The 72,089-nt window shown below is 37.1% G+C and overlaps 5 protein-coding genes, 1 long non-coding RNA gene and 2 other non-coding genes across 12 annotated transcripts; 6 read left to right on the forward strand and 2 right to left on the reverse strand.

The window, feature by feature from the left end:
• Positions 1–5,251: 5,251 nt before the first annotated feature.
• LOC115725490 (eukaryotic translation initiation factor) lies at positions 5,252–10,963 on the forward strand. Its single transcript, XM_030655029.2, has 9 exons — positions 5,252–5,868; positions 6,870–6,941; positions 7,116–7,211; positions 7,301–7,516; positions 7,862–7,959; positions 8,394–8,481; positions 8,571–8,921; positions 9,015–9,257; positions 9,356–10,963. Exons 1-9 carry the CDS (start codon positions 5,677–5,679, stop codon positions 10,406–10,408), a joined length of 2,409 nt encoding a protein of 802 aa, XP_030510889.1. The 5' UTR covers positions 5,252–5,676; the 3' UTR covers positions 10,409–10,963.
• Positions 6,533–6,636, forward strand: LOC115696133 (small nucleolar RNA snoR103). Its single transcript, XR_004007727.1, has one exon. It is a non-coding gene; the product is annotated as a small nucleolar RNA snoR103 (small nucleolar RNA).
• Positions 10,964–14,222: 3,259 nt separating the features above from the next.
• LOC115694815 (uncharacterized) lies at positions 14,223–16,085 on the reverse strand. Of its 4 annotated transcripts, none has more exons than XR_009688264.1 (4): positions 15,930–16,085; positions 15,154–15,224; positions 14,561–14,687; positions 14,223–14,424 (listed from the first exon to the last, which is right to left on the reverse strand). It is a non-coding gene; the product is annotated as an uncharacterized LOC115694815 (long non-coding RNA). The 4 variants fall into 4 exon arrangements; XR_009688265.1 differs by having other exon boundaries at positions 14,571–14,719; positions 15,930–16,084; XR_009688263.1 differs by having other exon boundaries at positions 14,571–14,687; positions 15,930–16,082.
• A 1,961-nt stretch (positions 16,086–18,046) lies between these two features.
• On the reverse strand, positions 18,047–21,858 carry LOC115694914 (uncharacterized). Its single transcript, XM_030622016.1, has 4 exons — positions 21,853–21,858; positions 21,273–21,372; positions 21,060–21,142; positions 18,047–18,661 (listed from the first exon to the last, which is right to left on the reverse strand). The coding sequence occupies exons 1-4, from the start codon at positions 21,856–21,858 to the stop codon at positions 18,047–18,049; spliced, it is 804 nt and encodes a 267-aa protein (XP_030477876.1).
• On the forward strand, positions 21,679–22,986 carry LOC115695923 (transcription termination factor MTEF1, chloroplastic). Its single transcript, XM_030623018.2, has one exon. It carries the CDS (start codon positions 21,934–21,936, stop codon positions 22,939–22,941), a length of 1,008 nt encoding a protein of 335 aa, XP_030478878.1. The 5' UTR covers positions 21,679–21,933; the 3' UTR covers positions 22,942–22,986.
• A 580-nt stretch (positions 22,987–23,566) lies between these two features.
• Positions 23,567–27,382, forward strand: LOC115724714 (protein MULTIPOLAR SPINDLE 1). Of its 2 annotated transcripts, XM_030654052.2 has the most exons (10): positions 23,567–24,527; positions 24,810–24,867; positions 24,942–25,088; positions 25,167–25,232; positions 25,344–25,423; positions 25,607–25,661; positions 26,080–26,187; positions 26,338–26,530; positions 26,889–26,959; positions 27,106–27,382. In XM_030654052.2, the coding sequence occupies exons 1-10, from the start codon at positions 24,369–24,371 to the stop codon at positions 27,288–27,290; spliced, it is 1,122 nt and encodes a 373-aa protein (XP_030509912.1). In that variant the 5' UTR covers positions 23,567–24,368; the 3' UTR covers positions 27,291–27,382. The 2 variants fall into 2 exon arrangements, with proteins under 2 accessions (XP_030509912.1, XP_060972980.1); XM_061116997.1 differs by lacking the exon at positions 26,080–26,187.
• A 3,481-nt stretch (positions 27,383–30,863) lies between these two features.
• On the forward strand, positions 30,864–31,490 carry LOC115724781 (uncharacterized). The gene has a single exon (XM_061117955.1). It carries the CDS (start codon positions 30,864–30,866, stop codon positions 31,488–31,490), a length of 627 nt encoding a protein of 208 aa, XP_060973938.1.
• Positions 31,491–50,573: 19,083 nt separating this feature from the next.
• On the forward strand, positions 50,574–50,680 carry LOC115696062 (small nucleolar RNA R71). The gene has a single exon (XR_004007660.2). It is a non-coding gene; the product is annotated as a small nucleolar RNA R71 (small nucleolar RNA).
• Positions 50,681–72,089: the final 21,409 nt, after the last annotated feature.

Raw genomic sequence — 72,089 nt, forward strand, 5'->3', positions numbered from 1 at the left:
ATAAATGCTCTAAGTTTTTCTTCTGTTCGGCGACCATTAAGGGGCGTCGAAATGCCATTGAGAGTATTATAGACAAAGATAATGTCTGGATCTCCGATCAGGAAGCCATAGGGAGTGAGTTCATGGACTACTTTAAGGGTATATTTACGGAGGCTGCGAATTGTCTGGATTACAATTGCTCCCAGTTGTTTCAGGAGCGAATCCCCCAAGAAGAGTTGGAGGCTCTTGTTTGCTCTCCTAGTTCTGATGAGATCAAAAAAACTCTATTTGCCATGAATAACCATAAAGCACCGGGTCCTGATGGGATGTAAGTTTTGTTTTATAAACATTATTGGGAGTCTGTTGGTGCTGATTTCTGTGATGCGATTCAAGACTTCTTTGTAAATGGCCACATGCATAGAGGGATTAATGCCACGAACATTGTGCTCATCCCGAAGGTCCAAAGTCCTAAACGTACAAATCACTTCAGGCCTATTTCTTTATGCAATGTAGTGTACAAGGTTATAGTTAAGATTTTAGCAAACAGGATTAAACCCATTCTTCCTTCTATCATATGCCCTACGCAAGCTGCTTTTGTCCCGGGGCGAAATATCCATGATAATAATGTGATTATCCAAGAAATTATCCACTCCTTTAATAGGAAGAAAGGTAAGGAAGGGTTCTTTGCTATAAAAATCGATCTTGTTAAAGCTTACGACAGGCTGAGCTGGAGGTTTATTGATCATGTTCTAGAATGCTCTGGCATTCCTATGGGGTTCCGTCATTGGATTTTGCAGTGTATTTCAACTACGACCCTCAACATCTGTCTAAATGGGGGTCAGGTAGGGAACATCAAACCCTCTCGTGGGCTTCGTCAAGGAGACCCTCTCTCCCCATATCTTTTCATCTGGGCTGCTGAAGTTCTTTCAAGATTGATCTCCAATACCCTTGACCGGGGTAACATCAAGGGGATAAATCTTAGCAGGGGAGGCCCGGTGCTCTCCCACATTTTCTTTGCGGATGATTTAATCTTGGTGGGTAGAGCTAATTTAATTGAGGCAAATGGATTCTGGAGTTGCCTAGAAAATTTCTGTTCTTGGTCGGGCCAGCAGGTAAATAAGCTTAAGACAACCATTTTCTTTAGTAAAAACACCTCGATGGAAATGCGGCGTGATATCAAGGAAGCTTTGGGAATTGATTATCCAGAGGGGTGCATAAAATATTTGGGTCTGCCTCTCTTCAGATCTAGGCAAAAGGATGCTGATTTTAATTTTATTTTAGACAATCTCACGGCAAAGCTTCAAGGTTGGAAGGCAAAAACTTTGTCAAAGGCGGGGCGAGCAACTCTTATAAAATATGTGGGTCTGTCGCTGCCAATGTATGCTATGCAAACCATAAAACTTTCTACTCGTATGGTCAACCGGATCGATGGGTTGGTCCGAGACTTCTGGTGGGGTTTCGAGAAAGGAAATCATGGTATTCACCTTAAGGCTTGGGATAAACTCTGCCTTCCGAAATATTTTGGCGGGCTGGGTTTCAGGAAAACTAAAGAAATGAACCAGGCCTTCTTATCAAAATGGGGGTGGAATATCCTAAACGGAAGCCAATCTTTATGTTGCAAAGTTTTGGAAGCCAAGTACCTCAGGGGCAAAGATTTTCTCACCTGCAGGTACAAAAATTCTGATTCTTGGTTCTGGAAGAGTGTTGTGAAGGCTAATTCTATCTTGAGGAAAGGGGCTTGCAAGTTAATAGCTAATGGAGAGACTACGGATATCTGGCGGGACCCCTAGATTCCTCACTATAAAGGTTTCTATCCGAAACCAAGTGGGGGTGCCCCCCCCCCCCCCCAACCTAAACCTTGTGGCAGATCTTGTTCAAGACAATGGGCATTGGGATACCCAAAAGCTGAACCACTATTTTGACAATGAAACAGTTACAGCCATTCTCAAAGGGGGTCAACCCTCTGGTGTCGGAGTTGATAGGTGGATATGGACTCTGGAGAGTAATGGGCAGTTCTCGTGCAAGTCTGCTTATCTTGCTCAGGCCTTGGAAAGAGCTCCCCATTGTGTTGTTGCCCCAAAGCTTTGGAACAAACTCTGGAATAGCAAAATTTTGGAGCGTCATAAGGTCTTATGGTGGTGTATCCTGTCTAGTGCCCTCCCGGTAAGAGCTGTGATTGGTACTAGATTCCATATAGATGATCAAAGCTGTCCACTTTGTGGAAGGTGTGTAGAATCCATTGAACACCTGTTTCTATCCTGTGAGGTGGCTCTTCATTTCTGGCGTTCATCTCCTTGGGGTATCTATCCGGTGTGTGATACAGGCATCCGAGCTTGGGATTGGGTCAAGTTCATCTGGGATCTAAAACATAAAGGAGCTCGTGTCGATGATATATTCTTATATGCTTCTATTGTTGTGGATACTATTTGGAGGGTGCGCAATGAGAAGGTCCATAATAATTGTCCTGTTGATATTAACAAATGCATTGATAATATTTGTAATTCTTATGCAGATATGTTTGATACCTTGCTCCAAAGTCCTACCCCAGCTTTAAAGGAAGCTTGGTCCCTTCCTCCTCGGGATTGGATTAAGCTGAATTGTGATGTAAAAGTGGGGTTGGATAGTATGTGTATTGCTGTTGTGGCAAGAAACCATCTTGGCAAAGTGATTAGAGTTCAGACAGCTCGGGAGAACTTCTCGGATGTTCTTTGTGGTGAAGTGGCGGCCTGCTCTTTGGCAGCGACTGTTGCCCTGGATATCGGCTCTAAGTATGTTATAGTGGAGAGTGACTCGAGAGTGGTTATTGACGCCATCAATGGGAAAGGGTCTCGTTGGGCAATAGAGAACTACATCTCATTTTGTACTAAGTCATCTCACTCTTTTAGTAGTTGTTGTTTTTCTTTTATCAGTAGATCCTGTAATTTTGTCGCTCATAATGTGGCTAGATGGGCTTTTACCCATCAGACTTTTGGGTCCCTCCCAGTAGATTCCGTCCCAGACACCCTATTCTGTAATGACCGAGAGGTCTAAATCTTTATGAATCTATGATATAAACGCTTTTATCAAAAAAAAAGATTTGTTAACTTTTGTTTTTCATTTTAGTGCTTACTCGAGGAAGAGTAAATGTTTAGTTTGGGAGAATTTGTTTGGTTGTTTTTAGTATTAATTTTAGTGTATTTTAAATTTAGTTTTACTCGTAAACCTGCTATTGCATAGAAATTGGTAACATGAAGATAATCATATTAGGCCATAATCAATAGATATAATTGAAATCGAAGCCTTAAGTTTAATCATTATTAATTTCTCTTTTGAATTATTTGCTTTTTAATTTCATTGTCTCTTTAGTATTCTTGAATTTAATATTCTCTTCATTTTGAATTCACCAAATAGAAGTAAATATTTAATTTTAAAGTACTTAACTACAATCCTTGTGGGATCGACCTCACTCGTAGTGAGTCTATTACTTGTTACGATAAGTACACTTGCGTGTGCAAATTACCACAATAACTTTAAAAAATTTAATTAGAATCGTTCTAAAAATACGCTACAATAGATGCTCTAAACTCCTTCTTCATTTAAATTTTTTTTTTTTTAAAATCACTATTCATGCTCTACATTTATAGGATACTTTTCATTGCTCTAAATATATTTTATTAATTATTTTGGCTTTTAATAATTATTTTTATTGAGGATATGTGTATATATTAATATTATATATTTGAAAGGATTATTTGTGTTGAAACTTGCTTATATTTTTGATTTTATACACTAAATCCTTTTATCTTTTTTTTTTTGGTGGCGAGATTCCTTTATGTTTATTTTTCTTTGTAAATTTAAGGTGCCAGCTCCATCTCACCATTAAATATCAATTGAATTATTATTGCATTGCCTTCAAAGTTTACTTTCAGGTATACACAGGTGTACATAGTGGTCATCTAGTTGGTATTTAGCGGTGATATTTAATTGACGTCTCAAATTTATAAGGAAAAATAGATTTAGAGGGATATTTCCACCAAAAAAAAAAAGATAAGTCGTTAAGTGTATAAAAATTAAAATATATAAGGCTTTGACCGCTATTTTATTTGAAATGAATAAAGTATAATAAATTTTAAAAAAGTTAGATTTTGGTGATGTATTTTAAAAAAGCGGGTAAATACTATTTTGGACTCTGTATTTTACAAAAGTTACCAATTGGATCCTATGTTTTGTTAAATGACAAAATAAACCCTGTATTTTCTAAAATTTTACAAATAGGACCTTAAACTGATTTTTTGTCAAAATAAAGCTTAATAATAATCTGATCTAGAGATGTTATAATAAAATTGGTTAGATTTCCTGTATGTGCTCTTGTTAGAAATTATCTTAAAGTTGGTTATATTAAAAAATAAAATAGTTAAAAATTGAGTTCAGACTTTTATTTTTACCATTTTAAAAAATATAGAGTCTATTTGTCATTTAACAAAACAGAAGTTCCAATTAATAACTTTTGAAAAATACAAAATCATTTTGAGATACAATAATACATAAATCAAACAAAAATCCTAAATAGTGAAAGTAACTGGTGTATTCTAATTTAAAATTATAATAAATTGTTTTAACAAAAAAAAACATTATATTGAATCAAATTTTTATGATTTTTTTTTTTGAAATCTAAAATTTAATTAATTTCATTTGAATATTTTAAAATATTTTGGAAAATAATAACGTAAAAGAGTAATAAAACTATAAGGGTACATTTGTCAAAACATAATAGTGGATCTACTAAAATGGTAACAAATACGGACAATATCGTATTTACAAACCCCTAAGAAAATCTTTTAAAAAGTAAGAAAATTCAATAAAAAATTAAAATAATTTTTTTTTGGCTTGAAAAAATTAACGTATGTCTAGCCCAAAAAAATTCATTTCCTATTTTGTTTATTTCCTTTCTAACAAGGAAACAAACCCGTGCAGTTATAAGTTTATTGATAATTAAGATATAAATATTTTTATTAAAAAAAAAAGATATAAATATTTTTTTATTAATTTTAATTGTGAAAATTAAATAAGATTATGTTGAGTAATTTTTAATTGTATATAAATATATGAATAGATAATTTTTTTTGAAACTTACTTATTAGATATTTATAAAATAATACAAAAAAAATTAAAAAATAGATAAATAGGTTTTAACTAATTTAAAAAAAATCAAAAAATAGATAAATAGTTTTTAAATCATTTTAGGTATCATACTTCTATTTCTTTTATACATAGATGACTTCTCCTTTATATATAGATGTTTTATAGAGAGATAATATATAGATTTTCCAAAATACATATAATTATAAAAAAAATAAAAAAGTAAAAAAGTGAGTAGTGAGTCACTCCCACCAAAGAAAGGGTTTTTTAGACTCTCCACCGGCCTCTCGTACTTCTTTCCTTCCTTCTCTCTCTTCGGCTGCGTTTTTTCTTTCTCTCTCTCTCTCATCAGAAAGAAAGAGAGAGATAAACCAAAGTTACAATCCCCCAAACCCTATCTCTCTACCTCTTCTTTCTTTCTCTCTCATCTTCTCTTCTATATCTCTCTCTCTCTTCCAATCCAATCGCATCTTGATTCAAGCCTCTTCGCGGCCGCTGAATCTGTTTTTACTTTTTTTTTTTATTTTTATTTTTTTGATCGGACGGCGGAGATTATTCTCGGGAGTTGAAGATTGAGGTATGCAGCAGGCTGATCAGACGGTGTTGAGCTTGAGACCTGGTGGCGGTCGTGGTAGACTTGGTGGTGGTTCTCGCTTCGAGTCCTCATCTTCTACTTCGTCGTCTTCCTCATCTTTAGCCTTTGGTTCTCTTTCATCTGATCTCCCTCTTTTGCGTCCCCATGGTGGCTCGCCGCCTTCATTTTCCATAAAGGTCCGAATCAAATCTCTGCTTTTTATTTTTGGATCTACAGGTTTCGTCACTTTTATTTGATACCCTTTTCGCTGTTTTTGTTTTTATGCTTTTTTTTAGGTATCTGTTTGTGTTAATGTGGCGTGGGTTTTATTCTAATCTGGTTTTGTTTTTTTGCTTGATATTTTCAGATTGATGCAACTTTTTTCTTAAGAGTGAATAATTTAGTTCGATACTGTCAAAGATACAATTTTTTTTAGTTTGTGTTATTTGTAGGATTGGATAGTTTTCATCAATGTTGGATCCCTATTGCGCTTGTGTTATTTGTAGTGCTAAATGGTTAAATTTCATATGGATCTTGAGTGTTGTTTTGCTCGCATATTAAAGGGTTGCTAAAGTATGTATCTTTTTGGTATCAATACACTTGCTTAATCCTTAACAGGGTTTTGATTTGTTTAATCTCTCTGTTTTCTGGGATAAATGGCTCTTTTTGATAATCTGTTATTCATAAATCAATCTAAAGTCTTTTCCTTTCTCTTATTTGATTGTTTGTTTGTTGGTTTTTTCTTCATAGATTGTTTGTTTGGGATAAATGCTGATAACTGTTTTGGTAGTCATAGATTAGGAAGTGTTGAGTGTGCTGTAACCAGTTTTCGTTAGAAATTGTCCTAATTCTTGGTGGGCCACGAAGCATGTGTACCTGCTGTAAATATGGACAGAGAGCTACTTGTAGGCTTTAGATGGGCAACATTGAGCTGTTTATTGCCCATAAAGGACCTTCAAACATTCTATTTCCTAAATTTTGATCATTTTCAATGGGTGAACTTTATACAGTCTAGCTGGTTATGCAATTTGTATTTAAAAATTCAATGAGAATAGGTCAATTATGCAGCTTATTTTGGTAGTAGTTCTTTCTTTTTTGCCAATCAGCGCCCTACCTATGGTTACTAAGCCTTTTTATGTTTCTCATACATTATTTCTGATTTGTATGGTTATGTAATTTTTTGTTTGTAATTTTGTAGAGTGGAGACGCAAGGTTTGAGGGTCGTGAACGTGTGCGGTACACTCGGGACCAACTATTGCAGCTTCGCGAGGTAATTGTTTTTTGCATGTAATTAAATTAGTACATGTACCGTGATCATACTTTTATGGCTGGGAAGAGTTTTAGTTGCTACTGTTCTTTCCTTAGTTTTATCGTATTCAATGTGTTGAGGTGCACAGTTTTCATTACTGTTCTAACAGATTTTTGATATTCTACTTTTTTGAAGGTTGGTGAAGTTCCAGAGGAAATTTTGAAACTTAGAAGGGAAATAGAAGCTGAATTTCTTGGTGAAGAACCAAGCTGGGGACGTGCAGAAACTACTGTGAGTTTTTTCTTATCTTTATTCTATTTTATGGTTTTTGGTTTTTATTGCAAATCTTATGTGTGTCCTTTCATTTTGGCCTTTTTCAGCCACCAAATCCCCCTCAGGGTCGCTATTCTGAGCCAGACAATCGTGATTGGCGTGGCCGCACGGCACCAGCTCCTCCCCCTGGGGAAGAGAGGTCTTGGGATGCCCTTAAAGAGAATAGGGAGGTCGGTAACCGATCTGATTCCAGACACCAGGATGCCAATCAGTTCAATCGTCAAGATCAATCGAACTCCCAGTTCGCTAGGTCTAATGAAGGGGTAAATATTAAATAGTTGGCATCTTTGCTATTATTTTTAGTTTTGTACATCTAGATACTTGCAATTGCTTTGCAAAAGCTTTTGACTTTAGTATGTATTTTGTTATCTGCTGCATATTTTAAATGTTCTCTTATTGGCCTTTCGATTTTATTCTCTAAATATTTCTGATGCTTGTCACAACTAGTGTATTAGTTGTTGACAAGTTTGTTTTATGGCTTTGAAAGAATGCAATTTTCTGTTTTGGGTTCATGTCAGTTAGCTTGCTTTTATGTTCAAATTCTTTGTTTGTTATGCATAACTGCCGTCACTTGGTTCTCATTTATTGTTTCGATTTTTCTATTCCAGGGAGGACCTACCCCTGCTCTTGTCAGGGCTGAGGTGCCATGGTCGGCTAGGAGAGGAACTTTATCTGATAAGGATCGTGTTCTGAAAACTATAAAAGGGTAGATATCCTTAAACTAGTATGATTTTAGCTTTTGTATGTATGCTTTTTGATGGATTATTGCTTACTTTTTAATAATTACTTACATAAGCTACAGTCACATCTTGATAGAGTAAATGGTTAACCTGCAAATGTGCTGATATAACATATGAACCCTTGCTGAAAATATTAAAAAAACTAGTATGAAGTTTATCACTGTTGCTTCTACTTCTTTCTGTGAGAGAATAATATGCACGTGATGAGTACTGAAAATATTTTATGGTTGCAGTTAGTTTTTATTTTTCTCATGGTTCTTACAATATGTTACCAGGCTGCATTATGGATTTAACTTCTTATGTTTCATGCTGACTATAAATATTTATATTTATGTTGATATCTATATTTTGTATACTGAACGTGGAACTTTTTTTGTTTGTTTTCATCTCTTCTGAACAGAATTCTGAACAAGCTGACACCAGAGAAATTTGATGTCCTTAAAGGTCAACTAATTGATTCTGGAATTACATCAGCTGACATATTAAAGGTAATCTATCCATCTTCAATTCTTGAATGACTGTCAACTTTTTGATTTTGGCATGTTCTTGTTAAGATTTTTCTTTTTTGGAACTGCAGGATGTTATATCTCTGATATTTGACAAGGCTGTGCTTGAACCCACATTTTGCCCCATGTATGCTCGCCTGTGTTTTGATCTTAGTGAGAATCTCCCTATGTTCCCATCTGATGAACCTGGTGGCAAAGAAATCACGTTCAAGCGTGTGCTCCTAAATAACTGCCAGGAGGCTTTTGAAGGTGCTGATAAAATAAGGGAAGAAATAAGACAAATGACTGCTCCTGAACAAGAATTGGAGCGCAGGGACAAAGATAGAATGGTCAAGCTTCGGACACTTGGAAACATTCGGTTGATTGGAGAGCTTCTGAAGCAGAAGATGGTGCCTGAAAAGATTGTCCATCACATTGTTCAGGTACTTTATTCCTCACCCAGTCACACTAGTCATTCAGAGTTAGCTTGAAAGTCACTGTTTGATTTTAATTATTATAACTCTTTCTTATGACAGGAACTTTTAGGAACTGATGTTAAAGCTTGCCCTGCCGAGGAAAATGTTGAGGCAATTTGTCAGTTCTTTATCACAATTGGTAAGCAGCTTGATGAGAGCCCAAAATCAAGGCGAATAAATGATATGTACTTTGGCAGACTGAAGGAACTTACAACAAATCCTCAGTTGGCTCCAAGGTTGAGGTTCATGGTTCGTGACGTTCTTGATTTGCGTTCTAGCAACTGGGTACCAAGGCGTGAAGAGGTAGATATTTATTTCTTTTTTGGTATAGATGCCGGTGCAATCAAGTAATGATATATTATCTGGTCTTGTATTTCTTATATATTTTTATGCTCTTTTAGGTAAAAGCCAAAACCATTACTGAAATTCATACGGAGGCCGAAAAGAATCTTGGGTTACGACCAGGTGCCACAGCAAGCATCAGAAATAACCGTGGTCTTGTTTCTAGTAATCAAGGGAGCACAAGTCCCGGAGGCTTCCCTATTGGTGGAAGGCCTGGTGCAGGGGGTATGATGCCTGGGATGCCAGGTGCCAATAGGAAAATGCCTGGGATGCCTGTGATTGGAATGGATAATGACAACTGGGAAGTAGTGCTTAGGCAACAACGTTCCATGCCAAGGGGGGATGCTTCTGGGGTCCATGCTGCTGGACGAGGGCCGGCTCCGTTAGTTGGGAAATCAACTTCGATGAATACAAGGCTGTTACCACAGGGTAGTGGTGGAATCATAAGTGGCAAGACTAGTGCCCTGTTACAAGGCAGTGGTGCCCCTCCGTCTCGGCCATCTTTTGCTGCAGAAACTGTCGCTGAAGTTGCTAAACGTGCTCCTCCTCCTGCATCTTTGCCTCCAGTTGTAGAGAAACCACAGGCTCCAGTTCTAGGGTTAAGTCCTGCAGAACTTAATAAAAAGACAGTTTCTCTTTTGGAAGAATATTTCAGTATCCTGATATTAGATGAGGCAAAACAATGTGTGGAGGAACTCAAGTCTCCAGGTTACCACTCCGAGGTTGTGAAAGAGGCCATATCTCTTGCTCTAGAAAAAAGTCCGCCGTGTGTCGACCAAACTGTGAGGCTCCTAGACCACTTATCTTCTGAAAAGATCATCACAACAAGAGACATAGGGACTGGATGTTTGCTCTATGCATCACTCCTGGATGATGTTGGTATTGATTTACCAATAGCACCACCTAATTTCGGTGCTATTATAGGAAAGTTAATGTTAAGTGGAAGTTTAAACTTCAAAGTGCTGGTGGAGGTTCTTAAGAAAGTTGAAGACGATCGTTTCCGAATCTCTATATTCGACAACACAATGAGGATTGTTAATGCTAGTCCTTCCGGTCAAGGCTTATTGGAAGCACAAGCATCTGATGTGGAGGCCTGCCGGAGTCTGCTCTAGAAAAGGTCATAAAATATTTTTGCAACTGAGTACTTTTGTTCTTTCTTTTCTTGCTGTAACATCGTGAGAACTTCTCGTCGTTTTATTTCACTTTATTCAATGCCTTATTTTCCTTCCATTCACCGCCGCCCCCTTCTGAAGAGAGCTAGTTGTATTACGGTATGTGATAAGGTGGAGAGAGCTGCCAAGAACAACAGATAATTTTTATGGAGTTGTAAATTTTCTTTTTTCCCCATCCCCGCGAGGAAGGTGTCACCGCAGTGTGCTTTTTCGAGGAAAGAAAAACAACCATAATTGCCATAGATTTTGTTGCCGGGATTTGGCTGATCATGTGCCATAAAACTTGCTTGAAGACTAGCCCTTGTGGGATCCAGATGTTTTTTTGTTTTATATTTCATTAGTTTTTGTATCAATTTTTTTTCCCTCTTTAATTTTTTTAATTTCGGGCTATAAATTTTCTCGACTGAGTATTTAGTTCATTGTTAAACTGGTTAGCTCATAAATGGTATGTCTTTTGCCTTATATTTTAAAGGTAATGCATGATTTGTTGTCTTTTGTCTTTTTTTCTTCAAATGGTATATGGTTTTCTTTTCTTTAACTTTGAAATATCTTTCAGCTTTTGATGGTGTAGTATAGGTTACTTTATTATAGTTTTGATGGCAATCTTCTATGCTACTTTTCATTGGTGATTGGTTATGACAATTTTATATTTTTAAGTTTTTCCCCAATTAGATGAACATCTTAAAGTTGAAAACAAAGTTTATTCAAGACTTCAAGTAGAAAATGCAAAATCATTTTGTTTGATTGTAACTTAATATAAGACATTGTACAAATCATAAAAGATAACTCAACTATCAAGTTGTTCTGATTATATAAAAATTCAAGCAAAGCTGCATAGAATACATCTTTTAATAGTTAACATGAAAAAAAGACCATTAAAAGAAAAATAAAAAATAAAAAAGAAGAAAGAAAAGAGGATCTCTACTAAGTTATGGTGGCGTTTGGTAATACTTTTTTAATCAGTTTTCTGTTTTTAAAATTAAAAAAGTGAAAATATTTTTTAAAAACATGTTCTACAAAACTGTTTTTACTTTTTAAATTTTAAATTGAAAATCAAAATTTTAAAAACAAAAAAAAAATCACTTTTAATATTTTTTTAAATAGATTTTTTTTTCTTAATCAATATTTTGAACTTCGGACCCAAATCCCCCCACGGCCCTGGCGCTGAACCCGACCTCTGACCTGAACCCGAATCCGACCCCGAACCTAGACCCGACGTAAATAAAATTAAAAAATAAAAATAAAAATAAACTTTAGAGAACACACTTTTGTTTTCTGTTTTTAAAATTGAAAAATAAAAGTGGTTACATAACACATTTTTATTTTTTAAAAACAAAATTTTTAAAAATAAAAATTTTACTTTTATTTTGTGATTAAAAAATTAGAAAATAAAAGTGTTACCAAACGACACCTATATGAAGTTTGACTTGAAATGCTGTATTTTCAGTAAAGGTGTGTGCACATGTATACGAAATTTTGTACCATTGTCGTGTATGGTGAGACTTGTTGATAATTTTATTTTGAATGGCTTGTTGATAAAATTTAATTTGATGAAAATATACTATTTTACGATTTTCTTGTAGAATATTTGATTTAGTTTTAACAAGGCTTCTACAGTAGGAATCTGTCCAAGGACTTAGGTAAGGTTTATTTATTTATTTTAGGCTAATTAGGATGTTACATGTACTCAATCATGTCCCCTGAATTTTTAAGGTCGTTAAAAATATCTCATGAACTATTGAGATTATTGAATTTAAAGACTTTTGTCTAATTTTAGTAAAAAATGTCTAACATGGATGAAAGTTTAGGAGGCATAATTTAGTATATGTCAAAGTTTGAGGAGCATTATTTGATAGATATCAAAGTCTGGTGAGCATGGTTTAATACATAAACAATTACTGAAATAGTAAAATTGAATGAAATTAAACAAAAGTCCTTAAATCTAACAATCTCAATAGTTCAGGGAGAATTTTTAACGGCCAGAAAAGTTCAGAAGGCATGATTTGGTACATGTTAAAGTTTAGGGGGTAAACATCCTAATTAGCCTTTGTTTTAATTTTTGGCACATGTATGTGTAGTATAGACTTAGACCATTTCTAATGGGAGATGTAAAAATTGTGCTATATTTAGCATAAAAAGTAGTTTTATGGTAAATTTATACAAAATTTTAGCTTTGTGCTCCAATGCATAATTGTAAAATTTTGATGTAAAATTTAATATCTAATTGATGTTTTTTATTAAAAAAAAAAAAAATCTTATAACTTTATAATCAATTGTATTACTACTTTAATATGTAAGACAATAAAAAAATAATATAAATGTTTCATAATTTAATGTGATAGTTAAATATACTAATAAAATAATAAAAATAAAAAAAAATAGTGCATTTATTGTGGTGTAAATTTTACATCATAGCAAATGTTGTGTCAAATTTGGCACAAAATTTGTTATGTGCCAAATTTATATCACTTTTTGGCATACCATTGAAGCACACTTTTTGTTTTTGTTTTTTTTTTTGATAACTAAGAACGATATATTATGAAAGCAAATTAGAACATAGCAGTAACCACAACGGGGGCTACCTCCCGAAGAGGACCCTCAGCATTTAGCTTGGCACAACGGGCCAGGCAGCTAAGGCATCAACAACACCGTTAACAAACCAATTAATATGCAAAAAGAAAAGATTGTCAAATTGTTCACAAAGTTTTAAACAAGACAGAAAGACAGGATAAGATGTCCATCCCACAGTAAGACGACCGGAGTTGAGAGCATCAATCACCCCAAAGCATCTGATTGGATGTGGATTTTTGAGATATGTCTTTCCCTTGCTTTACGGGAAGCCAACAAGATTGCAAGGAATTCACCTTCGAGGACACTAGAGACCGAATCGAAGTCCGTAGCAACCCATAGTTCATTTGTCTCAGAGTCCCCTGTTTCCACTATTGCCATATCGCCAGCCCTGCTTCTTTTTGAACCACCGAGGCATTCGTTTGGAAACAAACAGTATCCACTTCCTTCAGAAACTCCGGAGGAGGAAGGGCTTCATGTGTTAACAACCCCGTTTTCGTCACTGATCTAGCGCCCAACATTTCTTGATATCTAAACCGAAGATCCTGAGCAATATTTTCCATATCAATTTTGGCTTTGTCAAAAACAATTTTGTTTCTCCATTTCCAGATCACATCGCAGAGACATGCAATATATAACTTTAGATCACAATCACGAAAACAATTTTGTTTCTCCATTTCCAGATCACCGAACAAACAGGGAGAGCTTTGGACAGGATACACCACCAAAGAATCTTGAGTTGCTCCGGGATTTTGATATTCCACAACTTTCCCCAAATTGAGGGGGCGACCTCGCAATGAGTCGCTCTTTCAACCGCCTGGGCCCTATAAGCAGATTTGCAGGAGAAACGACCATTACTTTATAAAGTATAGATCCAACTATCCTTACCAAGGCCAGTCTGATTGCTCCCTTTTAAAATTGCCGAAGTAGTCTCATGATCAAATAATCTGTTAAGTTTATGGATATTCCATCCTCCATTTTCTAACATTAGCTCAACCACTTTGATCGCACCATAAGTAGTTGGACCTCTAGTGAAACAAATTCCCTTTTTTTGATTTTTTTTTTGGCTTACTACCAACAACAATATACTAAACTATTGCAATTTAAAGTATTATTTGTTTAGTTTATTGATTAACTACCTATGATATTATTGCTAATTTAAACTTTTTAATTTAAAATAATAAAATACCTTTAAATAGAGTTCCTACTATTAGTTACATCCAAACATATACACATAAGTGTCTATTATTACACTTGACTACTAAGAGCACATAGAGGAATCAAAAGTATAGGGTTAGACCCTTCCACGCGGTCAAAATATCCATATGTACACCACCAGGGTTAGGACTATGCTCCAACTCACCCCATCTACTTATTTATAGCTTTACCTGCAACACAGGACAAGTTGTGAGCTACAACTCAGTACGTAAAGTTCTGCATGTATGTGACATTATAAAAAATACGATTCAAAGTATGATCGTGAATTTAGAACATTTATTTTCTTTTATCTCTTTGACTCTTAACTGGTACGCACTGTTCGGTTAAGCCTGAGCCTGCAGGGCTTGCTGAGCTATAAAATCCCATGGGCTCTCCTCTGGCTAGCCATCTCTCGTCACAGTAGGGCACATACTAACCTTACTCCTTCGTTGCCCTGTCGAGCTCAAGAATTAAGGTGGCCCTTAACTGTAACATTATAGTACTCATATAAATGGAGGAGAGAAAGACGGGAACATGGCATGTTATATCATGGCCAACTCTGACTTGGCTCACTCTATTGGGCTGCCACTATGAGCCATAAAGAGCTCCGTCTGAAACTACAAACTTTTCTCTGTTGCTTATCGAAACAGTCGCACTTATAACTTTCTTTATTTTCTTTTATTTTATCTTTCACTCATAGTTCTTAGAATAAACTCTTATCAAGCATTTCATAAAACTGTGAACTATTTTCAAAATCATGCATGGTCTAATAATATGTTTTTCTATTTATATCTCTGCATATCATGCATGAAATGCTATGCTAAAATGCTAATAAGTTTGCAGCTAAGAGCAGAATAAATAACATATAATAAATTTTCATATAATATAATTCTTGTGTTGTAATTAAATACTTTACTTACCTCATCTCCCAAACTCTCTAAGTCTTTTGTTTGTGAAATACTCAGTTGCTCCGGGTACAAGAATTATGCCCCTAATATTTTACATTAGTAATTTAATTAACTATCAATGAAGAATAATACAAAATTTATATCCAGTACACACATAATTATATATATATATATATATATTTCATTGTGGCATTTTCTCATACGGGTAGCATCCAGGGAGTTTTTATCTATAACTAATATGTTGTATCCATGAGAAGAAACTGAAAGCACACTAAGCATATTGACACATAAAATGCTCCAAAGAATTATATGTATATATCTTCTCTTATGTTTCCATCTTTCGGTTCCAACTACTATTCTAAAACCATACACACATATAATATATAACATCATGACTAAAAAAAACATTTAGACACCATGATGGTTCAATTCCCTCAATATTGAAGCACCACATAAAAAAGAAAGATATCACCTATACGTATTGTTCACATCAATCCAAAAGAACCAAAAGTCATATAGCCTTTATTCAATATATTATTATATCATAAAGGCTAACTAAAATGACTTCCCCATACAAAATAAATTAGTCAAATCAATATATATATACATGTAAAGAGAAAGCACAAGACTAGTACCTACATAAACACTCATATAAAAAACATAAATATAGCATATAATTAAAGCTATATGTACATATATGTTTCACCATGTATGTAAAATTTGAATGATTAAATTAGGGAAGCTTCAAGTTAAGGAAAGAAAGATTAGATAATCAAATTGATACATACCTCAACAAAGAAGGGTAATTACACTGTAAGTGGTACACTATCTTTCTTCTTATGGAAGAAACGAGGGCCAAAACTTAAACTACGGCAGAGGAAAGATATTAGGGTTGTAAATGGTTTTAGTTAATAGATAAAAGGGAAAAAGGGAATTATTACCGACTTAGAAAAAGATTTTTCTCAATTAATTAATTAATTAAATCTTATAACAACAAAAATTCACATAATAATAATAATACTATATTCTCAACCTAATAAAATTTTAATTAAAAAAATAATATATACTTTATATATCACACAAATTCATGATAAAGTTTAATACTATTTAATTCTTGTACTAAGGAACAATTTTTGAACATTTCACTGCAAAACAAACACTTGTGTAAAGATTAATCATAATAACATACATAATTATAAAATATATCCAACTACAATTAAGAAATTAATGCACACTTCGCATAATATGAAATGTCATGCATTCATGTAATCATTGGCTTTAGGCTATTTGAGAAAAATTGGGATCTCACATCTAGGGTGAGGGATAAAACCTTTCCTGTGTGCTATCCACGGATCGTCCCATATATTGGTGTCCTGGCCATTCACCACCAGTTTGCATGCACCCTTACGAATGATGACTTTTGATTTGACTACATTCTTCCAAAATCACGAGTTAGAGTCTTTGGCATTACAATCAAGAAATGACTTTCCTTTAAGATATTTGGCTTCCAAAATTCGACAGCATAAGGATTGGTTGCCCGTAAGAAGGTTCCACTCCCATTTAGCCAGGAAGGCCTAATGCATCTCTCTAGTCTTTCGGAAGCCCAGACTCCCTAAGGACTTGGGGGAGGCAAAGTTTGTCCCAGGATTTTAGGTATAGCCCATGATTGCCCTTCTCCAACCCCACCAGAAGTCGCACACCAAACCATCAATCTTAGCAGCCAGGCAACTAGAGAGCTTAGTTGTTTGCATATCATACATAGGTAAAGCTAAACCCACCGACTTCATGAGAGTAGCACGACCCGCTTTAGAAAGAGTCTTAGCTTTCCACCCTTGTAACTTAGATGTTAGGTTATCCAAAATAAAATTAAAGTGTGCATCTTTTTGTCTAGATCTGAATAAAGGAAACCCTAAATATTTGACCTTACCTTCCGGCGATCCTATACCCAACAATTTCTTGATTCCTTGTTTCATGCTATTGGGAGTGTTTTTGCTAAAGAAAATCTTCGTTTTAAGTTTATTGACTTTCTGGCCCGACCAAGTACAGAATCTTTCAAGACAATCCAGTGTTCTTTGACTTCTTCCAAATTAACCTTTCCAATCAAAATAAGATCGTCCGCAAAGAAAATTTGTGAGATAATAGGACCACCCCTACTGAGCTTAATACCCTTGATAATGCTCTTATGTTGGGCATCCTCCAAAAGCCTTGACAAAATTTTTGCGGCCCAAATAAAGAGATAGGGAGACAGAGGGTCGCCTTGTTAAAGGCCACAAGAAGGAATGATCTTGCCAAAAGGTCCACCATTGAGGTAAATATTGAGGGCAGTGGTAGTGATACACTAGGAGATCCAATTCTGAAACTCTTGAGGCACCCCAAAATAAGAAAGCACATGATGAATGAAATTCCAACTCAGCCTATCATATGCTTTCATAAGGTCAATTTTTATTGCAAATAAACCTTCTCTGCCTTTTTTCTTGTTAAATGAGTGGATAATTTCCTGGGCGATCACATTATTATCCTGAATATTTCTACTTGGCACAAAGGCAGATTGGGTGGGATAGATTAGAGTGGGTAGAAGCAGCTTAATTCTGTTGGCAATGATTTTAGAGATGACCTTGTAAACCACATTGCAAAGAGAGATCGACCTATAATGATTAGATCTTTTCAAGTTTTGGACTTTGGGTATTAGAACAATATTAGTTGCGTTGACCCCCTTGTGCATAATACCAGTCCGGAAGAAATCTAAGACGCCTTCACAAAAATCCTTCCCAATAGACCCCCAATAGTGTTTAAAGAAGAGTACAGACATACCATCAGGGTCTGGGGCTTTGTTGTTACCCATGGTAAACAGAGTACACCTGATTTCGTCGTTGGAGGGGCTTCTAATATGCTCTGCTTGGTCGCCCTAAGAGATTTTATCCTGGATTAAGTAGTTGCAATTAAGGTCGTGACCAATGTTCGTCCCTATAAAAATTCCTTTAAAGAATTCCATAAATTCATTGTCAATTAACTCTCTTTTGGTGATCCACATATTGCCTTTATTCAGGATGCTCTCAATGACATTCCTTCTTCCTCTAATAGTCTCCGAAAGAAAAAAGAACTTAGAACATTTATCACCTTCCTTCAGCCAAGAGACCCTGGCTCTTTGCTTCCAATACAACTCTTTTCTCATCCGGGCCTCATTAAGAGAGTGGCAGATACCACTTTCAGTAGTCCACTCTCTAGATCCCGTCGACAAACTCCGAATGAGGTTGAGCCTCCTTTCCAGATCTTTGATTAAAGTTTTGATTTTACCGAATTGGGCTCTATTCCAATGCATAAGAGCGACTCGAGCAGCCCCAATTTTCTTAAAGACCCTGGCCAGAGCCCAAGGATAACTTACAGATTTCCAGGCAGAATCAACTACCAATTTGCTCCTTTCATCCCTAGTCCAGCCTTCCTCAAACTTAAAGCACCTTTTGAATTTTTCTTCCAAACTGCCGGAAAACAGGCACAGAGGACGGTGATCCGAATTGCAAGTCTGGGAGGAGCACAGTACAAATCTTGGGAACAACCTAATCCAAGCACCATTGACTAGTCATTTGTTGAGAGCAGATTTAACATGGTTTTCCCTAGATCGGTGGTTATCTCAGGTCAGCTTATCGCCCTGGATTGGCAGATTAATGAGACTCCTAACATTCACCAAGTTAGATATGACCGGGATGAACTGGTCCTTGCCCTTAGAGCCAACACGCTCGGAATCACTTAGCACAAAGTTAGTGTCTCCCAAAATAAGCAAAGGTCCGCCAAATTTATCCCCGATCTTCATGAAACCCTCCTAGAAATTTTTCTTTGCATGGAAATAGGGGGGGGGGGGGGGTCATAAACACAAGATAGGAGCCAAGGATGAGTGGGAGGGTCCGAATAAACAAGGGCTTTTTTCATAAATGTACAACAAAAACAAAATAATTACAAAAAATGTGCAAAAAAAAAATTATTTGAAAAATGTATACATTTTGAAAACTTATTACATAAAACCATACATTTTAATTATTAAATAATATAAATCATTAATGATTAAACTAATTACCATAAATAGATTAATGTAATTAATGTTTGTAATATTATTTTATAATATATTATCTTTATGTTTATTATATTAATATTTTAAAAATTATTAATAATAAAATATGTTTATTAAAATTTAAAATAAATAATTCCGTAAAATTAATTAAATAAATAATAAATAATTTTATAAAAATAAACAAATTAAATATTTATTTTATTAGAGAATAAATGTTTATTATCTATTTTAGTATGCATTATTATAATTTAATAAGTTTTTTTTTCTCAATAAAATACAATATAAAAATTATAGATATTAATGTATATAAATATAAATCAATATTTAAAATTACTAAAAATAAACATGACACACATAGAGTGATATAATAAACATATGTGAATATTATTATTTTGTTTATTAAATTAGTTTGTTTAATAAATAGAAAATAAAATATACATATATATACAAAATATTTTATATTATTAGTATGTTTATTATAATTGTTAATATAAAAATAGACATAGCCAATTTATACTATACTAAAATAAATATATTTTCTTTCTATTGTTTCCATATATTTATTATTTTCTAATGAGTTAGTTAACGAATTTTCTATCGAAATACAATTCTTACATCAAAAAATAAATAAACAAACAAACATAACTTTATAAACTCCAAATATTATTTAATTAGAAAAAATAAACTAACACAAAAAACAAAAAATAAATAAACAATTTTTTTATGTATATTATTTATTTTCTAAAAAATTATTAAAAAATAAACATGACACACATAGAGTGATATAATAAACCTATGTGAATATTATTATTTTGTTTATTAAATTAATATGTTTAATTAATAGAAAATAAAATAAACACATATATAAATACAAAAAAATTTATATTATTGGTATGTTTATTATAATTGTAAACATAAAAATAGACATAGCTAATAATTATACTATACTAAAATAAATATATATATTTTTTCTATTGTTTCAATATGTTGATTATTTTCTAATGAGTTAGTGAACGAATTTATCTATTAAAAAACAATTCTTACATCAAAAAATAAATAAACAAACATAACTTTATAAACTTCAAACATTATTTAATTAGAAAAAATAAAATATAAATTGTAGATAAGTATATATGTATATAATTTACCTAATGAACACAAAATTATTTATGAAAAAATCAATATTGAGAATGATATATTTTACAATAAATAAAAATGTGATAATATATCAACAAAATATAAACAAAAAAATTTACATATATTTATAACAAAAATAATAAAAAAAAAATACAAATCAAAAGAAAACACTTGTAAATAAAAAAAAAAAACTAATCTTCTTATTATACTTTTTATAAACATAAATGTTTAAATTTTGAGTATATTGTATTTGGATAATAATTTTATAGGGAAGAATTAAATAGTGATTAAATCTAAATACAAACTTTCTATATTTGTAATAATGGTTGATTTTTAAAATTATTTAAAATTATATAAAAAATATATAATTATTAATATATTATCATTCAATAACTATAATAATGAGTGACAATAAATTAAATAATCAAATACTTACCATTTATATATTGTATAATAAATTGAAAATAATTTTCTTCATAATAGATAAAATGTATGATTATATGAAAATAAATTATTATGCACATATATTGTAATAAAATTATATAATGTATACATTAGTGTAAATTGCCCAATAAACAATCCCATAGATATGGTTGCGAGAGCACGCTATACATTCAAACACAAATCCAATCTTCCAAGCCAAAATAATTCCTCTTGCATTACCAACAACAGGAACATGAATATTAAAATAAAAATGGAGGGAGTTGAGAGTACGTACCAAAGAAGTAGCTTTAACTTTTAGTTCAGTCAGGAAAACAAAATTCGGGAAGCGCAATCGAATCATGAACTTCAATTCACGAACTGTAGAGGCATACCAAATATTAATGTGAAAAAATAAGTTTATAAAAATATGACATACTAAATATTAATGTGAAAAATACCATAAAAAGGTAATGAACTTATAAGTACCATATTGTTGTATATTTGTTACAAAATCCCATTATGTAATTTTCACTAAATTTCCCTTCAATACGGGCTTGAACAAACATTGGCCTGTTATATCTTGGGCCAAATGATTCTCCAAACTTAGCCTGTTATAATAATAGGGAAATTTACATGGTATATTAATTTTTGTTATTTTTTTACAAAAATACTGCCAGGCGGTATCTGGCAGTATTTTTTACTTTTTTACTATGTTTTTCTATAAGTTTCATACTGCAGTATACTGTGTTAAGTTTTTACTGGTGTTCTACTGGTGTTCTATTGTTGTTTTGAGCTGTTCTGCTTTGTATTTTATTGGTGTTTTATAAAAATACAGTACTTTTGTAAAGATTTCTATGTAACAGTATTTTTGTAAAAATTAACTCAAATTCCAGTATTTTTATAAATTCAGTATTCATTTTCTCCACTTTTTCTTCTTTTAGTCTCTTTCTTACTTATCAGTTACCACAAAAAAAGTCCAATCCAAACCTCTTTAGAACACTCCCTTGGATTTCAAACAGATAGAACAGACACAGCATATTATATAGATAAAAACTCTCTTTCCACCCTTATCCATTGTCCACCATTACCGCCATTATCGCCATCATCACTATGTAGAAGAAGAGGTCAAACAACCTCTCTACTACTACTCAACTCTAAAACACCACCAAATGCAAGAAACCCAAATCTTCTCCTCCATTTCCATTTCCATTTCCATTTCAAACACCAGAGCTACCATTTCTTCTAACCCTTCCAGACCCCATCTCCCTCTCCCTCCAAACCATGATTTTCCCTCACTTTCTCACCCCAAAAACCCCCGTTTTCCCTCCCTTTCCACCAAAACAAACACCACTCTTCCTCCCCCTTCAAAACCCACTTCATCATCTTCAGACTTTGAACAGAAAATGCTTTATTTGGACTCAATAGGCATCGACTTCCTCTCTCTTATCGAAGACCACCCACCGATTTTAACCTTCCCACTCTCCGACATGAAATCCACCGTCGATTTCGTCGTCTCAACCGTCGGATTCACAGCTATCGAGTTTCGCCGCGTCGTGGGTATGTGCCCTGATGTTTTATCCTCGAGGGTCTCCGACGTCGTCCCAGTATTCACCTTCCTCACACGCGAGGCCCGTGTCAACGGCTCCGATCTCAAAAGGGTTATCAACCGACGGCCCAGATTGCTCGGTTGTAGTGTCAAGAACAGGCTCAGACCCACTCTCTACTTTCTCCAGAGCATTGGAATAGCCGAGGTAAACAAACACACTGACTTGCTTTCCTGTTCCGTCGAGGAAAAATTCTTGCCCAGAATCGAGTATTTGGAGAAGATTGGATTTTCTCACCGTGACGCGGTGTCCATGTTTAGGAGGTTTCCTCAGCTGTTTTGTTACAGTATTAAAGAGAATTTTGAACCCAAATTTGATTACTTTGTGGTTGAAATGGGGAGAGAGTTGAGGGAGTTGAAGGAGTTTCCACAATACTTCTCTTTCAGCTTGGATAAGAGGATTAAGCCTAGACACCAGAGTTGTGTAGAGAAAGGTGTGTGTTTTCCTTTGCCTATATTGTTAAAGACAAGCAATGCCAGATTCAGAGATAGGTTGGAAGTTTGTTGTAACACTTCCTTGCCTTTTAAATCATCTCCTTTGTGGTGTACAGATTGTGATATTCATTCAATATAAACTGGAATTAATAAAAAAGAAGAAGAAAAATGCAAATTGTATAAACTACTCTGATTTTGGTCAAGTTTTGTTGGGTTAGTTGCCTACCGTGAATATATTGCTTCACAAGGTTGAGTTGATTTTGATGCAATTTTGGTGGGTTTAGTAGCTTAGTGCGAATAGATTGCTTGACACTACTGCATATACTATAAAACTGTGTTGATTTGGATGAAATTTTATGTGTTTAGGTGCATAGTGTGAATTGGACACTGCATATACTATAGAGATGAGTTGATTTGATGGGGTTTAGTTGCCTTGTTAAACTGTCTGATTTGCTGGTAGGTACACAGTGTTAAGATGATTGTTTTTGACTCTGCATGTAGCTATAAAATTGATTTGATTTTGATGGGTTTAGTTGCCTCGTGTGAATTGGTTGCTTGATACATCAATTAGTGAACGAAAAGAAAAACGCTTAAAGTATCTCCAGCAAATTTACTGGGAGTGGGAATCATTACTTTTAGTATGTTTTTGATAAGAGCATTGCTATTTGGACTGTTGGTGTTTAGTACTTATAGACATGTCATATTGCGATTAGTTAGTAATATTTCTTAGAAGTTATTATACTAAACTATATGGCATTCGATACTTAGTTAACCAATAACGATATTGACACATAATAAAATAATAGGCACCACTAGAACCTTTTAGCATTAGTTAGGGTTCTGTGTTCATGTCATGCTCTGTTCTGGCGGTACTCATTGCTACTGATACTAATTGAATGCCCCGATTTTGGTAATAATTATATACATATATATTGCTTACTTAAGGATCTATCTTCATGTCGTTTATCAGTTTAAATAATTTAAACGACATGCATTGTTTATAGCTGACTAAACTATAACTTGTAACTAGTTACCATCTCTATTTCATTACATGGCTCAAGAGGACACACACGTCTTCAATGAACAAAAAGAATTACAAAATGGAAGCAATATGCTGCACCGTTTACTCAAATGGACATCGAGTTTCCCCATATGAAGTATGAGCATTTTTTCATTACCAACATAAACCAATGCAATAGACTTGATTAATTTAATATTATAATGAAGAGATTTATAAAATTTTAATAATAATAAAACCATCATTATAAGAAAATAATCACTTTTAGAAATAATTTGCCCTTGTAGCATAGAGATTTGTAATTGGTATTAATCATATTGAAGATTTTGCGTTTTATGCTTAAACGACAAACAGAGTTTCTTATTAGCACTTAAACGACAAAGAAAATGTTCATTGGACCATTTCAGTATAACGACAACACCTAAAGAAGAAACAAGCATGTCGTTTCGTTGAGCAATCATCAAAAGGTTTGTTAGAAAGTATAAATAAATACATAAAATAGACGTTATAATTTCCCGCTATATCTTTTTTTAGAGAGAGAGAGAAAAATGGCAAGTGAAAGCGAAGTGGGAGATAATACAGGGCGGGACGATCCGAAGCTGAGAATGGCGTTAGCCATTTCTCTTCTCCGATCCAAGTTCTTTCCCCAAAATCAGCCGCCTAATCCTTCCGCTTCCGACTCCGACGTTCTCCGATGGAAGCGAAAGGTTTATTTCTTTCGAAATCAATACTTTTACTTTTTAGTCTCTGTCCTGTTTGGTTAGTGAGAAAGTCCACGAAACTTATTAATTAGGAATCTTCTTCCTACTGTTTCATTATCTCCGATTTCATTTCCGAAATGTGAAATATTGACACCGGATTCGATCCAAGATAGTTTAAAATACCTTTATCAACTGCGGACACATCTTTCTTTTCGGTTTCTTTTTTGCTCTCTTTTAATTTTGAGGCTGAAAGAGCCTGATTGAGCTACTGCAATGGTGGAGATATAGGCGAAGGAGCGAAAGCAAGAGCTTTTGAGACTCAGAGAAGATCTCAGACTAGCAGAAGGTCATATTCATACTATTTTTCCTCTCTATCTGTTTTTTTCGTTATTTTTAATTTTCAAATTTGTTTGGTTTCAGATGTATCGCAATGCGATTTGTTTCCGCAAAGTGCCGCTTGCAAGTGCTATTTCTTTGATCAATTGGGGAAAATGAGTCCTAAATCAGTCACAGATGGCTCCGATCGTCGATTCAATGATGTGTTGCGTCGGAGGTTTCTTCGGCAAGGTTCGTTATCAACACTAATAAAATTTATTGACTTCATCTTCATTGATTTATCGTCAATTTTTATTTACTTATTTTCAGTAAGATTCAAGGAACGAAGAAGACGAAGAACAAGTGGTGGTTCTCCTCGGAAGCTGCTTTTCTCAGGTTTATAATGAATTCTAATTAAGCTTGAGTTAATGTTATTAATTAAATTTCATTATTTTTGTTTCTACTATAATGTATGATTTTCAGTGTGTGCAATGCTTTTGAGTGCAGAACTTAACAATGAAAATGAACTGGAGCACCTTAAAGCTGCAATTGATTTTCTTGTGGAACTCTGCGAAACTGTTTCTCCGGTTAGATTGCATTGTTCTTTTCTCTTCTTTTTTTTTCGCTTCATTTTAATCATGAAAAACCATTATTTAGAAAGCTTCGATTATATTTTTTTCTGCGGACTGCTTATCATTTTTTTTTCTGTCTTCCTGTTTGTATGATCATATATTTTTTAATTTAATCTTTTATGGACATTGTAATTTCAGAAGGAGGATGTAAATTTTGCAAATTGGTCGCACCAAGCCGTGGACTTCATTTTAGGTTGGGAAAGTACTTATGCCTTTTGTTTTCAATCTTATATGGTTTTGGTATGTGGGGATAGGGAGAGAAGCACTTTGGCTGTCTAGTGTTGATACATTGTTCCTTCATCAAACCTCAATGAATTATATGTGTTACCTTCTTTGTTCAGTTATTATCCATGAAATTATAGTTCTTTCGCTTTCATAAAAGTCAATTTTACAAGCTATTTTAACCAATAATATGCTGCACTGACTGGTTCTATATTATTAGTATTCCTTGTGTTTATTCTTCATTAAACCAGCTTTCTTGGTCTTTTCTTCTGATTATTTTGGTAGAAGATTAAGGATATTCCATAAAAGGGATGGTCACATTTTATTTGTAGCCTCGTTGTACTAGTTGTCTATCTCTAACTAGAGTGTATTTTTGTTACCATATGAAGGTACATTGAAAATTTCGTTAACAACGGCTAAGAACATTGAATGTCTAGAAGGATATATCAGTAGCTTAGTCACGCGATTGGTTAAAAGGATGTGTGCCCCAGAAAATGGTAACCTCTTTCTTGTAGTTAGAATCTTTGAAAACCTAGGAGATTATCGTAGAGATTGTGATGAACTTGTTCATAGAAATTTTTTTAGATGGCCTCTTAAATTAACTTTGTAACCATGTGATGACATTCACTAATTAATCTTTTTATCAGAGTCAAGCCATAGCAGCATGGGTTCTCAGTTCTGTGTTCAACACTTGATCCGTAAGCTTGGTAGCGAGTCCTTCATTGGACAACGTGCGATACTTTCAGTTTCTCAGACAATCTCTGTACTTGCAGAGAGTTTACTTTTCACAGATCCATTTGATGCCGCTTTTCACCGTAGGCACGAATGCATGTTCATAATGTAAGTAGTCAAGTGAAACCACAAGTATAATATGGCATTTCTTAAAGTTTTAAGTTAGCATCAAGAGTTCCAAACAGATTAACATCAATCTTAGTGATTAAATTCCAACCACATACCTTGGTTCAATACGAATTTTTGATATGATTTTACAATAAAGGTCCCCTTAATTCTAAACAGCGCCTTAATTTACTATTTCTTTTGGTTTTCTTTCAAGCAAAGTGACACCTACATGTTTGGCTCATGTTAGTCATAACTAATGTTAACTCATTTTTCGTCTGCTGCAGCTTATAAATTAGAGATTCTAAATTGTGTTTAGAGACAGAGTAGCATGTCTAATCTGTTGATGTGGAATCTACAGGATCCAGCTTATTGAGTTTTTGATATCAGATTACCTTTCAATGTGGTCGAAAAATGAAGACTTTGATAAAAGTATGTCCTAACGACAGTGTTTATTCTTTTACTCATTTTACACCAAGCAATGAAGTGTAATACATATATATATAAATATATATACATGTCATGCATACATGAATATGTAACCTGAGAAATAACGAACCATAATTTTTTCTTTGCAGTGCTGTTTGAGGAGTGGGTGGTGTCCATTTTACATGCACGGAAAGCGTTAGAACTATTGGAAAACAGGAATGGGCTATACGTGTTGTATATTGACCGAGTCGCAGGTGAATTGTCTAAACAGGTTAGCCAGGTTTCATTACTCCAGAAACTTAAGCCAGAGATTCTTGATAAGTTGCTATGCTGAGATCTGTAATAAATGATTTTTCTGCCTTTTTGGAAATAATAAAATTTTAAAAATAAATATAAGAAACTTGAATCTTTTTAATTGTCTTAAAATCTTTTCCCATATAATGCCATTGGAAAATTCGGAGTGATTTGACACTCAAGATTTATTAGTGTAAGTTGCTGACCGAGCCTGCTAGTGAGCTTGGGCATCTCATGTAATGAAATAAATCAAGATTACTTACTAAGAGTTTCAATTTCTGTACTATTACAACATTCATTCGAAAAATAATTTTCCTTTGTCAACCGATGTATTTGATTCAACAGCCTCGAATTTGAAATACTCACCTTTTAACACTTTCTTAAAGCTATACTTTCTGGACGAAAAATATCTTACAATTGTTAAAATGATCGAAATTATTGGTACACCATACATATATATTGTTCTTCCTTAATCAATCAGCACAAAATCACAAAGCTTTTGAAGAACCACTAAGAAATGTATGGTTAATCTTTTTTCATTGGGTACGTGTACTCAATACTCATGTCTATATTTTCTTTACATGAAGAAAGAAAGCTTGAATTTTTTAAGGTCCAGCTAGCTAGTGGACGGCTTGAAAGTTGAAACTTAATTATATTATATTCATTTATCATAATTTTTATTAGTTTTCTTGTGCTCTGACCTTTTTCTTTTTTGATTCCACGACTTTTTTCTGGTCCTCGTCACGGAATAATTAGGAGAGAATCTCTGTTTTGTTTAATGAGAAATACTAATTTGTCTGGTACTATTTTTTTTTTTTTTTAACTTTTGAGAGAATGACTAATTTGTCTGGTGCTATAAACTTTGTTGCAATCATTATGAATTTATTCACTAAAATTTTTTATTTGAATTCAAAAGATTGTCACATAGAGAATAACTTCGGCATTTAATAAGATACATATAAAAACAAAACTTGTTATAAAATTTAATGAAAATGTTTTCTTCACTTTTCTCTTTTATTTCCCTCATAGATTCTGTTAAATAAATTTGATGTTATCCTTCTGAGTTTACTTTAGGAACAATTACAACGAAATTTTAAATTAAATTTCCAAATATGACATTTTTTAACATTACATTGAAATATTTATATTTATTATTTACTTGCCAAACTATAATAATCACAATAAAATATGACATTATATATGTAATGTAGAGTATGCTCTTAGAATAAGATAGTTAGGTCAATGCCTTTTTGTTATATTCAATCTTCATACTTTTATTATCATATTATAATCAGAAGTCATACCTAGGTTGTTTGATATATAATATTAGGATCAAGTTCTCCATACGATTAATTTTGACTAATGCATGCCGATGATGGATTTAATAAATGATTAGTAAGTGTTACGTGCCTACCTTTACACTAAAAAAACCCACGTTTGTTTCCACTTTTCAAGCTATTTTATATTGTTTTCAACTCAGTTCCTTTACTCCCAATATAACAATCGTTCCTATGATTAAGACACCATATATTCCATATCCAATCTTAATATAAATTGAACTCATCATATACTTTCTCATTCGACAACATAGTAATAAGTCAATCAAAAACATGAAATTTGTGTGGTTTTCGTCTGTTCTTACTGTAATTTTAATAATACTATTATCTGTATTATCACTTCCAAGTTCAGCTCATCATCAAGTTGTAATGCATGATGATGACCACCATTATAATTTTTACCATGGAAAACAAATGTCACCAAAACCCAAAGATGTTTTTACGTCAATGGAATTAGCTCGAAAGCCTCGAGTTTACGTACGAAGAAAAGGTCTCATCGGTGGTCTGGTCGGACTCATTGTCAAAGGCAGTAGTCGCGGGAGTAGTAGGAGCAGGAGATCCTCAGCCAAAGGAAAAAGACCAACCTTTCTTCATATCTTATTTTGTTTCACTCTATTCCTTGGTGTCGTTTTCTTCTAGTTTGCACTTAATTTTCAGCATATCTGGGTTGTGTTCTGCAATATAACTATATATTACTCGATCATACTGTAGTGGCAACGATCTTAAGTCTCTATATAACTATATACATTTATATAAATATATTGTATTATTTGTATTGTTCTTAACAAGTGTTTAAATGAAACGTAATAATCTTATGTTTCATTACGTGACTAACATAATATAAGAAAAAAATATTCAGTCCACGATCCCGCGGTTCTACTCAGAAGAACCCTCCTGTTTTCCTTGCCAATTAGTACGTAGACCCAATACTAATTGCTATTGTTTCGTCTGTATAGAGCTAATAATGAATTAATACACGTATATTTATACATGTATGTTTGAAATTCAAACAGAGAAATATTCAATCAAATATCGATTGAAGAGTTCTGTGGTCAAACGTACGCTTTTCTTGATTTCTCTAAATTTTACGCCTATTTGTTCTGTATCTATAATCCAAATTTTGTTTAACTTGTAAAATGTTACAACCTTATGCAAGATGAATATAATGCAAATATTCAAACACTAATTGACCAATTAAACAAAATCGAAGTTTTATAATAATATTATCATACCTTATCTTATAATTAATACCGTGTAATGTTCACGAAAACCGTTTGATTGATATATATATATATATATATATATATATTTTAGGTGATTGTTACGTCTTGTGCGTAGTGTTAGTTTTATTTAATATTTTAGTTTTTTATTTTAATTAATAATTAAAATAGTATAATTATTTGAACGATTTGTTTTATAAAAATAAAATATGTGTCAGTATATTTAGTAAGTAAAACATAGTTGTGTTATAATAATGTATGTTATTAATAGTAAAATGTACATTAATTTTCTAATTGAAAAAAGTTCTATTATCTCATTTCATATCTAATAATAGCTACACAACTATATATTTATAGACTTTCACATTCTTTACAAATTACTAATAAGCACCAATAATATTTTCATATTCTAATATTTTTCAACCTTTTCCTCTTGGTGGTAAAATTAAAAATAAAACTAAAAATAAGCACAAACATATAAGGTAAATAATCTCTAAGCCTCCCAGATAGGTTTGTTAGAGAGATATGTGGCTAAGATGATTTTTTTAATTTAAAAAGAGATTATTAATATTTAAAAGATTGTTTATTTAAAAGATTGTTTAATTTTTTGGGTTTAATTATTGGGTTTATTTTTTAACGACAGATCAAACCTAATCGTTAAGTATATTCTGTTAAACCAAGAATGTTAAACCAAGAAATGCCGTTAGATAGGCACTTTTAATATATAAAGATATATATATATATAAAAAGAACAAATTTGACCAAGGGAACGCTACTCGGAGAATAGATCCGTACAATATATAAATATCTTTCTATCTAATCTATCATGCCTGTTTCTTTCCACTTTCGTATCTAACATTCTTACCATTATTTATAAATACAAGAACTGAAAAACAAAAGTGTTCATCCATCATAAAGAATATATATATACAATATAATTCCAATTAAACACAATTACTCCTAAATATTTCTTATTACATATTAGCTAGATCTGACAAATACAATATAATTCCAATTAAACATATCTTCTTTACTATATATATTATCATCTGAAATATGAAAGCCTCTGTTTGTTTTCCTATGATTATTGTAGTTGTCTCAGTATTGTTACTATTTCAATACTCTCTTCCAATTTCAGCTCACCAAGATCTTTTGGATACAAATGAGCATGATCATCATCACGTAACACAAAATATATCATCATTAAATCCCAACTATGATCATGATTATCATAAGCTTAAGGCGTACATAAGGCGTGGGGGCGGCGGCGGCGGTGGCAGTACTGGTGGTTCAAGCGGTGGCAGTAGAGGTGGTGGTGGCAGTAGCGGTGGCTCAAGTGGCGGTAGAGGTGGTGGTGGCAGTAGCGGTGGTGGTAAAGGTGGTGGTGGCACTGGCACCGGCAGTAAAGGAGGTGGCGCAAGTGGCGGTAGTAGAGGTACAAGTGGCGGCGGTAGAGCTGGTGGCAGTACTGGCAGTAATGGTCGTACAGGATTTGGAACCGGCGGGAGAGGTAGTGGATTTCCAAGCGGTGGTGTTAGTGGCGGCGGTGGAAGAGGATTTGGAACTGGAACTAGAGGAAGTTCATCATCGGCAACGGCTCTAAATGGCCAACGGCCTAATTCTGGTCTATTCATTCATGTCTTATCGTCTATGGCCCTTATCTTAGGCGTTGTTTTGTTCTAATTATCATTTGATTCGTTTGTATTTATTAATTGATACATAATTAGTGACAGGTTGTGTATAATATTAATTGGTTGTGGATATTCATATTTGTGTTTCTCTTTCTCACACTCCTTTCAATTTAATAAATTGTTAAATATATAACATAACATGTATGTATATATATGAGAAATTTGATTAATGATCCATACATTAGGCTAAATATAAAAAAAATAGCTAATTAGCAATTTTTTCTTCTGAACTTTGACATATACTAATCATGCCTCATAAATTTTTTGGCCATTAAAAATTTCCCCTGAACAATTGAGATTGTTAGATTTAAGGATTTTTGTCTAATTTCATTCAATTTTACTGTTCAGTGATTGTTTACTAAACTATGCTCCCCAGATTTTGATATCTACCAAATCATGCCCCTCAAACTTTGATATGTACTAAATCATGCCCACTGAACTTTCATGTATGTTTGAATTTTTTTTTTACTAAAATTAGATAAAATTCCTTAAATCTAACAATCTTAATAGTTCAGGGGGAATTTTTAACGGCAAAAAAAGTTCAGGGAGCATGATTTAGTACATGTTAAAGTTCGGGGAGAAAAATTGCTAATTAACCTAAAATAATAAACTAAAGTTACACATTTTATGAAATATAAATTTATTTTTCCCTTGGTTCCGAAATTACCCCTCCCAATTGAAATTCCCACCTCTCTCTCTCTCTCTCTCTCTCTCTCTCTCTCTCTCTCTCTCTCTCTCTCTCTCTCTCTCTCTCTCTCTCTCTCTCTCTCTCTCTCTCAAGCATGATTATATGAAAATTCACAAGCCACGAAGTCAAGTGGTTATCGAGAAAATCAGAAATAAGATTTTCTGAACCAACAATTTCAGCACCATTAATTGAACGATCGACAGCGGTTACCACAGTTCCTGGAAAAGGAAATCCCAATACATCATTGTAGTGGGAGGGTTGTGAGACAGCCTGTCCTCTACAAATATGAATCACATGTTCTTGTTTCTAATACAAACAAGGATGATCCATTGACTAACAAGGAAGCAATGAATGACTCTGATTTAGACAAATGAAATATGGATTCAGAGATGGACTCCATGCGCACCAACAAGGTCTGGGTATATGAAACTCCACCTAAGGATATTACTCCCATTGGGTGTAAGTGGATTTTCAAGAAGAAGAAAAATGCTAAAGGGAAGGTAGAGACCTTTGAAGCTAGGCTTGTGGCCAAAGGCTACACACAGTGAGAAGATATCGACTATGAAGATACCTTCTCTCCTATGGCAATGCTTAAATCCATTCGTATTCTTCTTTCGATAACTGTCGTGTAACGCCCTAATGCTAAGGCACGCTACAGTGCTTTTTCAATGATTGTGCAATCTTTGCTAATCAAAGAAATTTCTCGAAAAACGTGTCAAATTAAAACTTTTGCTTTAAATATTAAACTTTGTAATATAATATAATATTTACAAATCCCGGGATCCCGATTTCAAACTTTTAAAAATTTACTGTTTAAACTTTACATTCAAAATACACAAGTTCTGGGTCGCACAGCGACTTTCAAAATACAACTCCCAGATGTCCCGAGACCGAACACTCCAGGTCGCGCCGCTTGACATGTACAATCTCATCCGAGCTCAGGTTCATTCTTGTTCAGCCTTCGCCTTTCCTTTACCTACACATGGAAGTAGAAACTGTGAGTCAACAGACTCAGTAAGAAATGCATATAACATACCATATAATTTCCGACCTGTAAATAGGCGCCCATACACCTATTTACAGAGCTTAACAGATGAGTATGAACGTTCATTACCAGGGTATAACCACTATACCACATACACATCATACCTCACTGTACGAGTGTTGGTAGGGTTTATCCCGATCACTGAGTAACACTGAGTGATGTACCACACACCTTAGCATTTTTTTCCATGCTTGTGTTGGTATCACCGTATCGTACTCATAATCACAACAATCACTGTACCAATACACTCTATAACTTATTCATACAAGTGTTGGTAGTGTTTAACATAATTCAAGCATGCATATATAAACACATATACATACATTCAGATAATCACATCATACATTATACACAGTTCTTACCTGTTTTCCGAATTCAAGTGTGCTGGCCGACCTGAACGGAATTCACGTGCTAGATGGATGCCCTAATCACAATAATAGTAATACAGATGAGTGACTCGCTAAATCACTTTTCGGGACTTAAAACTTGAAACTAAAAGTTTCCCTATCGATAAACCTCATGGCAATACCCTAAATATCTCAAAATTGGCCAAAACTAGGGTTCTGAAAATTCCCCCAACAGGTAGACCGGTTCCCAACCGGCATCCCGGTTCTGGGTCACCAACCGGTCGACCGGTTGGTACGTACCACCAACCGGAATTTCGGTTCTACTGCAGGGAACCAAAAATCATCCCCCTTGATTCAATTCAATCCCAAACTTTACCAAACTCTCCAGTATACCTATACAATGTATAAACATCCATTTCCAATCAACAAATCACAGAACAAACCAATAATTCAATTTATGCCATTAAAGCTCAAAGCTTGAGTTTCAAAACTCAAGCTTGCTTAAAACCATACTCAAGCAATAAAATCAGCTGCAAGGAACTTCAATTAACTCAAACTAACCCTAGAATTCGAATCCTAAACACATCAAACCTTAACAGCCCCTAAATTACAAAATCACCAATTCAACCTAACTTTAAAACTTGGAAATTAAGAAAGGTTTCTTTAGGGCTTACCTCAACTTGAATCTTCCAAGCTTCCTTTGCTGGAAACTCCAAGAATTAACAGCCCTTCCCCCCTTGATCAAGCCCCAGCCGAAAGAGAAAAGAGAGAAAGAGAGAGAGTTCTCTAGATTTTGGTTTTCTTTGATTTTTCCCTCAAATGAATTGATTTTTTCTTAATTAATTCATGGCTGAAAAGTCATGAGCTAGGTGTCAAATACTTGGGCAGCCACCTCACTCATCCATAAACAAAAGACCAAAATGCCCTTAGACTTAAAACTAGGGTATTTCTAAAGCTAGGGGTAAAATGGTCAAAATCCATAACCCCGCTCAATCCCGATAATTAATTTTCTCTAAAATATTCCCCCACTATAAAATAGGGTTCTAAACTTACTCATGATATTATCTAACCATCCATCGCATTTTCCGTTGTCGCCGAGCAAAAAATTGCAAAATTAACATATTTCACATATAAGCTAAATAATACCCCTAGAGTTTAATAAAATCTCCGGAATTGAGAAATTATAACTCTAATATTTATTTCTAAATATTGGGGTCCACAAATAAATTAATTCACAAATAATAATAAAATAATAAAAATTAGTGCTAATTGCCTTTACTAATCCACATTACTAGAGCGGTCATTACAATTATCCCCCCGTTAATAGGATTTCGTCCCCGAAATCTAACCTGAATAGCTCTGGATGTTGAGTCCTCATATCTGACTCCAATTCCCAGGTGGCTTCTTCCACCTTACTGTTCCTCCAGAGCACTTTAACTAGAGCAATAGTCTTATTTCGAAGAACTTTTTCTTTCCTATCCAAAATCTGAACAGGTTGCTCTTCATAGGATAAGTCTGGTTGTAGTTCAAGGGCTTCATAACTCAAGACATGAGTTGGGTCTGACACGTATTTCCTTAACATAGAGATGTGAAATACGTCATGAACAGCTGATAATGCCGGTGGTAAGGCTAGCCGATACGCTACCTGCCCGACCTTCTCGAGTATCTGAAATGGCCCAATGAACCTAGGGCTCAACTTACCCTTTTTCTCGAAGCGCCTAATACCCTTCATTGGTGAAACCTGCAGGAAAACATGTTCCCCTGCCTGAAATGTAACATCTCTGCGCTTCGGATCAGCATAACTTTTCTGCGTGCTTTGAGAAGCAAGCATCCGAGCCTTGATCTTATCAATAGCTTCATTGGTCTTTTGCACCAACTCTGGACCCAGGTACTTCCTTTCTCCTGTCTCGTCCCAATGAATAGGAGAACGACATTTTCTACCATATAACATCTCATAGGGAGCCATCCCTATTGTACTTTGGTAGCTGTTGTTGTAGGAGAATTCAATTAAAGGCAAGTACTTACTCCATGAACCCTCAAAGTCCATGACACAGGCTCGCAGTAGGTCTTCCAAAATCTGGATAGTTCTTTCTGACTGACCATTAGTCTGAGGGTGAAAAGCTGTACTAAACTTTAACTTGGTACCCATAGCTTTCTGAAGACTCACCCAAAACTTCGATGTGAACTTTGGATCCCTATCTGATACAATAGATTTAGGGGCTCCATGGAGACGAACTATCTCCTTCACATACAATTCAACATACTGATCCACTGAATAGGTTACTTTCACTGGTAGAAAGTGAGCCGACTTTGTAAATCTATCCACAATGACCCATACAGAATCATACATCCCTGTAGTTCTAGGTAAACCAGTTACAAAGTCCATTGCGATGTCCTCCCACTTCCATTCTGGAAGGACTAAAGGTTGCAATAACCCTGCCGGCCTCTGATGTTCAGCCTTAATCTGCCGGGCGAGTTAAACACTTGGACACATAGTCCACCACATCTCTTTTCATCCCATACCACCAGAAGTAGGGTTTCAAATCCTGATACATCTTGGTGGTTCCCGGATGCAACGAATAAGGCGTGGTGTGAGCTTCATCCAGTATTTCTTTCTTAAGCTCATCAACAGTAGGAACACAAACTCGAGCTTTATATAATAACATTCTTTTGCTCGAGACTGAAAAGCCTCTAGACCGACCAGCCACTACTTCATCTCGAATTTTAACTAGCTCGGGATCTTCTAGTTGTGCCTTTCTGATTCTCTCCAACAGATCAGATTGGAGTGTTCAATTATGTAATTTCCCGACCACGAACTCAATTCCTGCACTAACCATTTCCGAGGCTAGTTGAGGAGCTATCATAACCGTATTACAAACTTGCCCGGGACCTTTTCTGCTTAAAGCATCGGCCACAACATTGGCCTTCCCGGGGTGATACAATATTTCACAATCGTAGTCTTTAACTAACTCCAACCACCTTCTCTGCCTCATATTCTAATCTTTTTGGGTGAAAAAGTATTTAAGACTTTTGTGATCAGTATAAATTTCACACTTTTCACCGTAAAGATAATGTCGCTGTTATAGTGAGATTTCTCTCACCTAGAAACTCGAGACCAGACTCCTCTTTAAAGGACACGTGTATTCAGATTTCCAATGAAGGCTGAATGTCCGTGAGAGATTTCTCGAAGTTTAGATCTCGCGCAGGCTAAAAATAGCGAGATATTGTAGGTGCGACTTAGGTCACACCGCATAACCATAATTCTCATCATGCAGGGTAGATCCAATTCGCATATGTCAGAACATGAGCGAGTGTCCCCCTCTATACCTCCGCGACGAGTATAGAGACCGATGCCCTATGATGCAGTTTTGGTCCCAGCGACCCAATAGCCCTAACAAACCACTATAAGTTCGCATGTCCAGATGTTACCAGCTTCAACATGCGACGTCTACAAAGGGCGATTACCTAAGGACGCAGACGTTCCAAACGTATGTGCGACCCTACGAGCTCAACAGACGGAACATGAACGGTCAACTCGCAGATGCGAAAGACGCATACGTTGATGAATTTAGTAACTGTCATACATTTATTAATGTTAACGTTGTTTGAGTTTAGTCATTGCAATTCAATGTGTAAATAATGGATTAACAATAAATGTGATCCTCATGTAACCGATTGGACACCTACTTTGTATATAAAGGGGTGATCCACCATGAAAATGGACCTACGAATCCCTTGCTACAGTGGACTAAGCAGAACAAAATCTGACTGAACCACTATAATTCATTGTCTTGTTTACTTTTTTCCAGCCTTGTTGTCTGTTCTTACACTCCCAATCGAGTACTCGCCATTCTAGGTTGAATACTCGCATTTGTCATCTCTCAAATAATTCTCTTTTTTACCAGTTAAATTATACTTTTTTGGTGTTGCGAAATTTGCTCGACAACATTTGGCGCCGTCTGTGGGAATCGACTCTAAGATTCTATTCACTTCAAAGAACACCACTCATCATGGCTGGAAATCACGCTAACGGAGCTAACAATGAATCCATCAATATTGGAATGATGAGCGTACCATTGCCTGGAGCCGGAGTGCCACCTGTAGACGTCATCAACGGCGGGGTAGGGAGGAGCAACATCAGACCACTCAACCTATTTCCAGAAACAACTGGTCCTCAAGTCGGAGGCACGTCCACACCACCAACAACCATGCACTTTCCCCCTGTCACCCCGGCGGTCGTGTCCGAAGGAGTAGTCCAGCTCACGACTGATCAATACGCTGCAATCCAGGATCAGCTGCGAGCACTACAAGCCGAGGTAGATGGACAGAGCCGAGCTCGATGCCCTCCTCGGGTCCCTGCCATTCGTAACGAAAACCCTCAGGTAACAGTTTCCTGACGTCAAACTAACCGTGCACACAGGGAGCGAAGAACTGATCCTGAAATCCTGGACTTGAATCACCCGACGTCAAGAGACCAATCTGCAAGGTTGCCTAACCAGAGCGCACAAATCGACGAGGATCCTGAGCGCCGCAACCCTCGCAGTTGTCCACCTCGAGATAACGACGCAGAGTCAGCCTCCTCATCCTCGCATGGTCGCACTCCGAGCAGGTATACGAGGTCTGGCTCTGTGCAGACACAGCAAGGAGGACACTATCGTGTACACCGAGGTGATCTGCGTGATCATCTCAACGCAGTCTTCAGGGCGCGCTCCCGCGGCCCGCATAACACGGAGACGCTCCATGATCCCCATACGGGCGATCAGGGCGTTAATACAGTTAACAACCCGCCTATCGCGCCGATCGCGACCACTGGGATTAATATCCCCTCGAACCTTGCCGCAGTGGCTGCGAGCCCCGCTATTGTAGCAACTCCAACCCCTGCGACAGGAGGAATCGATCAGAGTATGCTTCTGCAAGCCTTGAAGATGCTCGAGCAGCAGCGTAAGCCCATATACAAGCTGCACGGCACCTCGCCTTTTACCGCAGAAGTGCGACAGGCCCAACTTCCAAAGGGGTTTCGCTTATCCGAATCCCTCAAATATAAAGGTACTTCTAACCCGTTAGATTACCTAGAAAAGTTTAACACCATAATGGAAGTGGACCAGGTACCGCAACTTGCGAAGTGTCGCATTCTCGCGGCCACACTCGAGGAGAATGCCCATGATTGGTTCACCCAATTACCAGAGGCATCGATATCGACGTGGGAGAACTTCGTCGATTTATTTCTCACACATTTCCAGGCCACGATGACGTATAGGCCACCCTATACGACTTTGGCGAACATCAAGCAAGAACCTGGTGAGTCTTTGCAGAATTATTTCAAGCGTTTTAACGCTGAAGTAACAAAAGTTGAGAAGGCCCCCGAGTCTTCGCTTGTTTGCATGTTAATAACAGGTATCTTGCCAAGAACCGACTTCTGGAAAGAGCTACAGGCCCGAAGGCCAGAATCCTTGGTAGAATTCTTCGCCATGGCCGAACCTCATAAGAGAATCGAGAACTCCTTGGCGGAATTGGAGAAGGGCAAGAACAAACGGCGATCACCCATACCGCGGCCGCGGTCCCGCAGTCCGCGAGGAAAGAATTCCAGGGGCCGAAGCCCCAGAAGACGCAGTCCACGCAAACCGCGGAGCCCGAAGTTAGCCAAGTCACCTCCAAAAAAGGAGTCCTCGCCCAAAAGAAAAGGGGGACCTCGCTTCGTCAATTATACCGAACTTGCCGTACCTCGAGACCATATCTATGCGATTGAGGAAAGGAACGGCGTCTTCAAAAAGCCGCCCCCCATCAGGGGAAATCGCGACCGAAGAGATCCCAAAAAGTTCTGTAAGTACCACAAAGACATCGGTCACACTACCCTTGAGTGTTGGGTCTTGCAGGACGAGATTGAGGAATTGATCAGAAGGGGAAAGTTCGACAAATATAAGAGAAACGAGGAAAGACATCCCCAAGCGGATGGCAAAGAAGATAGTCAGAACGCGAGTGGCTCGAGAACGCCTCGCAACATTTTAACCATAATCGGAGGACCGCATATCGCAGGCGACTCTCGCAAGTCACAAGAAAGGTATGCTAGAGAAGCTAAGGAGAGGCCGTTAACCAATGTAAACAATCTTGGTGAACGGCCGGAGAAGCTCTTCAAGAAAGAATGCGAGGATATTGTCTTTATGGAGAGCGATGCGAGATGGGTCCACCACCCGCATTCTGACGCACTCGTGATAGTCGCCAATATAGGTGGAGACAACGTCCATCGCATATTGGTCGACAATGGAAGTTCGGTGAATTTACTGAACTTCCAAGCCTTCAAGCAAATGGGGTTACAAGAAAAAGATTTGCGGCCAATGACATCGAGCATCTATGGCTTCTCGGGGGATGTCATAGCTATCAAAGGAATGATCAAACTCCCAATCACTTTGGGAACTGCCCCAATAACTGCCAAGTCGATGGCCGACTTCGCGATGGTGACCAATACTCAGCGTATAACGCCGTAATTGGACGGCCAATTCTGAAGGAGATGAAGATCATAACTTCGATCTATCATCTAACAATGAAGTTCCCCACTCCCTCTGGAGTAGGATCAGTGAGGGGAGTCCAATCTGACTCTCGAGAATGTTACAATGCGGTACATCAAGCTCGCGAAAAAGGACAGTTAATGTTATTCACCTTTTGAATGCACCACCACCTCGCCAGGAGATCCTCAGGATCGAGGAAGTACCGCACGTGGACAACCCAGACTTGGACCCAAGAATCCTTGATCACACTGCCGCAGCCCAAGCCGCGGAAGACACAATCGAGGTACCTATAGATCCTATGGATAATAATAAGGTTTTAAAGATTGGTTCTAGATTAAGTATACAGTTGCGAGAACGCTTGACGACTTTTCTAAAACAAAATCTTGACATTTTTGCCTGGAAACATTCAGATATGGTCGGGATATCTCCACAGGTCATGTGTCATCGCTTGAAAATTGACCCAGAAGTGCGAGGTGTCCGACAAAAGCGCCGCAAAATGGACCCCGCGAGGTACCAAGCGCTGAAAGAGGAAGTTGACCGCCTCCTTGCCTGCGGCTTTATACGGGAGTCATTTTACCCCGACTGGTTAGCTAACCCAGTACTCGTGCCAAAGCCCAATGGCTCATGGCGTACATGCGTTGACTTTACAGATTTGAACAAAGCCTGTCCCAAAGACAGCTTTCCTCTTCCTAGCATTGACCAGCTTGTCGATGCCACTGCAGGTCACGCACTTTTAAGTTTCATGGATGCATACTCGGGATACAATCAAATCCCGATGTACGAACCAGACCAAGAACATACCTCGTTCATCACTGATCGAGGATTATACTGTTACAAGGTAATGCCTTTTGGTTTAATAAACGCAGGTGCGACTTATCAAAGGCTAGTGAATATGATGTTCGCAGATCTTATCGGAAAGACAATGGAGGTATATGTTGACGATATGCTCGTAAAATCGCAACGCGCGGAGGACCATATCACGCACTTACAGGCCATGTTCGACATATTGCGACGATATAAGATGCGTCTAAACCCCTTAAAATGCGTCTTTGGAGTGGGTTCCGGAAAATTCCTTGGTTTTATGGTAAATCAGCGAGGGATAGAAGCCAATCCTGCGAAGATTAAAGCGTTGGTAGAAATGCCGTCACCGACTAAGCCAAAGGAAGTTCAGAGCCTCACAGGCAAAGTCGCGGCTTTAAACCGCTTCATATCCAGATCCTCTGACAAGTGTAAAGAGTTTTTTCAGATTTTGAAAGGTAACAAGAGGTTTCAATGGGATGAGAAATGCGAGCAGGCTTTTCAAGCGTTAAAAACGCATCTGGGGCAACCTCCGGTTCTATCAAAACCATTGCCCGGAGAGGTTTTGTCTATTTATTTAGCCGTCTCCGAGTACGCGATCAGTTCAGTATTAGTCCGCGAGGACCAAGGACGTCAACACCCGGTGTACTACGTCAGTAAGCGATTATTGGACGCCGAAACGCGTTATCCTCAAATGGAGAAACTGGCTTTCGCCTTGATAATATCCTCAAGAAAATTGCGACCTTATTTCCAGGCTCACAGCATTGAAGTTTTGACAAACTTCCCCTTAAGACAGGTTTTAGCAAAGCCAGAGGCATCGGGGAGATTGTTAAAGTGGGCTATGGAGTTGAGTCAGTTCGACATCAGGTATAAAGCAAGAACTGCGATCAAGGGGCAAGCCCTAGCAGATTTTATACTTGAGTTCCCGAGCACAGAGGTGGCGGTTGTAGAGGGTGGAAATGACATCGCCATGATGGGCAAAGAGGTATGGACATTGTATGTCGACGGAGCCTCAAATAATGAAGGTTTTGGCAGTGGGATTTTGTTAATCAGTCCCAATAATTTCAAGGTACACGCTGCTCTACGTTTTGAATTCTCTGCATCTAACAATGAAGCCGAGTATGAGGCTTTAATCGCAGGTCTAAAATTGGCTCTCGAGATGAAAGTCGAATATCTACAAGCATTTAGCGACTCTCAAATCGTGGTATGTCAAGTGAGTGGAGAATACCTAGCGAGAGGCGGAAGATTGGTTAAATACTTAGCCATCGTTCGTGAAATAATGCAGAAGTTCAAAAATGTAGTTGTATCTCGAGTACCGCGTACTCAAAATGCCCACGCAGACGCATTGGCCCGACTGGCCTCCACCAGAGAAGCCGAATTACTCGATGTAATTCCGGTAGATGTATTGTCTCATCCAACCATAGATCGAGAAACAATCATGGAGATCGATGACGTTCAGGAGATTACCTGGATGACTCCTATCCTCACATACCTTGACAAGGGGCTCCTACCTGACGATAAAATAGAAGCAAGGAAATTGCGACAACGAGCAGCCCGTTATGTGATATATGACCAGAGTTTGTATCGCCGAAGTTTTAGTCAACCACTTCTCAGATGTATCGGTGGAGAAGGTTGCGATTACATACTGCGCGAAGTGCATGAGGGAATTTGTGGAAATCATACTGGAGGTAATTCCCTTGCCTTAAAAATTATGCGACAAGGATATTACTGGCCAACATTGCGACAAGATGCCCTCGCATTTGCAAAAAAGTGTGATAGATGCCAGCGAATAGCCGCATATACACATCAACCCCCGAGTAACCTCCATTCTATCACGAGTCCCTGGCCCTTTGCAATATGGGGAATTGATTTAATCGGTGAGTTACCCAAGGGAAAAGGCGGAGTCAAATATGCTGTAGTCGCGGTTGACTATTTCACGAAGTGGGCTGAAGCGAAAGCACTCGCAACCATCACTGCGACGAAGTTACGCGAGTTCGTCTACACTTCCATCATTTGTCGTTTTGGTATTCCGCACAAACTCATTTCGGATAATGGAAAACAATTTGACTGTAAAGAAATGCGACAGCTATGCGATGATTTAGGAATTAAAAAAGCCTTTTCCGCAGTCGCTTACCCGCAGAGTAATGGACGGTAAGCGATCGATAAAATAATTAAGCACACCATAAAGGGAAAATTAGAAGATCGCAAAGGGGCATGGCCAGATGAATTACCGCAAGTCCTATGGTCTTACAATACAACCCCTCGATCTACAACTGGCGAAACACCCTTCTCACTTTCTTACGGGTGCGAGGCCATGTTGCCGGTAGAAGTTGGGGCAGGATCCTTGCGCAGAGATGCTTTCGATATCTCGCAGAACAACGAGAATCAGTTGTTTTGCCTTGATCTTTTAGAAGAAAAGCGTGATAAAGCGCAACTACAAAACGCGGCTTATCAACAACGAACAGCAAGGTACTTTAACTCGAAAGTAAAGATAAAACCTCTGCGAGTAGGAGACTTGGTCCTTAGAAGGGTAATGCCAAACACCAAAGTCCCATCTCATGGAGTCTTTGGAGACAATTGGGAAGGACCATACATAATCGCAGATCAAATTGGTGATGCCACTTATCGACTCGCAACACTCGATGGAACCGCAATTCCACGAGCATGGAATAGCGAGAGCTTGAAATTTTATTATCAGTAATATTCGCGTTATTCGGTTATGTTAATTCGAGTACTTATACTTAGATATTTTTTGTTCAAAATAAATACTAAGTATAGGGGTGTTGTGAAAATTCTATTGCTTTATAATTGCGCAAGTGTACACAATCACAAACAAGTAATACAATGATAAGTAATCAAAGTTCGTCTCCACAGGGACTTTTTACTAAATAATGTTAAATCAACTAAAAGTAATTCCAAGAATTTCAAATAAAAATAAAATAAAGTAACACATTAATTCATGAGAAAAATTTGTAACCTTGATTCTAAACTTGAGAACTACTTTTTTTTAAGCTAAATAAACTAAAAAATAAGAAACTAGAAGTGATTAAAATGGTGGTAATTTCAGATTTGGAAAATAAACTTGGGTGATTAATTTCCACTTGTATGTCCCAGTTGATACAGCAATGACTCAGCAATCCTGGGAAAGTTAACAGATTTCAAAAAAAAACCAGCAAGCTTTTTCCAAAACTTGCAATAAACCATTCACAATCTCACAATGCATTCCTACATCAGTTTAGATCACAAATAGCCTAATAAAGCATCAAATCCTTAGTTATACATGGTAGCAAAATATTCCTATTTCACTACTAATTAATACCTAAAAGAAAAGGTAAAAATCATGCATCAATTAGAAGGGTTCAACTAGGTCTTACTTTTCCAAGTAAGATCTAGCTTGCTAAATGTTAAAAATGGCCAAAAATTAACATTCATTCAACATTTCATCACAACTAATTGAACTAAGCCAAGATTACTTCATCATTGCAAAATCCAAAACACTAGTCCATACAAGGGTTCATAACCACCCAAATCTCAAAAAGTTTAGTTCATAGCTGAAATTAAAAACTCAAAACTAGAAAATATATTGTTCATGGAGTTAAAGAGAACTTGAAGAGAAGGAAATGATACAAACGAAGTAGAGAGCAAGGGAAATGAGTGATGAGCTCAAATCCTTCCTTTGGTTGTTGCCTTCTTCTCCTTCTTCTCAATCTTCTTCTTCTTTGTACTCTCTTCTTTCTTTGTACTTAGAAACCTTTTCTGCTGTATTTTTCGTACTGCTATTCAAGTGCAGCCAGCCTCTCTTCTAATGACCTCCCCTTTTTCTTTGCACCCCAATTAGGGTACCAAAGTTTACCCTAATTGGAAATCCCAATCATCACCCACTTGTCCTTCATTTTCCACATGTTTGTTGAGTCAATAGCCAAAATCCGCCACCTCAGCTCGTTTTTCTTTTCATTAAAGCCAACTGGACTATCTGCCAAAATAAACTTACTGGGCTGACAAATTGCTACGCGATGATTGCTATAGCAATGCCAGTCAGCAATAATCATTTTTCTGCTCCTTTTTCTCCTTGTCCCAAATATTTCCAAATACCTATTCTTGTATTTTTTCTGCTTAAAACACATAAAAACAATAACATAAGTCTATTTAATACTTACTAATACACACACTTCTATTTATTACAAAGACACAACAAACTAAACACAATTACATAGTATAAACATTAATTGCTCCACAATTCACATTAAATTCAAGCTTAAAGATATGAAAATAACTCTAAATCTTAGAGTTATCAACACCCCAAACTTAGAATCTTGCTCGTCCTCGAGCAATGACAACACAAAATAAACAAAGTAAAACACAACAACACATTTTACACAAAGATTCACACACAAGACACATAAGAGATTCCATAGAAATTCAAGTTGGCCTAGCGAACATTGATGCTCTCAGAAAAAAAAATGGAATTAAATGGATTAGGAAATTGCTTGACGTAACTTTATATGCTGCCCTTTTAATGTTTTGTCGTTGGATAACATTAATATTTCCCAAAAGTCACCTAATCAACAGTTTATACAAGTATATCCCACCTAAATTTTGAACTTCTCTCCAACTACCTTAAACTTTTTTTTTTTTTTCATTTCAGCTCCATAAGTTGGACTAGTGCACTCCTCTCCACTAATGTAGTCTAAACTTATCCCCTTGATCAATAGGACTTTATTAGGCTTGTAATGTTAGGCTTGGGTTAGGGTATGGTTAAGGATGTATTTTAGCTAGCTCAACACCTAACCACTTCACTTGTCAAAAACCGAGCCTCTTCCTAATGATTGTTTTCTTGACTCACTTCCCTAATTCAATACTCACAAGTACTTGATATTAAAATTCACTTCTCTTGCTATGTTTATTCTCTTTTTTTTTTTAAAACTAAAATGGGTGGAACACCCCAAACTTAGTTGCAAGTATATAAATATATGTATTTTTTTTTCTTTTTTTTTTCTTTGCTGATTTTTTTTTTTTTTTTTATATGTTAGAAAAGAATTTAGTACTATAATATACTTATATATAGCAAGAGAAATTTAATTAAAAATGCATACTAATATACCTTGTGAGCTAATTCCCCCACCCCAAACTTACAACCCAACATTGTCCCCAATGTGGCTAAAAGTATAATCTTGAATTAGCTCACCACAAATGACACTCACCGCACTCACCCCAAACTTAATGTAAAACTTGGCTCTTGACAAGTGAGCAATTAAGTGAGGACATATGTGGAAATGCAATTTAGGATGGATGTGATATTTATGATTGGGTTGCACAACAAAACGAGGCTAACGGCTCAAACTTGGGTGACTAGGGAAAAATTGATTGATAGGGAGGGTTAGAAAGGCTCAAACGTTCAAGGAAGGCCTAAATCATTTCTAAGGAACAAGTCTAACTAGGATTTCGCTTCAAGGAGATGCACTAACCAATTCTAGATGCTAAAATTACATGTGAAATAATCGTATGAGAAATGCAAAGCATGGTGGAAAAATACGAGTATAAACTAGGGAGGAGAGACTAAAGAGAAACATCCATAATAGCCAACAATTCAGCATGCAAAGGCAACAAATAAAATTAGGCCGCAACAATAATGGAATGAGCGGAAAATATCATCATCGAGCAGAACACTAGGCCACTGAAAAACTCATAAATCTCTCAATGTCAAACTAACAATCACATAAACAACATAAAATAAAAGTTTCAAACACAAAAGACAACACACAATGAGCACAATACAAACTAAAAAAAAATAAAAATAAAATAACACATAACAGAAAAATATAAAATAGCTTAGGTATTAGAAAACTCCCTCTACTCGGAGTCCTCGTGGGGCTCCTCCGGATTTGAAGCTGATGGCCTAGCCCACAGGTCGAGAACTTGTTGAGGGAACGGCGGAAACTTGGGCTCAAATCGTGGCGTGAACTTCTTGACTGTCGACATTTTGCTTCTTTTCCAATTGCACACTAAACAACCACAATGATTCCCCCTCTTCTTTCTTTTTAAACGTTGCCCCACAACACCCCCTAATTCCAACAATACACTACTATATTCTTACTCCAATCTTGCTCAAAAATCACCACTCTTTCCAAACCACACCGACTCAAATTCAAAGCATTTACATTAAAATTCTTTCACCCTCGGCAGCCACAACAATTGTTCCCCTCTTTTACTCTTTTTTTTTTCAGTTTGAAACTACTCAAGCAACAACAACAGTGCTTCTAAATTTACACCAGAAAAACAAATTTACAGCCACCCAACTGTTCTCAAATATCATTGAAATTCAGATTACATCACCCACACAGTTCAACGCCACACACTACTCGGCATCTATTGCACATTTCCACTACTATTCTTCTCAAATCACCCAATTCCATACACTGACAATTCCACAATCAACTCAAACTAAATATCTCTCTGTTTCTTTAAACCCAATGTGTAAGTTCACAAATTCACCATGTTCAATTCCTAAGTACGATTCACTGCAGTTTCAAGGACTAACCTTGCTCCTTGAATTTGTGTTGGTGAATGGAATGGTGAAATGGAGATTCTTGCTGGCTTCCTCAGTTTCTAGCAAAAATGGACAGTAGTGGGGCTTCAGCAAGTGATTCATGGTGGCTTCGGAGTGGAGTTGCTGGCGTATGTGAACAGAGGTGGAGCTGGGTCGCTGTTGGGTTGTGTCGGAGTCGAGCGGAGGTTCGGCGAGGTGCTTCGGAGGTGGGTCGGCGGAGGTAATGGGGTCGGCGGCGGTGAGTGACTTGCGTGATGGCTACGGGGCTCGATTTGGAGGTGGTCGAAGTGGGTTACGGTATGAGTTCTGGGTGGTTCGAAGGTTGTTAACTGCTGGAAGATGAAGGTGGCTGCTTAGGTCGTGAGTGAGGATGATGATGAATGAGTTGGATAGGGTTTGATTATTGAGTCAAAGGATTGAGTATTGGGCTTCTGCTAACTAATCCAAGAGGGGCCCAGTGGACTAAAAAAAGAAAAATAAGTCCCATAACTAATTGATTAAATGACTGAGATTGAAAACTTTGTTTATTCACTCATCTGTCCTTGATCCACAAGAGGCAAAACTAAGTACAAGCCCAATGATTTGTCTGAACAGAAAATCATACCAAATGATTGCCTCCTTAACATTTCTCACGTGTTCCTTTTTATCAGACCAACAGTCATTTAAACCCTGATATAAGAACACTCTTGCTGCCAAATAAAATTGCTGAACCATTGCTATAGCAACTGGGCACAACTTTTCTACCCCAAACTTAATTTCTTTGCCCAAATTGAAATTTCTTCACTTTTACAACCTTCTTCACTTGATTTCCTGCACATTGAAAGAAAATAATTTCTCAATTTCACCATGACAATTATTTACTAATTATATAATATATATATATTTTTTCTTTTTTTTTTTAACTTTTCTTCTTGCTTTTTTTTTCTTTTTTTTTTTTCAAGGGGTGCCTTCATTGATTTTTTTTTTCTTTTCATTCTTTTTTCCAAATTTTTCATTTTCTTTTTTTTTCAATTCAATCTTTTTTTTTCTTTTTCTTTTGGCACCCCAAATTACAAGTCTCAAACATCCTTCAAAGAGATAGAGGTCTTTTCTCGGTTGACCTCTCCACCCCCAAACTTCACTCCTTGGCCTTTCACTAAGAATTTTCTTCTTGAAAGTGCATCACGAAGTTCCACCACCCCATCGGGATATACTCTTACCACCAAGAAAGATCCATCACACCTTGAATCTAGTCGTCCATGAGTAGCCTTCGTTAAAGAGTTGGAAAAAATTACTTGTTGCCCAACTTCAAACATTTGAGACCGAAATTTTCTACCAAGCTTCTTTTTCTTTCTCTTCTTTTTGGGGGGTTTTTTAGAGTCAATTGATGATTTGTCTTTGCTTTCTTGTGCCTCGTGATCCTTAGCAATTTCTTTAAGGAGAATCTTCTTTCTCACCTTCTTACTAACTTTGAATTTAGACTCCTCAACCATGTTAGGATCCATATCTTCAATTGCTAAGCATTCTCCTATTGCATCCGGGCCACGTATGGGATGGAAAACCTTGAATGTGGCTTGCTCATCTTGAGCTCTCATGGTGAGCTCTCCTTTTTCAACATCTATCAAAGTCCTTCCCGTGGCAAGAAATGGCCTCCCTAAAATGATTGGAACTTCCCTATCTTCCTCATAGTCAAGAATAATGAAGTCCGCCGGAAAGATGAACTTATCTACTTGTACCAAAACATCTTCAATTTTTCCATCCGGATGAGCCATGGAACGATCCGCTAGTTGCAAAGTGACGGTGGTTGGCCTTGCTTCTCCAATTCCCAACTTCTTGAAAATAGACATGAGCATGAGATTAATACTAGCTCCCAAATCACAAAGAGCTCTTCCAACATCCCGTCCCCCAATAGAAATTGGAATTGTAAAGCTGCCCGGATCTTTCAATTTAGGTGGAATTTTATTCTTCAACATAGCGCTACAGCCCTCGGTCAAAGCGACCGTTTCAAACTCGCCAAGCCTCCTTTTCTTTGTCAAAATATCTTTTAAGAACTTGACATAATTTGGCATTTGCTCTAGCGCTTCTACCAAGGGAATATTGATATGGAGCTGTTTCAACACATCCAAAAACTTCCTAAATTGTCCATCTTGCTGTTGTTTCCGAAATCTTTGAGGAAATGGAAGGGGTGGTTTAGGACTAGAACATACTGGTGCGGATTGCTTGTTGTCGGGTTGCGACCCTTTCTTTGTATCAACTGGACTGGTATCAGCAAATTCCTGGGCAATTTTGTTACTCAATTTTTCGTCGATTTGGATTGAAGTGGGCTCCCCACTACCCTTTATTTCCTCCTCAGAATTTTTCAGATGCTTGTCACTCCTTAGCTGAATGGCGTTGCATTGTTCATTCCCATCCCTCCTTGGATTTTCCGTGTCACTAGGCAAAGAACCTTGCGGCCTAGCTTTTAATTCATTGGCCAAATGTCCAAGTTGCAACTCTAAGTTTCGAAGAGAGGCAGCTTGACTTTGTATCACCGCATCATTTTTGGCCATATAATCCCGCATTAGACTCTCCAAAGAACTTGGTTGGGAATTTTGAGCATGTTGTGAATGTCGGGGTTGTTGTGAAAAACCCGGTGGATATGCTTGTCTTCCTTGGGCTGGTGCGGTACTTGAGCTTGCTCCTTGACCTCCCCAAGACAAATTAGGATGATTCTTCCAAGATTGATTGTAAGAGTTTGAGAATGCCCCATTGTTTCTATTAAAATTCTGATTTCCCATGTAACAAACGGACTCCGGATTAGATGGACACTTCTCAAACACATGCCCTTCTCCACAAAACACACATGAGACTTCATCACTTTGAATGGCAGCAGCTGGTTGAATATTTTTAGCGTTCCCAATACTCAAATTCTTCAAAACATTCGTCATGGAAGCCATTTGAGCTGTCAAAGCTGTTATTGCATCTACCTCAAGGACCCCCGCCACTTTTCTACTTGTTGGAGCTCTAGTGTTGGACCATTGGTAGTTGTTACTTGCAATGGTCTCCAAAATCTCAAATGCTTCATTGTAAGACTTCGACAAAATAGCACCATTGGCCGATGCATCTAACACCATTCGAGAAGCTGCATTCAAACCATTATAAAAAGTCTCCATCTGAATACAATGTGGAATGCCATGATGTGGACACTTTCGCAAAAGTTCCTTAAACCTCTCCCACGCATCACTTGTGGACTCATCTTCAAGTTGCTGAAAAGACATGATCTCACTTCTGAATTTTGCATTTCTAGTAGGAGGAAAGTATTTCCTCAAAAACTTCTCAGCAAGGTCATTCCAATTGGTCACAGAATCAGGCGGCAAAGTGTTGAGCCATGATCTAGCTCGGTCCCTTAGTGAGAATGGGAATAGCTTCAACCTTAACACCTCTTCACTCACTCCTTGGATCATGAAAGAATCACTCACCTCCAAGAATGAACGGAGATGGAGGTGAGGATCCTCAGTTGGCATCCCGCTGAATTGCCCCACGGTTTGGAGCATTTGAAACATCACTGGCTTGAGCTCAAACTGCGGTGCTTGAATTTCAGGCCTCACAATGCCTGGATTGAGCTCATTAAACATGGGGGCTGCATACTCCCTTATAGCCCTTGCTCGATCATCTGCCAATATGATGGGATTAACAATTTGTGGAGCAACCCCATCGTCATCAAAATTTTCAGCCATGATGTCTCGGCCCTTAGCCTTTTGAACCCTTCTTCTTCGGAATGTACGTTCAATCTCGGGGTCAATAGGAGCAAGTTCAAAGTCCTCTTGTTGGTTCATACACTATAGATACCTGAGATTTCAAAGACAAACCAACAAGATTAAAAGCACAAAAATTCTTAGAATGTCAATTAGTTGATAAAACAAAATTTAGAACTTAAAGTCCCCGGCAACGGCGCCAAAAACTTGTTGTGAAAATTCTATTGCTTTATAATTGCGCAAGTGTACACAATCACAAACAAGTAATACAATGATAAGTAATCAAAGTTCGTCTCCACAGGGACTTTTTACTAAATAATGTTAAATCAACTAAAAGTAATTCCAAGAAATTCAAATAAAAATAAAATAAAGTAACACATTAATTCATGAGAAAAATTTGTAACCTTGATTCTAAACTTGAGAACTACTTTTTTTTAAGCTAAATAAACTAAAAAATAAGAAACTAGAAGTGATTAAAATGGTGGTAATTTCAGATTTGGAAAATAGACTTGGGTGATTAATTTCCACTTGTATGTCCCAGTTGATACAGCAATGACTCAGCAATCCTGGGAAAGTTAACAGATTTCAAAAAAAACCAGCAAGCTTTTTCCAAAACTTGCAATAAACCATTCACAATCTCACAATGCATTCCTACATCAGTTTAGATCACAAATAGCCTAATAAAGCATCAAATCCTTAGTTATACATGGTAGCAAAATATTCCTATTTCACTACTAATTAATACCTAAAAGAAAAGGTAAAAATCATGCATCAATTAGAAGGGTTCAACTAGGTCTTACTTTTCCAAGTAAGATCTAGCTTGCTAAATGTTAAAAATGGCCAAAAATTAACATTCATTCAACATTTCATCACAACTAATTGAACTAAGCCAAGATTACTTCATCATTGCAAAATCCAAAACACTAGTCCATACAAGGGTTCATAACCACCCAAATCTCAAAAAGTTTAGTTCATAGCTGAAATTAAAAACTCAAAACTAGAAAATATATTGTTCATGGAGTTAAAGAGAACTTGAAGAGAAGGAAATGATACAAACGAAGTAGAGAGCAAGGGAAATGAGTGATGAGCTCAAATCCTTCCTTTGGTTGTTGCCTTCTTCTCCTTCTTCTCAATCTTCTTCTTCTTTGTACTCTCTTCTTTCTTTGTACTTAGAAACCTTTTCTGCTGTATTTTTCGTACTGCTATTCAAGTGCAGCCAGCCTCTCTTCTAATGACCTCCCCTTTTTCTTTGCACCCCAATTAGGGTACCAAAGTTTACCCAAATTGGAAATCCCAATCATCACCCACTTGTCCTTCATTTTCCACATGTTTGTTGAGTCAATAGCCAAAATCCGCCACCTCAGCTCGTTTTTCTTTTCATTAAAGCCAACTGGACTATCTGCCAAAATAAACTTACTGGGCTGACAAATTGCTACGCGATGATTGCTATAGCAATGCCAGTCAGCAATAATCATTTTTCTGCTCCTTTTTCTCCTTGTCCCAAATATTTCCAAATACCTATTCTTGTATTTTTTCTGCTTAAAACACATAAAAACAATAACATAAGTCTATTTAATACTTACTAATACACACACTTCTATTTATTACAAAGACACAACAAACTAAACACAATTACATAGTATAAACATTAATTGCTCCACAATTCACATTAAATTCAAGCTTAAAGATATGAAAATAACTCTAAATCTTAGAGTTATCAAGGGGCATGTGTACCCGCATGTATTACTGATTGCATGAATAAAATTACATATTAAGTTTTTTGAGTAATTTAATTTACCAACTTCAAAGTTTCTCCTACTTTATTACACCAAGCTGTAATTAAAGTCGCATATATATATATATGTATAAAATTGCGATTACACCAAGCTGTAATTAAAGTCGCATACATATATATATATATAAAATTGCGATTACACCAAGCTGTGATCAAAGTTAAAAATGTATAAAATCGCAAGTACCCGTGTACTGCGTAAATATTAAAATGTAAGCTATCCCCGCGAGGATAGAAATTTGTCCAAAAAGTAAGATAAATTTCTTTAAGTACAGAAGTGCGAGTACCCGTGTACCGCATATATAAAAAAAAAGTGAGTGTGAAACTAAACAACAACATAAGATAGAAAATAATCAAACGTCTGGAGCAACGGGAGTAGTCTCGTCAGGAGCAGCCTCATCCGCGATCTTGCTGACGACCTCATTCTCGACCTCTTCAGCCTGTACGCCCTCGGTTTCGTCCAGAAGGTTGCCTCCCCCACCTTGAGTCTGGGTAGGAGACATGGCGCGAAAGGCTTCAGCCATTTCAGCAGCTTCAGCTCCAAGCAGCGAGAAGTCGAAGTCAGGGACTTTGGAAAGAGTGGTATAAATGTAATCAGACACAGCCTGATCGTACTGTTTCTTCCCATTCTCTTTCTCAGCCTCCAAGTCGCGAGCCATCTCAACGATCGTTGTCTGCGACTTCTTGAGCTCGAGCTCCACCTGTTCTTTTGCCCTGCTGAGTTCCTCGAGCTCCTTCTCCCTGGCCTTGTTAAGCTCCTCCATCCTCGCCACTTCCTGCTTCAACTTCTTTATGTTTTCTTGAAAATGGGCGTTCTGCCTCTTCAGCGAATCAGTTTCCTTCGAAGGAGTAGCCGCGGCTTTCATGAACAAAGCCATGGATTGCACGGCCAGTTCAGTAGATCGAGTAACAAGATCCTCGTAAGGAATCTCAGTCAGTAATTTTTCCTGCATGGCCAGGAAGTCGCGAGCACGAACTGGAGAGTCGATGACGACTTTCTTCCCCTTATCCTGAGTAGTCTTGGCCAACTTCTTGGAGGAGTCTGCAACAAGCGAAGTCATCACATCGCTCTTCCTCTTCTGGGCAACGACCGGCGAAGTCGCCGGTGTTCCGCCCTTTTGCTTGATCTTCAGGACAGGGGCAGACTTCAAAAAAGTCATGTCTACAAGCATAAAGGACAGATAAGTAAAAATCACAATCCAACCCGTCAATTTATAGCAAAAGGACGAGTTACCTGAAGTTTACCGAGGAGTTTGCTTAGAAAGACGTTTATCTATCTGCTCTTGCTGTTTCTCAGATGGTTCTTTATATACTGGCTCCCGTTGAAGACTCGCGTTCTCGGGGATCAGCTGGTGTTCTCGCAATTTCGCAGTCGTGCACAGTAATCGCCAGTCGCGATCTTGTACCGGAAGACTCCCGAGAATTTCAGCTACCCCCTTCTTATTCGCGTCAAGAGTTGGTCGAGCTGGTCTATCTGCGATGACAACAAAAAGCGAGTTAGCAAAAGATCTCGCAAAACAAAGTAACTAATTTTATCTAAGTCAACAAATACGCGACATACTGGGTCTGCGATTAAAGTCGGTCCTGATCCCAGGAACCTTAAAAACATAAAACCATTTCGACTTCCAGTCGCCCATGTTCGAGACCATCCCCTCAACACCGTTTATTTCAGAAGTCGCCCATTTACTAAAGCAATAGAAGCCGTTATGAAGACCCACGCTCTTTATGTCATAGAAGTAACTAAACTCCTCTACTGACGGAGCCCTATGGGCGTACTCCATGTACATCGCATAGAAAGCTAGTACAGTGCGATAACTGTTGGGTGTTAGCTGAAAGGGCGATACGTCATAACGCCTGAGAATGGCTGCGACGAAAGGATGAAACGGGACCGATACACCACATCGAAGAATGGGTATTGAGATGACCACGTCCTCTGTAGGGATGATCGCAGGGTTGGTGAACGGAAGATGCGCTCTCTGAGATGGTTTGGGACGTTGAAACGCAAGTCGCAACAAATTCAACCTCACGAAGGTGGTGAAGTCAGATTTGGCGACCCTCGAAACTAAGTCTTCGCATGAGAAGGGTTCGTTCAATTGGGAGTCGTCGACCGAATCCGTCCCGCTCCCTTCCGCTTCCTCTTCTTCCCCACCTGACTCACGGACCGGGGTAGTCCATTCCTCCTCCACCTCCTCGACCTCGATGTCGGGAGCATGTCTCGTATGTATGAGGTAGTCGCGTGCTGACACTGTGGATTCGCTATCTCGGATATCGATTGTCCCAGGTTCAGCGAGCTCCTGTACCATCCTCTCAATGTCTACAGAAGACATCGGACCTAACTCTATCTCCGCAGCCTCCATTTCGGAGATGTCCGTAGGGAGAAAACTGTCTCTCTCTTGTGACGACTCCCCGTCAAAGGCGCGACCTCCTGAGCCGAGCTGCTAGCTATCCGATAGATCGCTCATCTGAAAGATAGAAGATCTTTTCAGCGTGATGGATGTGTGAAAAAATAAAGGTAAGTGATCTCACCCGCAGTAGATTATAAAAGTCACATCCGACAGAAAGGTCAAGCTCTGTGCAAAAACTGACCCTCCTATCAACATGCGAGAAGAAATATAACTATCTTTGGGCGAGTAATTCACGCATCCTCGGTTGTGGGGTATACCTCCAGAAACGGCTGGGCGTATCCCAGTGACTCAAGAGGTATGCATTTTCGAGCATAACCCTGAAGTTACTGGGAGACTCCCACCGTTTCGAGACTACCTACCAACCAAAGAGTACGGTCATTCGAGTATTAAGGCACGTCAACAAATGGCTGGGTGTATCTCAGTATCTCAAGGGACATATAATCGCATATATAGCCATTAGAATACTGTGGCACACCCACCATTTGGAATGGCACTTAATACTCTCACCACTCAGCCCGCGACATGAAAAGATCCTAAAAGATCTGGCTAATAGTTAAGCGGAAATAAGTCTTGGAAACATGCGATTATTCAAATTGTTCACCCGCGAACATTCAAATCGTTCATCCGAATGTCCGCGAGCATTCGGGACGTGAATCAGTGCCTATGAATTGTATGCGGTTATGTCAATTTACAGGCCCTATACTGTGAATATTACCCAGTTTAATTGACCCAAAACACATAAATACCCACTAGCATACACTCCTAAAAAGTCTTCAAAAACATCCAAACCCAGAGAATAAAACGCAATTTCTCTAAAAACAAAAACGAAAAATGCAGAAAACTAACCTTTAGTTCTGATCCCTGCAAACTGCTCTTGACCACGTCTGAGATTGGAAATGTTGTGAAAACTGGCAGAAATCTGAGAGATGAACTTTTTCTGAAGTGTATGAACTAAGAGGGAAGTTAAGAGAAAAGAGGGAAAAATGGGGAAATTTGATTCGTATCAAAGCGTTTAAATACCCATATCCCTTATTAATTGGGATCATGACATGTGGCAGTCAGAATGCCTAAGGTCGCCCAATCTAACGGCCAATTATGGCCACGCCTACACGGAAACTGAAGGGTTTCGTGACGTGGCATCCTAGAGATAATAAAAATTAATTATTACAGCCGTCATTTTTCGAAACCCTCGATGGGACAACCAAAAGGTCACCTCCTCGTGACAACCTTTCACCTGTCTCTCGAGCAATAGTTTCCCCCAGTGACCGCTCTTGTCACGTCGCGAAACTAGGGGCATGTGTTATAGTGAGATTTCTCTCACCTAGAAACTCGAGACCAGACTCCTCTTTAAAGGACACGTGTATTCAGATTTCCAATGAAGGCTGAATGTCCGTGAGAGATTTCTCGAAGTTTAGATCTCGCGCAGGCTAAAAATAGCGAGATATTGTAGGTGCGACTTAGGTCACACCACATAACCATAATTCTCATCATGCAGGGTAGATCCAATTCGCATATGTCAGAACATGAGCGAGTGTCCCCCTCTATACCTCCGCGACGAGTATAGAGACCGATGCCCTATGATGCAGTTTTGGTCCCAGCGACCCAATAGCCCTAACAAACCACTATAAGTTCGCATGTCCAGATGTTACCAGCTTCAACATGCGACGTCTACAAAGGGCGATTACCTAAGGACGCAGACGTTCCAAACGTATGTGCGACCCTACGAGCTCAACAGACGGAACATGAACGGTCAACTCGCAGATGCGAAAGACGCATACGTTGATGAATTTAGTAACTGTCATAAATTTATTAATGTTAACGTTGTTTGAGTTTAGTCATTGCAATTCAATGTGTAAATAATGGATTAACAATAAATGTGATCCTCATGTAACCGATTGGACACCTACTTTGTATATAAAGGGGTGATCCACCATGAAAATGGACCTACGAATCCCTTGCTACAGTGGACTAAGCAGAACAAAATCTGACTGAACCACTATAATTCATTGTCTTGTTTACTTTTATCCAGCCTTGTTGTCTGTTCTTACACTCCCAATCGAGTACTCGCCATTCTAGGTTGAATACTCGCATTTGTCATCTCTCAAATAATTCTCTTTTTTACCAGTTAAATTATACTTTTTTGGTGTTGCGAAATTTGCTCGACAACAGTCGCCATATCTTTAAAGCAAAAACCACAGCAGCGAGCTCTAAATCATGAGTTGGGTAACGCTGTTCATAATCCTTCAGTTGACGAGAGGCATAAGCTATGACTCTGTCAGCTTGCATCAGAACACATCCCAGACCCTGTCTGGATGCATCACAATACACAACAAATTTCTCTTGATCTGATGGCAAAGCTAACACCGGAGCTGTTATCAAACGCTGCTTCAACTCCTGAAAGCTTGACTCACACTTATCTGACCACACAAATCTCTGATTTTTCTTGGTCAATTCGGTTAGGGGCATAGAAAGTTTTGAAAATCCTTCGACGAAACGTCGATAATACCCTGCTAACCCGAGAAAACTTTGAATTTCTGTCACAGACTTGGGCCTCGACCAATTCTTCACTGATTCTATCTTGTTTGGATCAACCATAATTCCATTTTTCCCAACAATATGACCCAGAAAGGACACCTCGGACAACCGGAATTCGCACTTTTTGAACTTGGCATACAGCTTGTGATCCCTAAGTCGCTGTAACACCATTCGAAGATGATGCTCGTGCTCCTCTTCTGACTGAGAGTATACAAGAATGTCATCGATAAACACTATAACACAGTTATCGAGGAAATCCTTGAACACCCTATTCATGAGATCCATAAAGGCTGCAGGAGCATTAGTCAATCCGAACGACATTACCAGAAACTCATAGTGCCCATATCTGGTTCTAAAAGCAGTCTTCGGTATGTCCTCCTCCCGAATTCTGAGTTGATGATAACCCGACCGTAAATCAATCTTTGAAAACACTGTCTTTCCCTGAAGCTGATCGAACAGATCATCGATCCTGGGCAACGGGTAGTTGTTCTTAATCGTCAGCTTGTTTAGTTCCCGATAATCAATACACATTCTGAGGGAACCATCTTTCTTTTTCACAAAAAGAACCGGAGCTCCCCAGGGCGATACACTGGGTCGAATAAACCCAATATCAAGCATCCCCTGAAGTTGCAACTTAAGTTCCTTGAGTTCTGCTGGAGCCATCCTATATGGAGCTTTAGAAACGGGTTCGACTCCAGGTGCCAAATCAATTACAAAGTCAATTTCTCGCTGTGGCGGCAATCCCGGCAATTCCTCGGGAAACACATCAAGAAAATCTTTCACCACCCGGACTACCTCAGGCCCAAATGTTTCAGGTCTGCTGGAGTCAAATACTACCGCTAGAAATCCTACACAGCCATTGCATAGCAAATCCCTAGCTCTCAACACAGAAATAACCGGGATCCGAGACCCCTGAACCGATCCAACATAAACAAATGGATCTTCACCTTCCGGCTGAAAAATCACCATTTTACGCCTACAATCTATACTGGCCGAATACTTGGATAGAAAATCCATTCCCAGTATAATATCAAACTCAGTTATTTTCAATTCTCTAAGGTCAGTACTCAATTCCCTATCTTCGATCCTAATCGGCATAGACCTAATGCGCCTATTAGAGATAACCAATTCCCCGCTAGGCATTAGGGTTCCAAACCCTCTTTCTAAAATATCACAAGGCCTACCCAAAAGATCAATCACTCTTGTAGCCACATATGAACGTGTAGCTCCCGAGTCAAATAATACTGTAAATAACAAGTTGTTGACGAGAAGCTGACCTGTCACAACAAGGACCGGGCCGGCATCAGCTTGGGTAATGGCAAACACACAAGCAGGAACCGGTTTCACCTCGGCTTTCGGCTCCTCTTTCTTTGCCTGGGGGCAATCTTTCTTGAAATGCCCCACCATGCCACACAGGAAGCATGTCTTCCGGTTACACTCTCCCGGATGATGTTTCTTGCACCTCGGACACTCTGGATAAGAGTAACCCTGGCGTCCTCCTCTGCCTTGGTTCCCACGGAACCGCTTGCTTTGCCCCGAGCCACCAGAAGCTGGAACAACTTTTCTTTTCTGCTCAGTGGTGGAGTCACCACCATCCCTACCATAAACAGGAGTAGGAACAGTGGGAATTCCACCAACACTCGGAGTCACCCGGGGCTCCTGAAGAAATTTTACTGCACCCTCGGCTCTCAAAGCCTTCTCAACCATATCTGCATACGTGGTTGCTTCAGTAGTGGTAATAACCAGATCATGCCGGTTTTTTGCACTCAAACCCGCTAAATATTTTTCTTTCTTACTGAAGTCCGTGGGCACAATTCCTGCTGCCAATTTAGCCAACCGATCAAACTTCGTTGTGTACTCAGTGACTGACATTCCCTCAGTCTAAACTAGATCAGTGAACTCTTTCCGCTTTGCACTGCGGACCGCTTCATTGTAATACTTGGAGTTAAATAACTCCCTAAATTCTTCCCAGGTCATCAGCGTGACGTCCCGAGTGAGGGTTATCAATTCCCACCACACGAGGGCATCTTCTTGAAACTGGAAAGTGGTGCAGGTCACCCGGTCATTTCCAACCACTCCCATGAAGTTGAGAATACGCTCAATCATCGAAAGCCATTGCTCGGCCTTCATCACATCAGGGCCTCCCAGAAACACTGGAGGTGCCTGTTTTCGAAATCTTTCGTACAATGGTTCCATACGGTTGCCAACAACAGGTTGTTCTGCTGGCACCGCTGGAACTGCAACGACCTGAACTTCTTGAGGAGGCACGGCAGGAGGACCCTGCTGCCTCAATCTTTGGATCTCTTCATCTTGCTGACGAATTCTCTCTTGCATTTCAGCAAATCTTTGCTCCCAGTCAGGAGGAGCTTGAGGTGGATTTACAGGGCGACCACCCTGAGCTCTGCCACGGCCATGGCCGCGACCACGAGGATTTTGAGGATTCCCCTGACCGCCTCCGGTCTCAACCATGCCACCCTGACTTCTTGTATTTCGCGGGGCGTCCATTTAATAGGACTTAGCCTGCGAATCCATAAGCCAGGCAGGTTAGACAGCGATCAAAATTAACACCGCTCTTAATAACTTAAAGGCAACACACTTTCTTTTCTTTTTAAGGAAATATATTTAATTTAAATCTAATATGCTTCCTAACATGCGTTCTCATTCACATTTATTTAAAATACTAAACAAGTACGGGCCTACTGAACCGTGAACCGAGCTTTCTCTGATGAAGATTGTACATGTCATAGCAAGCTTCGGTAGACAAACCTGGCGGCTCTGATACCAAAATTGTAACGCCCTAATGCTAAGGCACGCTACATTGCTTTTTCAATTATTGTGCAATCTTTGCTAATCAAAGAAATTTCTCGAAAAACGTGTCAAATTAAAACTTTTGCTTTAAATATAAAACTTTGTAATATAATATAATATTTACAAATCCCGGGATCCCGATTTCAAACTTTTAAAAATTTATAGTTTAAACTTTACATTCAAAATACACAAGTTCTGGGTCGCACAGCGACTTTCAAAATACAACTCCCAGATGTCCCGAGACCGAACACTCCAGGTCGCGCCGCTTGACATGTACAATCTCATCCGAGCTCAGGTTCATTCCTGTTCAGCCTTCGCCTTTCCTTTACCTACACATGGAAGTAGAAACTGTGAGTCAACAGACTCAGTAAGAAATGCATATAACATACCATATAATTTCCGACCTGTAAATAGGCGCCCATACACCTATTTACAGAGCTTAACAGATGAGTATGAACGTTCATTACCAGGGTATAACCACTATACCACATACACATCATACCTCACTGTACGAGTGTTGGTAGGGTTTATCCCGATCACTGAGTAACACTGAGTGATGTACCACACACCTTAGCATTTTTTTCCATGCTTGTGTTGGTATCACTGTATCGTACTCATAATCACAACAATCACTGTACCAATACACTCTATAACTTATTCATACAAGTGTTGGTAGTGTTTAACATAATTCAAGCATGCATATATAAACACATATACATACATTCAGATAATCACATCATACATTATACACAGTTCTTACCTGTTTTCCGAATTCAAGTGTGCTAGCCGACCTGAACGGAATTCACGTGCTAGATGGATGCCCTAATCACAATAATAGTAATACAGATGAGTGACTCGCTAAATCACTTTTCGGGACTTAAAACTTGAAACTAAAAGTTTCCCTATCGATAAACCTCATGGCAATACCCTAAATATCTCAAAATTGGCCAAAACTAGGGTTCTGAAAATTCCCCCAACAGGTAGACCGGTTCCCAACCGGCATCCCGGTTCTGGGTCACCAACCGGTCGACCGGTTGGTACAGACCACCCAGAACCGGAATTTCGGTTCTACTGCAGGGAACCAAAAATCATCCCCCTTGATTCAATTCAATCCCAAACTTTACCAAACTCTCCAGTATACCTATACAATGTATAAACATCCATTTCCAATCAACAAATCACAGAACAAACCAATAATTCAATTTATGCCATTAAAGCTCAAAGCTTGAGTTTCAAAACTCAAGCTTGCTTAAAACCATAATCAAGCAATAAAATCAGCTGCAAGGAACTTCAATTAACTCAAACTAACCCTAGAATTCGAATCCTAAACACATCAAACCTTAACAGCCCCTAAATTACAAAATCACCAATTCAACCTAACTTTAAAACTTGGAAATTAAGAAAGGTTTCTTTAGGGCTTACCTCAACTTGAATCTTCCAAGCTTCCTTTGCTGGAAACTCCAAGAATTAACAGCCCTTCCCCCCTTGATCAAGCCCCAGCCGAAAGAGAAAAGAGAGAAAGAGAGAGAGTTCTCTAGATTTTGGTTTTCTTTGATTTTTCCCTCAAATGAATTGATTTTTTCTTAATTAATTCATGGCTGAAAAGTCATGAGCTAGGTGTCAAATACTTGGGCAGCCACCTAATTCATCCATAAACAAAAGACCAAAATGCCCTTAGACTTAAAACTAGGGTATTTCTAAAGCTAGGGGTAAAATGGTCAAAATCCATAACCCCGCTCAATCCCGATAATTAATTTTCTCTAAAATATTCCCACACTATAAAATAGGGTTCTAAACTTACTCATGTGATTATCTAACCATCCATCGCATTTTCCGTTGTCGCCGAGCAAAAAATTGCAAAATTAACATATTTCACATATAAGCTAAATAATACCCCTAGAGTTTAATAAAATCTCCGGAATTGAGAAATTATAACTCTAATATTTATTTCTAAATATTGGGGTCCACAAATAAATTAATTCACAAATAATAATAAAATAATAAAAATTAGTGCTAATTGCCTTTACTAATCCACATTACTAGAGCGGTCATTACATGTCGCATATGATTATGAGATATGGAAAATGGATGTCAAGACCGTTTTTCTAAATGTCGATCTTGATGGAACCATATATATAGAACAACTAGAAGGGTATGTGTTACCAAGGGATGATCAAAAGGTGTGTAAGTTTCTTAAATCTATTTATGGATTGAAGCAAGCCTCTAGATCATGGAATATCACCTTTAATAAAACTATTAAAGAGTATGGCTTCGAAAAAAATGAAGAAGAAGCTTGTGTATGCAAATACATTAAGGGTAATGTAATGGTATTTCTAGTTCTTTATGTTGATGATATTCTACTTATTGAGAATAATGTAGAAATGTTATCAAATGTAATGAAGTGGTTAGCCGATAAATTCTAAATGAAGGATTTGGAAGAAGCAAGCTATATTCTCTGGATCAAAATCTATAAAGATAGAAAGAGGATAACATTAGCCATTTTTCAAGCAACTTATATAGATAAGGTGCTAGAAAGATTCTCGATGGAGAATTCTAAGAAAGGACAATTACCATCTAGACATGAAATTACTCTATGTAAAGATCAATGTCCAAAAACTCCTCAAAAGGAAGAGGACATGAGAAAGTACCCTTATGCATCAGTAGTTGGGAGCTTAATGTATGCAATGTTGTGTACAAGGCCTGACATATGCTACACTGTAGAGATTATTAGTCATTATCAATCTAGTCTAAGTTTGGTACACTAGATAGCTGTAAAGCACATTCTCAAGTATCTTCGGAGAATGAGAGATCTCATGCTTGTATATTTCGGTGGAGAGTTAAATCCTACTGGATATACTGATTTTGATATTCAATCAGACAAAGATAGTCATTGGCTGTTAGAAACCCTGACAAAGTTTTTCTAGTTCCTCAACACTCTTCTCATTTGCATCATCTTGTTGTTCTTCACAAAATTACTCGTCTCTTTTCTCACTTGTCTCCTCCAAGGTCCCTTTATCTGCCTCTATAGTAATAAATGTGCTGTTCTCACAGAATAGAGGGTGGTTAGATTCATTACCAACCCTCATTTCCTTTTCTAAAACCATATTCTCCACGCTCTCCCAATTTTCCACGTTCGTAAAACCGCTGGTTTGTCCATGTGGTTGTCTCCCATTATTATGCATGCACTAGTAATCCAGAGTCAAAGAATCTCAAAAGCCCTACCCCAATGAGTAAGAGAAGGGGACATAGAAAGCCACTTGAAAGTAAAGACAAGTACAGTCAAGTTGGACTTCCAACACTCTGACATGAGAGAAAACATCATCATCATTGTACTTCACCCTTATGTACTTAAAACTGCGTGCTAACGTCACAACTCACAAACCATAATTACTTATCAAATATCATACCCCTCTTTCCCTTTTTTGAACTTAAAAACTTGTCTTTTATTTTAAAAATATTTTGAACCAAAGAGGAAAAATTAGTTTCATGGCTGAAAAAGAAGAAGACATATTGTATATGAATATGAATCTTTCTTCTTCTAATAATAATAAATTTGTTGATCTTGTTTGGATTTGGGTTATTGAAGCTGTTGCAAGCTTTAAAGAAGTGAATTTTTCACTTTTAAATTTGTCTAGGTTAGAATTGTGTAATTTTTTCTTTTTGCAAAACTCAATAGGGTTGATAAGTTTTCAATGCTAGCTTGATGCTTCTTCGAGAAACTTAAATGTAAGCTCGATAGCATTGTATACTTTTATGTACTTTGTCTGAAGTTGAAGTTGAGCTCGATAGGTGCTCAATGAAGATGAGCTCGATACGTGCTCAATGAGGACTCTCGATTCATGGTAGTGAAGTAAAATTTAAAAATATTAAAAACTAAACTCAATGATAGGCATCGAATTCTTATTAAACTTTGTTGAGTTCACATCAAATCAAATAATGAAAGGAAAAAATAAAAACAAAAAATTGAACCCCGTCAAAATCCTATCAAACAAAAGAATTACACAAAATAGAATATAAAAATATTATCCTATCAATGGAGTCTTCATTGAGCACCTATCAAGATCATCTTCAACTTCAGACGAAGTACATAAAAATATACTATGCTATCGAGATTATATTAAGGTTTCTCGAAGAAACATCAAGTTAGCATTGAAAACTTATCGATCCTATTGAATTTTGCAAAGAAAAAAATACACAATTCTAACCTAGAAAAATTTAAAAGTGAAAAGTTCACTTCTTTAAAGCTTGCCACAACTTCAATAATCAAAATCCAAACAAGATCAACAAATTTATTATTATAATTATTATTAGAAGAAGAAACATTCATATTTATATCCATTATACCTTCTTCTTTTTCAGCCATGAAACTAATTTTTCCTCTTTGGTTCAAAATATTTTTGAAATAAAAGAACAAGTTTTTAAGTTCATAAAAGGGAAAAAGAGATATGCTATTTCATAAGTAATTATGGTTTGTGAGTTGTGACGTTAGCAGTGTCAGTTTTAAGTACATAAAGGAGAAGTATATCGATGATGATGTTTTCTCTCATGTGAGAGTGTTGGAAGTCTAACTTGAATGTACTTGTCTTTACTTTCAAGTGGATCTCTAAGTCCCCTTCTCTTAGTCGTTGGCTAGGTGGGGCTTTAGAGAATCTCTGACTTTGGATTACTGGTGCATGCGTAATAATGGGAGACAACCATAGATAAATTAGTGATCTTGCGAACGTGAAAAATGGGGAGAACGTGGAGAATATAGTTTTAAAAGAGGAAATGAGGGTTCGTAATGAATCTAACCACCCTCTGTGCTGTGAGAACAACACATTTATTATTATAGAGGCAGATAAAGGCACCTTAGAGGAGACAGCTGAGGAAAGAGACGAGCATTTTTGTGAAGAACAACACTATGATGCAAATGAGAAGAGTGTTGAGGAACTGGAAAAAATTAATTAGGGTTTCCTTCAGCCTATGATTATTGACTTGGAACCTGATTTTGATCTAATGAAGAAGTTACGAGGACTGGAATCTTGGCTAGTTTCTTTGAAGGAGTTGGAGTTTCAAGGTCTAGATTATAAGAGATCTTGGGCCAAATCTAGAAAGCGAAACTGAAGTGTCTTTGGAGGTTCAACACTTTGAAGCCAAGACTATATGGCATCTTCTTCAACCTTAAGGAGGATTGCGTGGAAATTTTAAAGAACATGGCTTGAATTATTAATGGCAAGTTATTGATTAGGAAGGAGTGGCCTGAGGATGGAGCATAGAGCAATATGGAAATGAGTAAAACTGTTTTTTGGGTCCAAGCTATTGAGTTACCATCTCCTTACCTGAATTGGATAAGAAGCCCCACAATCAGAGCCAAATTAGGTATTTACAAAGGAAGTGATACAGTGGACCATCACACCATTACCAGAAGGATTTTCTTCAAGTTCTAAGTTGAAATTAATATTCACCAACAACTGCCTCGAGGTTTTACTTGGATATAAAGAGAGGGAGAAAGGAGTGAATACAATTCAGATTTTACAAACTCCTAAGCATCTGCTACAACTCCGGTCATATAAGGCATGAGAAGAAAAAATGCTTTAGGCAAACTACCTTCGTGTTTCCTCCTGAAAGAAAGACAATCATGGCCTATGGTCCATGGACAAAGGCTGAAACATCAGTTTTGAGTTGTTTTAATACCAGGAATTAATTGAACTGGTTTAGAGATGATGCTAGAGTTCGTCTCCCTCCGACAAGAAGACCACTGGAGTTTTCAAGAGAATTAAGGGACAGAGGGGAAAAGCCGATGCCTGAATTTAGTCAAACCAGTGGAGAAGCTCCGTCCAAGTCCCACGTCTCGACTAAAGAGGAAGGTGGTCAGAGTTCAAGAAGGAACTTCAGAAGCCAATTATGGAAAAAATTTGAAAATCATTGAGAGCCCTTATGATAACACAGTGGTTAATAGAAAAAACATGAAAGAGATAATGAAACAGTACCCGATGGAGTTGTTTAGAGAAAGGCGTGTTCATTCAGTTTTCCCATGCATGCTTTTGGAGAAGACATCCATAAGGGAAAGTCTCCTACTTTGACAGAGGAAGAAATCATTAAAAAAATTTCTTCAAGACTATTACCTATAACTAAAGATTCTAGAATTATTACCGTATCATGTCTAATGGTGGACCCACCTATGAAAAAATGATGGAAGGCCCACATGAGAAGCTATGTAAGTCAAGGTAGCCATATAAATAACTATTGAGAAAACTCATTTTCCTTGGCCATCTTATGCAGTAAAAATTGGGCTGGCCAAGGAATTGATGTGCCCAATTCAAGTTGACAAATTTGAGCCCATTCCTGTCTTTTTTCATGATCCACTTGATGTTTTTGAGCAAGTCCATCCTTGTCCTCAGTCCAGGAAAAAAAAGGCTTGCTTAAATTTAATGCCCTTTGTTCCTAGAACTGAAGAGAATTCTCGTGAGTTTTCACAATAGATTCCTGAGATGAGTATTTTTCTCCCATGCCCAGCAAGCTTTGCATTTAAGTTGGGTACAAGAGCTTTATCATCTTCGACCAAAAATGACAAGCATAGGAGGAAAGGCGCTCGAAGTCGCTTATCTGCAAGAAAGTAAGACCAACTTTGTACCGGGGTTGAGAAGGAGGACACAATAAGAAATTTGGAGGAATAAGTGAATTTAGTGGAGGTTTGACTGGACAACATTCAGAATTTTTAAATGGACAAGGAGGCGGCCCTTATCAAGCCCCCCGACCCAATGAAACTACTATCTTGAAACTGTCAAGGCCTTGCAAAGGACTCGACAGTCTAAGCCTTATTGGCTTGGGTGAGAAAATACAATCTGGAGTGTATTTTTCTCTTGGAAACAAAGGTGGGTAAGGCAAGAATGGAAGAGATAGCTAGAGTACTAGGATATTCTAGAGTGGATTGTTTGCTTGCGATAGGATTAGCAAGAGGTTTTTGCTTGATGTGGAATGTGGAAATTAATATCTTTGATAAAAGCTGTGGACTTTTTGAGGGATTAATTTGGGGTGGTCAAGACAACTCTTGCGGTGGAGTCTTTTTGCTACTTGTGGCACCCCCTATGAATGTGAGAAGAGGCCTTTTCTGGAGTAATTTGGCCAATAAAATTGGTTCGTGCGATTATCCTTGGGTGGCTTTAGGTGACTTAAATTGTATCACGAATTTTAAAATGTGGGAGGAAAGAAAGTCATAGAGAATGATACAAAATGACTCTTAGGTTTTCTCGGAGTGGATCTTCGATACAAAGGATGCAAGTTCACTTGGCACAACAAGAGATTCAATGGTGGTTTGATTAGAGAACGCTTGGACATGGCCATTGACTCTCATGATTGGGTCTCTGTCTTTCCTAATGCGGGAGTTCTTAACCTTCCAATAACAGTGTCGGATCATGCGACAATTATTTTGAATTCTTGTATGTATGTTAGCAAGGGCTATATTTCTTTTTGCTTTTTTGACGTATGGACAAGGGAAGATTATCGTAAAATCCTTGTTGTGAAGGCTTGGGGTGCATCGACTCTTTCTTCGAATTTACATGCGAGTAAATTACTTTTGCAAAAGTTGGTTGGACAATACCAGAAGGGTTCTTCACATTTGGAAGAAGAACAATTTTGGTGATATTGAGAGGACAATTCGAATCTTGAAAAATCGATTAGCTTGGATACAGAAACAACAACTTTTGGAGACTTTAATGAAGGAAGAAGTAAACATGTTTGGTATACTGTATTAAATCGTATTAAATTGTATTATATTATATTAAATTGAATTATATATCATATTTATTAAATTTCAATTTATACTAAATATCTTTATATATTAAAAGTGCCTATCTAACGACATTTCTTGGTTTAACAGAATATACTTCAAAATAAAAGAATATTCTGTTAAATTTAACGATTAGGTTTGATCTCCCGTTAATAAATAAATCCAATAATTAAACTCAAAAAATTAAACAATGTTTTAAATATTAATAATCTCTTTATTTTTTAAAAAAGAAAAATATAGATAAAATATCTAGATACCGAGAACACCTTTCTTTCTTTTTTTCTTCTTTTTTTTAATACCGAAAATTGTTGGAATTTATTTTACCAGGATCTTAGATCTACTCACAAGTATGTTGATTAACACCCTAAATATGAACTTTCTAAAACGATGAAATAAACACATATAAAGTTTAGGAAACCTTACATTGGGTGCAGCGGAATAATATGACTCCTTCCGTTCAGATATCTAGCCCTTGATTCCTTTCTGTAGCAGAGCATTATCAATATCTGAACCTAGATCTCTTTCTCTGAATCTTTGATGCTGAAACTCCTTTTGCTGAATGTCTTTCTTCACGATCTTCCTCACTATGATTGAGGTATCACTTGCTGTGTGTGGGCACTACTCTTACACTAAGAATTTTGAAATCTCAATGAGGAAGAGAGAGAGAGTGGGTTCAGCCAAAGATAGGGAGAGAGAAGGATCAGGTTTTTCTCTGAAGGAAAAATAGAAAATTTAAGTGTAATTTTCCTGAAGCCTTCACTATCTATTTATAGCATTCCACTAGGGTTAGGTTTGAATTATTTGGCATTAAAATAATGAAAATATCAGTTTAAATTTCCTACAAAAGTGGCTGGCCCTATACTAGTGGATTTGGGCCTCACTTTTTGCAATTTTGCAGTTTTACCTTTTCTGCATCTGATTTTCTCAAAAACGCCAATTTTCTAATTCAACCATTTAAATGCCAAATCTAACTATTTAATAACTATAAATCATTATTAAATAATATTGTCATTTATCATATTTATTAATTGAACCATACAAAGTATCATAATTAACAAATATGCCCCTAAAACTCTTTCTTTACAATTTCGCCCTTACTTAGTGAAAAATTCACAAATAGACATAGTCTAATTTTAGAATTATAATTGATTAATCAAAACCAATTACATGAGTCTTACAAGCAATATTATCTCAACTGGTGGGGGGGGGGGACCATGGGTCTATATAACCGAGCTTCCAATAAGTAGATCAAGAATTTAGCACTAAAATTCACTAACTTATTAATTCTTCGTTGAATCCACGCATAGAACTTAGAATTGCACTCTCAGTATATAGAATGCTCTATATGTTCCACCATATAGACACATCATTAGTTATCCATTGTTATAATCCTAATGCGATCAATGATCCTCTATATGAATGATCTACACTGTAAAGGGATTAGATTACCGTTACACCCTACAATGTATTTTATCCTTAAAACACTTGACCCCGTATAAATGATATTTCAGCTTATGTGAAATGAGTACTCCACCATTTATGTTCGTTTGGTCAAGCTCGAAGGAGATCATCCTTTGCTTACTATTCGGCAGATAGAAGCTATAGATTCCATGTTTATGATAGCGCTCCCACTCAATTGCACTACCGTGTTCCCAAAATGTACGTATCACCCTGACCTAAAAGTAGGCTTAACTAACAAATCAAAGAACACGAATAGCCTTTCAAGATTGAGCCTAATCATATCAGGATTAAGATCATTTGATCTAGGATCAACTAGGCGATATTGACTTGAATAGATATTACGGTAAGTTTAATAAATATAAGTCAAAGTTCAATATCGGTCCCTTCCGATGCATACTCCATGCATCCAACCTGAGCTTTACTTTAACCAATGCTCTGGAAAGAACATAGCACTTCTCCAAATGCAAGTAAACTCTGTTGTAGATTATCATATCAGTAAAACCCTATGTTTGATAAATCTAGGAAACTTTATTCACATAGTCTTGTTTACTTTCTAATGTGTTGACGGCACAATAAACAGGATCAAGTATGTGAAAAGGGTTTCAGATGAATTTATACATTATGTACATATAATCATGAAATAAATCATGTGAACCATGCAACATTAAATGTTATTTCTGATCTATATTAATAAGTAAATCTGATTATATTGAAATGAGTTTTATTTAGGGCATAAAACCCAACAAACTCCCACTTGCACTAATATAAAACAAAAAGTGCGTTTCAAATAATCTCAACACCTTGATATACAAATCAAGTGTAGTAGTAGTAAACTCCTCGTAATAGGATCTGAAAGGTTGAATTAAACACAACCTTTTCTCCACCATTACTCTTCCTTTAATCACAAAATCATTGATAATGTGAAATTCCTCTCTATATGTCTACTCTCTTGGGATACTTGATTCTATATCTTTGGCAACTACTTTTGGTTAATCAGGAAATTAACACTAGTAGTTTAAGGCAATTTGGAATGGTGCCAAAAATGTATAGAACTTTTCTTAGACTGAATAAGTACCTTTCCTGCAACTTTAACATTCAGTCTCTCTCTGGTAGACCTAGAGACTTCAGGTAGGTTTTTACACTTCTCCAAAATCACTATTCCACCCCCAGAGTAATCACCATCTTATCAGAAAGATTTTCTAGCACAAAGGCAAATTTCGAAATCTGATGTGGTGTAGTATAAGAGTTTTAAACACACTCTTATAGACTAACATATAGTTCCTCTTCTTAATCTTAGGATTTAATTGATTATCTTCCAATGTTCTTCTCCTGGATTAATCTGATACCTACTCATTACTCCCACTCAACAGCAGGTGTCTGGTCTAAGGCATACAAAAGCATATCTAAGACCTCTCACTGTTGATTTAAGAAATTCTTTCATGGCTTTATCTTTTCTGGAATAGTTAAAACTTTTCCTTAGATAAATAAAATCTATACCTAAGAAGTTGTGAAGCTTCTATAGATTTCCATTAGAAAGAAAATGCTTCAGCATCTTACTAAAGTAAGTTGCTTGCATTAGAGTAAGTAATTACCAGGTATACCACAAGCCATAGGTTTAGATAAACTCAAACCTATAATACTAGGAACATGAAGTTTTGTTAAGTCCATAGAATAGACTTATTAACTAAAATTTCCTTTTATGTCCTTGTAATAGAAAACTTTAGGCTACTCCATGTGAATGGATTAAACCATAGTTCTATTGGCTTTCTGCTTAGTTTCTTATCTTGACAATCCATTACTTGTTTAAACTCACAATGGATCTTAATCACTAGCGTCTTCCAAGTCATAAGAAGGTGAGTTCCTAGAAACCCTCCCACTACGACAAGGTACCGTGAATTATGTCGAAGAAAACTAAATGGTATTGATCTCTTCGGTTGTGACAAGACAACAGAGGCAGTGGGATCATCATATGTTATATAAGATGATAGAACACTTTTGGAATCAAGAAAAATATCTCCTTTATTTGCTACTTGTTTCCAGACTTAGTCATTATCTTAGAAAAGTAGTATTTGTTTGAACAAACACTTTCTTATCTATTGATAATGGGATGGTCCACCCCTAATCACTTAGAATAGCTAACAAACCATGGTGTTCTAGCTTTTCTTAAGATTTTGATTAGGT

This window comes from Cannabis sativa, chromosome 6 (genome assembly GCF_029168945.1).
Source record: "Cannabis sativa cultivar Pink pepper isolate KNU-18-1 chromosome 6, ASM2916894v1, whole genome shotgun sequence".
Classification (NCBI taxonomy): domain Eukaryota; kingdom Viridiplantae; phylum Streptophyta; class Magnoliopsida; order Rosales; family Cannabaceae; genus Cannabis; species Cannabis sativa.

Coding starts and splice junctions, on each gene's coding strand:
- LOC115725490 (XM_030655029.2), top strand. CDS start 5,677: ATGCAGCAGGCTGATCAGACGGTGTTGAGCTTGAGACCTGGTGGCGGT. Junction 6,942..7,115: donor AACTATTGCAGCTTCGCGAG/GTAATTGTTTTT, acceptor ACTTTTTTGAAG/GTTGGTGAAGTTCCAGAGGA. Junction 7,517..7,861: donor TCGCTAGGTCTAATGAAGGG/GTAAATATTAAA, acceptor TTTCTATTCCAG/GGAGGACCTACCCCTGCTCT.
- LOC115694914 (XM_030622016.1), bottom strand. Junction 21,143..21,272: donor AAATTACATAATGGGATTTT/GTAACAAATATA, acceptor ATGCCTCTACAG/TTCGTGAATTGAAGTTCATG. Junction 18,662..21,059: donor AAGTTAAAGCTACTTCTTTG/GTACGTACTCTC, acceptor TGCTCCTCCCAG/ACTTGCAATTCGGATCACCG.
- LOC115695923 (XM_030623018.2), top strand. CDS start 21,934: ATGCAAGAAACCCAAATCTTCTCCTCCATTTCCATTTCCATTTCCATT.
- LOC115724714 (XM_030654052.2), top strand. CDS start 24,369: ATGGCAAGTGAAAGCGAAGTGGGAGATAATACAGGGCGGGACGATCCG. Junction 25,233..25,343: donor TCGGAAGCTGCTTTTCTCAG/GTTTATAATGAA, acceptor TTTTGAGTGCAG/AACTTAACAATGAAAATGAA. Junction 26,188..26,337: donor GATGTGTGCCCCAGAAAATG/GTAACCTCTTTC, acceptor TCTTTTTATCAG/AGTCAAGCCATAGCAGCATG.
- LOC115724781 (XM_061117955.1), top strand. CDS start 30,864: ATGAAAGCCTCTGTTTGTTTTCCTATGATTATTGTAGTTGTCTCAGTA.